The sequence below is a fragment of the Salvelinus namaycush genome, chromosome 39, assembly GCF_016432855.1.
Source record: "Salvelinus namaycush isolate Seneca chromosome 39, SaNama_1.0, whole genome shotgun sequence".
In the NCBI taxonomy this organism is placed as follows: domain Eukaryota; kingdom Metazoa; phylum Chordata; class Actinopteri; order Salmoniformes; family Salmonidae; genus Salvelinus; species Salvelinus namaycush.
The window spans coordinates 14,516,920-14,588,842 of record NC_052345.1 but is presented as its reverse complement, the minus strand read 5'-3'; the positions used below and the strand labels follow the sequence as shown (position 1 = coordinate 14,588,842).

Here is a 71,923-nt window from a genome sequence, read left to right as displayed (position 1 = left end):
GTTACAGTTCAAAGAAGGAAATCAGTCAATTTAAATAAACTCATTAGGCCCTAATTTATGGATTTGACATGACTGGTTAGGGGCGCAGCAATGGGCCCACCCACCAGGGAGCAAGGCCCACCCACTGGGGAGCCAGGCCAAGCTAATCAGAATGAGTTTTTCCCCACAAAAAGGCTTTATTACAGACAGAAATATATATATTTTTTTGTTTAGTATACATAATCCGCAGCAGTACTATTCAGCTCCAGATTGAACAAGATAATTAGGCCAAAGGTGATTGCTTCCAGTCAATCACCATAAAGTAGCATTAACCCTCCCAACAACAAACCCGACAACTCACTTATTCCTAAAATAAACACACTGATACTTTGGTCGGCAGCCAAATCTGCAACATTGTCTGCTAACAATGATAGCAACTCTGACCTCGAGGGGGAGGGGTCAGAGTCCAAATGTGCATTCGGGCACTCTGATTGGTGGAAGCCAGGAGGCTGTGATAGACAGCTGAGAAGAGGACTATGGGGAAAGTCACATGCACAGGCATGTTTTTTTTTTTTGTTTTGTTGCATCTATTGCAGTAACGTCGACGGGCTCTTATAACTTAGCGAGCTAGAAGGATAAAGTAATAAGCTAACTTTAAACGGAGCCTACCTTAGCAGGAGCAAAAAATAGGCTTCTAAGTTCTCATAATAACTTTGCTTTACAGTGAGCAGGCTACTGAGACAGACAGGGATTTGGCGCTCAGCAGTGAGGCTGAAGCAGGCTGCAATGCATGCAGGAGGAAACAGAGGAGACAGAGAGAGAGAGAGAGAGGAAGCAAAGCAGAGTGACATTAGTACAGTGGTTCTCAAACTTGGGGTCTGGTCCCCATGTGGGGTCCACTAAGAAAATCTGTACTAATCTTATCAAACAAGTTAGGAACCTTAATAAAGAAGATATGTTTCAATATGAACATCTCCACATGGCGTATATTTATTTTCGGGCTCCATTAAATTGCAATCAGAATGCAAACAATACAGTTCTAAAATGTCATATGTTTTCGTTTGTATCGTGATTGTTCATCATATCTCGATCTCCCACTGGACTTTATAGTTTATTATATTAATACAGAATCGTAAGTAATATTCTAATAATTCATGTGAATGTGATAATACGATCATGTGTGTTCCATTGATGTCTGTTTGTTCGGAGGCTTGATTAATAATGCCCTAAATAAATAAAAATAATAAATAATAATAATAATTAATAAATAAAAAAACACCAAATGCCTTTACATACATAATAAAATTAAATAAACATTTACTTAAAAAATAGAACATGTTAATTGCACAAATGAGAAACCGTCGTTCCTTGTGTTAACATTGAAAAAGACGCGGTTTGGGTAATGTGAACGCTTTGTAGTTTGAAAAAACAGATATCTATGTAAAGAGTTGATTGTTTTATGCAATTCATCATTACAACTGACTGAACTGTCGCTGATGCTACGTGTCAGTATGAATAATTTCTCATATTTCCCCACTTTCAGGGGTATAACAGTACATTTGTATAGCTAATAGGCTATACAGTGCATTCGGAAAGTATTCAGACCCTTGACTTTTTCCACATTTTGTTACGTTACAGCCTTATTCTAAAATGGTTTAAATATTTTTTTCCCTTCATCAATCTGAACTCAATACACCATAATGACAAAGTAAAAACAGTTTTTTAGAAGGAAACAAAAGGAAGGAAACAAAACAAGGAAACAAAACAAACATTTACATAAGTATTCAGACCTTTTATTCAGACCCTTTCTGTATTCAGACCCTTTCTGTACTTTGTTGAAGCATGTTTGGCAGCGATTACAGCCTTGAGTCTTCTTGGGTATGACGCTACAAGCTTGGCAACTCTGTATTTGGGGAGTTTCTCCCATTATTCTCTGCAGATCATCTCAAGCTCTGTCAGGTTGAATGGGGCTCGTCGCTGCACAGCTATTTTTGTTGTTGTTGATGGAACGTTGGTGGAGCGCTTCAGAGATGCATCTCTCCAACAGCATAATGGGGAGGCGCACTGGGAATGGACAAGCAAAATATTTTGCGCCCCTGCCTTTGACAAAGTGGGCACTGCTTATCAAAGGGCGGCATCAGCGCTCACCTAAAAAGCCCATATGCCACTGGTTGAGGGGAATTGTCATTGTTTTAGGGCAGAATTATGTGAGGTTTTATGTGTTGTTGTTGGAGGTGTATCTTGGTCAGTTTAGCCTAGAAAATGCTGCCCCCGTCAATCTGCTGCCACAGGCGGCCACCTAATCCTGCCTAATGAGCGGGCCGGCCATGTCAGTGTCATATCATTGATTCACAGTGTTATATTATTGATACTCAGAGTCATATTTTGGATGCTTTGTTGATGTTTATTACAGACCTATCCTCCACCACCACCACCACCTCCCACCACCTCCACCACCTCCCACCATGAGCCCAGGATATCCAGGGGATGCAGTTGGTCCTCCAACACAGCTGCGCCAAGAAGCTTTACTGAGGGGAAATCAGCATCAGGTAGTCCACCCAGTTGTGGCTGAGATCCCTCAATGCAATAAGGTGATGGGCCTGGTGTTGGGCCTGGAGCCACCCAGGGTAGAGGTCTCCCTGAAAGAGAGGGAACAGCTGAGTCATCAGGGGAGTGGTGGCTTGGTGTGCCTCCCAGCAGCGAGGGTCCAGGCGGAACCCAAGCTCTCTACGGAGGCTCCAGTAGTGGCACCGTCAGTGCCAATGTATTCGGTGAGGAGGCTCCCAAAGGTAAAGGTGGTGTACAGTACAACATATTTATTTCCCATGAAGCAGACTTGTAGCTTATACTTCAAGATGTCACTCACCCCACTCTTATTGAAACAGTGAGGTGTCATACCATTGATATGCAGTGTCATGTTAATGATAAGCAGTGTCATGTTTTGGTTGTTTGGTTGATGTTTATTACAGACCTATCCTCCTCCACCACCACCCTCCATGAGGCCCGGGTGGCCAGGGGATCCCTGTGGTTCTCAACCTGTTCCAACAACCTGCGCACATGGAAGAGATGAGGAAAGACAGTCTTTTGTTAACAGCAGTGAACCTAGAGGCCTGGCATGTATGACTTTGAGTAAGCGTGCAAGTAACTAACAGGAATAGTGTCATTTATGGAGACTGAGGCTTCAACGTTTATTGGGATGAATCTTGTCCTGGAGGCAGCGCTGAGTGGTTTCTGCTAGATTGGCCAGCCGCAATGTCAAAATTGTCTATGTTGTAAAAATTTCAGAGAAACCAAAATGTCTTAATTTAAGGTTAGGGTTAGGCATAAGGTTAGCAGTGTGGTTAAGGTTAGGGGTAAGGTTAGGGGTATGTATAATGTGATTTTATGACTTAGTGGTTGTGCAAGCTAGTGACCACCCTGAAGAGCTGCCTTCAGTACATGAGTCATCCCAATAAATGCCAACCTGCCTTTAATCATGCTGGTGCCTTGTACTGCCTACAGAGGGTTGAGGTTGTGTCCATCTGTCCTACTTGTCACAGACCCACGGAGCAGGATGTCCTGGGCCAGGAATGGAAGAACAGCACCATGACTAAATGTCCTGCGGTCCACAACTGACCTGCTCAACGCCCCGTGGACCTGCTGCTGAGCCTCTCATTGTGAAGGCCAAGACCTGCGGAGAGGGCTGGCTTGGCTTTTGCCGTAAGAAGGAGGCACACCTGCTGGAGGATTCCCCAAAATCTGTAAGAAACCTGCTCTTCATATCCTGTCCAGAAACATTAGTGGACTAATACACAGCATCTGTGCATATTTTGCACACTGAGTTTGTAGATGGAAAATGTTTATTGAGTGATAGTTAAAGATAGAGAATGGTAGATGGCTAAAGATTGATTCTCATTCCTATCCTTTTCTCTGTCAGATTGTCTGGGATCCTATGCTCAACAGGTGGGTGGGTACGAGGGTACCACAGGAGGAGGTATGAACTTTCAACTGACCTTCTATATCAGAGCAAAGCAATTGTATGAACTGTGTGTTATTACATTGCTTTTACTAATTGTTTTTAAATTGTATTGATAAATATTTTTTTTACAGAGCATGCCTGTACCACCTCCCTCACCAATTGGGATGTACCCCCCTCCACCAATGGGGGACACAGGCTATCTGGGGGACTCTGGTAGTCTTCCCAAGGGTATCAATATTACAGCAGGTGCCTACATGAGACTTAACTTCTCATACTGCTTCAGCCAATCATGGCTCTGTCTGGTGTCTAAGTTTCCCCCCTACTTACAGCAGGTCTGTGCGGTGACCCTAACCCCCAGATGAACCCGAATGGGAATGTAACCGAGGCCCCCAGCCAGTGGCAAACCCGGACCACAGCTGTTCATGACAGACATGTATGCTCTGACGGTCAGTATTGGTTATAAGTTGTTCTTGCTATTCTTCTTCATGCTTGATAGGCTGGTGGAGCTAAGGAAAGCTCCCACCTTTTTGACATCCTATTTGCTGGTAGTGGTCAGACTCCCATCAGTGCTTTTACTCTGGACCTCCCAGTATGCCATAAAGTTAGACAGCAGCCTTTCGGCCACAATCTACAGAATTCAGTCATTCATTCAGTCTACAATCGTATTCATTTATATTTGAGTTGTGTTTAGATGTTTGTAAAAGAAAGTGAGGGAGAAATAGTGAGAACGGTATATTTTCAGAGAATTCAGCATGGTGGAATGGGAACTTTGGGTAAAATGCCATGCCCAAATGCCGCCCCAATTCAAGAATGACCCATTAGCTACCAAGCATGAGAACCAAAAAGGCACTTTTAATAAAAAAGTAGCAGTATTTATATCCTCTGGATTTGCCGTAAATTGTTGTGGGATAATTAGGAGTACAGCGATACCTTCCATCCCTGGATTGAAGTACGGAGGTGCATATATATTGGTGTATGGTCGTTTCAACTAGGACAGCATTTATTCTAGTCTAAATGTTTTGACTAGACCTAGGATTACAGGATAGGATCAAAGAATCACAGAATCATAATGCAGCCTATAGAAGCGCAATGACACTATTCTTCCACTAGAGGACACCATCCACTTTGGTAAACCACCTTGAACTCAATACAATTAGTGTGAGGCATAGAGATGGATAGAGGGCATACTTGCCACAAAGATAGAGTGTGTCCTCTCTTTCGCTCTCTATGGCTCACACCCATTGTAATGGAGAGAATCAAACACTGGATGTCAGTGTGGTACCACCATGATACACTAAAATCCTTATCTGAATCAGTGAATGTGTTAGTCACTAAGACCAACACCAGTGATTTATGATATTGTAAACATGCCAGAATGAAAGCACACTATAGAAAAGTAGCTAGTTTGTCAAAGTCCCACTGGTCGGTAAGTGCATTGGACTTTTACAAAAGCATTCAAAGTTTGGAAAAATGGAGTCATACTTTCACATGCAGTGCCAACTTGTTTGGAAAATGTGCCTCACAGCTCACACTCCTTTCTGCCAGTTACTGTAGCAGTGTTATTCAATACTGTCGCTACATCACTGTCAGGTAACTAGCTATATAGGCCTATGATTATTTGTACCACATTTGGTTGAACCAACCAAATAACAATGTTTATTTTGTGACAAATATGTTGCATTGTGTACACAGTGCGGTTTCCCTGTGGGGAATGCCGGTTTATGGGCATATGAAGGCAAATGACATTCCACTAACTATAACAGACATATTAATGAAGAACAAATCACGACTACTGTGTGCTTATCATCTTCCATTGTGTTACATGCTTATCTGTATGTCACACCTGTTTACGATTTACACTATTTATTATTATTTTTTATTTTTTTTACAGTTTTTTTTTACAGTATTAGTCCAGATGAGATGGACATTTGTCTTCTGCTTTTTTCCCCATGCCCTCCGATATATACACACACACACACACACACACACACACACACACACACACACACACACACACACACACACACACACACACACACACACACACACACACACACACACACACACACACACACACACACATTAGTATTGGAGAGCATGGAGCAGAGGGCATTCACAGTGCAGTACCCAATGAGCAGTTCCCTTGACCAAGTTCCTCGGGCAAGGGAACATTACACGTTAATGCAAAAACAGAATGATGAATAAATATCCTGGATGGCTTTGCTTTCTGATTATCTCGCCACCAAAAGAGATACATTATCTTATTTTATTAAGGATGTCACAATGTGTCTTCCTTCCACTATTTGCACAGCAGCTGTGTGTAATCACGGCGGCTAGCTAAATGACGGTGAGCTGTGATTGTTATGTCTTTCTTGACCCCACGTATATCTCACAGCAGTGTAGGAGCTACTGTCTGTAGCATATAGCTGATAAGAACAGGGTGTGGTTGACACTGAGAACCAGTCTGACTGTTGCCTAAGTCAACTGGCTGGCCCCTTACCAGCCACCATTCCTGATGTGTTGTGAACGTTCTCCACCGCAACAACATCCCTCCATAATAGTTCTGAAACAAACTGCTCCCTTGTCATGACAGTTATTGCGGCACATTTTTTATGGTCGTATGATGAATCACGCCATGATAAGCGAGGAGAGAGACGTGGTGTGATGTCAGTGGCGGTCTATTTTAACGACACACTAGGAATGCTAGCACTGACAGATTTAGTGCTGGATCCCATGGCACTGTGTGCAGTCCCAAGTCAGAGCCACGCTGTGGGTTGAAAATTCACATCCAGTTAGTGCTTGGCTATCTCGCATTGCCCTTGGAGGTGCCCCAGTCCCACTGAGACCTGCATTCCAGACGTTGTTTTGACTTTCACAGATAGTTATTGAAGTCCCAAGCTAGATACTTTTCTACAGACTTCTTGGGATGAGGAGGAGAACGTGTTCAGCTCACTTTTGATACTAAGCTGAACTTTGTCTCACTACTGTACTGTAACAAGAAAGCACAATTTCTTCTAGGGATACTTCAAACAAGTGTGTTTCATGATTACGCTAATATGTATGATCAAAGTATCATGAACAGAAATTGCACTGGGCAAAAACTGGTTGAAACAACGTTGTTCCCACGTCATTTCAACCAACAAATGAAATGTGATGACGTTGAATGAACATGGAAAACTGATTGGATTTACAAAAGTTCATCAACGTAAGGGAATATAGCATTTTTGTTTACCTAAATTCAATGACAGGGTGACATTTTTGGTTGATTTCAAGTTAGTTGACAACCAAATCTAAATCAAAACTGGACTTTGAACTGACGTCTGTGCCCAGTGGGATGTGATGTAAGAGAGCAGGTAATTATTCCTTCAAATGAAATGAAATGAGATGTTATTACGGTCCAAGCCATGAATAAGATGTATTGTGTTGTGTTGATTGACAAGGAAATGGTCCAGAACTGATAAACATTTCAAATGTCAACAGAAAATACCAACCACATCAGTTCCAGGCAATCTGCCAGGTGATCAAAAGAAACACATTGTGGTTGCAGCTTCACAGCTGTAAACAATGTCACCTAAAGCTGATGTCACTCCCCCCACCAACTCAAGCCTTGGGTTCTGTAATCAAGGCAGCAATTGCAGTGTTTTAACAATCTGTGTATACAACAGGAAAAGATGACATATGAGGACAGCAGTTTAACATTTATTTTGACCACAATGTAAGCTAGGTGGTTATCCAGCACTTCTATGAACTCACCCCATTCTACAAGCAAGAACAGTGTGTGTGTCACGTTCGTCATACGAAGGAGACCAAGGTGCAGCGTGATTAATATACATCTTCCTTTTAATGAAGAAGAAGACTGAACAAACTATACATTTACATTTTACATTTTAGTCATTTAGCAGACACTCTTATCCAGAGCGACTTACAGTAGAGTGCATACATTTTTTATTACATTTTTACATACTGAGACAAGGATATCCCTACCGGCCAAACCCTCCCTAACCCGGACGACGCTATGCCAATTGTGCGTCGCCCCACGGACCTCCCGGTTGCGGCCGGCTGCGACAGAGCCTGGGCGCGAACCCAGCCCAGCCTGGGCGCGAACCCAGAGACTCTGGTGGCGCAGCTAGCACTGCGATGCAGTGCCCTAGACCACTGCGCCACCCGGTATACAAAATAACAAAACGAACGTGACCGCTAATAGACACGAGCGCAGACATGCAACATCACATAGACAATAACCCACAAAACCAAAATGGAAAATGGCAACCTAAATAGGATCCCCAATCAGAGACAACGATAAACAGCTGCCTCTGATTGGGAACCAACTCAGGCCACCATAGACCTACATTTACCTAGACAATACCAAAACCCCATAGATATACAAAAACCCCTAGACAAGAAAAAGACACCCATACCACCTTCGTCACACCCTGACCTAACCAAAATAATAAAGAAAACAAAGATAACTAAGGTCAGGGCGTGACAGTGTGTGTGTGTGTGTGTGTCGGGGGAGAAGACGACAGCAGACTCACCAATAAAACAACAATAGCAATAACAAGAACAGCCATTTAAAAGGACATTATTTAGAAACCGGCCTGACTATGTATTTTGTATTCATGTATTGTGTGTGTGTGTGTGTGCGCGTGTGTGCATATGTGGTGTGTTTTGTGCAAGGACGTGTGTATGCATGTGTCTGTGAGTGATTGCATATTGCAAAATGGTCCCCTTGGTTGATTTGTAGGAACTGCCGTTTCTAAATATCCTTTTGATTTTGCTCCAATATCAGCATTAGTCATCTCAGTATTCCACTAGAGAACTTCTGCAACAGACACAGACAAGTACACACCCCTTGTGTGCCCCCCCCCCCCCCCCCCCCCCCTCACTCCTGTAACCGACATCTCTGACTAGTTCCACTCTACTCAATCAGAGTTCCACCGAGAGCAAAGTGCAAAACAGATACCAACCCTGTCAACAGACTTTCGTTGTTCAGCCGGTCAGATTTTTCCTCCTTAGTCAATGTTTTTCCACTTGTCTCTAGGCAACACTGCCACTTGGTGAGTAAGAAACTCTGCATGTTGTGACACTGTGTCAAAATGCTAAAGTAGGTGTGAGGGCATAGATTAGTCATCCCGACTCGCTTTTGAGGAGTCATTTTACTGCACCCAGGGTCGTATTCTCCGTTCTGTGGTCACGGATCCTGCTCCCTGCTCCTTTCTCCATTCCGTGGCGTTTTGAGTACATAAGCTGCAAGGCACACAAGACCTTCAGTAACCTTCAATGTCTCTCACGTTCTGTTTTCCACAGTTGAGTTTTCAGCCATTGTCCACAACATCCTGACAACCTCCTGACAACCCCACTGTTATATCTAACACAGAGCCCCGAGAGTATTATGTGGTTGTCATGCTTTTGAATAGCTACAGGCAACAGATGAGGGGGGGACAATACAGGCTTATAATAGCATGATAGTCAACTTTTCCAAAAGCTGTCTACCTTATTGAAATAATTTCAGCCACAGAAAATAGCGATTCATATTCACCAGAACATTTATTTTCAGAAACAGAATGGTCACACACACTCTGATAGCAAATGTTGTTCATTATTCCTACTTTCTCATCCTAATTCCACCTCCTGGAACTCCAGTAAGGCTTCCTATGTTTGGCGGATATCTTAAAGACAGGTATGTTATTGACCTATCAGGATGAGAGGCATTGCAGTGTTAACGGTACTCCTCAGGTATTTTATTTGACAGCTCTCCTCTTTAGTTGTAACAATGTGTGGTGTGTTTCTGATAATATCATGCACTGCCAGTAGAGATGGACATCTAGCTCGAAGAGCGCACTGTTGTGGTTGTAACTTTGGTTTTTGATCCCTCTGCAGAAAGAAAATTAGTTACAACATGCTGATAACCTACTATTACAACCATCATATATTATCATTATAAAGTCATTATATAAAATAGATGTTATTTACCTGAGACAACAGTTCTGAAAAGACAGATGGCGTAAAGAAATGGAAAAAAATGTGTTAGAGAGTATAGCTATTTTGTATCGGTCTGAAAGACTAATAATAATAACAATGACTAATATGATTATCTGGGCCGTGTTAAATGTATGGACGTTTATGGGCATTTCCAAACGATTTGCAAGGTTTACCTGGACTCCTCCCCTTCCAGGAGTCCCCTGTAGGTGGCGATCTCCTGCTCCAGACGGGACTTGATGTCCAGCAGCATCTTGTAATCGTGGCCCTGCGTCTCGATGCTCTGGCGCACCCTGTTTAGCTCCTGTTCCAGCATGTCGATCTGGTTCTGGTAGCCCGAGAGCATGGCGCTGTAGCGGCCATCTGTCTCTCTCAGTGTGTTCTCCATAGCTGCTTTCTGTGTGGCGATAGAGGTGACACAGGGTCAGTAACAGGAAATGCATGTATAGAAATAATGAAAATAAACCTCAGACCAGCCATAGTTATTGCACTTCATCAACTTAGATAAGCAAATGTCAACAAACTTCTTCTAATGCACCATACCAAGACTATGTTGATTAACACAAATATGCCTGGCGCCACCAAGCACAGCAAGGTCACTTCTTGGGGTGCTTATGTTAAATGAGATACTGAGTTCTATGTATTCCCCAAAAATAAAAAAGGAATCGCAGCAGATTCCTGTTTTCTTTAAATGGCCTTTAGTGGAGGCTGCTGAGGGGAGGACGGCTCATAATAATGGCTGGAACGGAGCGAATGGAATGGCATCTAACACAAAGAAACCATGTGTTTGATACCTTTCCCCTGATTCCGCTCCAGCCATTACCACGAGCCCATCCTCCCCAATTAAGGTGCCACCAACCTCCTGTGCTTTAGACCAACATGGAATGTAGCCTTGTTACTGCAGCGGGATGGATTGAGATAAATTGACTGAGTTTGATAAGCCCCAGCTAAGTTTCCATGGGAGTTAGGCTCTGGCTCTGTCACCTCTGCATTCCTTTGGACACACTCATACTCAAGCTGTCTTCCAGAGAGGGTGCAGATGCCCGTAAAAAGCGAAAAACCTCTGCATAACACTAACCTCCCCCGTGTCCACTAATCCCCCACTTATAGCCTTTTTCCACTGCTCTCCCATTTCCCCTCTCCTACCCCATCTCTCTCCAAGTCCTCCCCCTTCTTCCCTCCCTTTTATCTCGTCAATCCCTTCAACCGCGTCTATCTCACTCTTTCCCTCTGTTGAAAGAGAGAAACTAGACTCCAGAGGATTGATAAAGAGAATGGTGAAAGAGAATCAACTGTTGCCAAAAGTGGCCTAAAGTTGTGGCCCCAAAAACTGCCCCAAAAACTGTGGTCCGTTTTCAGACGTTAGTGATTCTGGCTCACCATGCTGAGCTGTGACTGCAGCTCGATCTCCAGGCCCTGCATGGTGCGTCTCAGGTCGTTGATCTCCGTTTTGGTGGTCTGGATGATCTCTGTGCTGGTGGCCACCTCCTTGGACAGGTTGGCTGACTGAAACACAAACAAACCAGGGCCGCCATTTTAATCCCGCTGTAGCTCACTCTCCACAATCTTCAAAATGATTACTGTTAATGACAGTCAGTTACATATTTTGGTTTTGAAGATGTAATTACAAAAGATTAGTGTGGGAGACAGTTGGAGAATTTTGGTGAAGTGTGCCATGGTGACGGTTACCTTGTCTGTGAACCATGCCTCCTGGTCACGGCGGTGTTTGTCGATGATGCCCTCGTACTGGGTGCGGATCTCCTCCATCATCCTGGCCATGTCCTGCTGGGGTGCTGCGTCCACCTCCACGTTCACTGTGCCAGTGAGTTGAGCACGCATGGCTGCCAGCTCCTGTGGAATTATGGGAAATGGAGTCACTCTCATCCTCTTACTTTCTATCCAACCATCTACAAACCATCCCCGCCACTAACTTTCTCCTCTCTATCATCACTGGGGTGTGTTTATATTGAATAACATCTCATCACTGCAATGGAAAAATTATGAAAAAAGTGAATTGCCCCCACACCTCTATGTGGTTCTTCTTGAGGTAGGCCAGCTCATCCTGCAGACCCTCGATCTGCATCTCCAGGTCGGCCTTGGTCAGAGTGGTCTGGTCCAGCAGGCGACGCAGGTTGGCGATGTCAGCCTCCACCGACTGGCGCATCATCAGCTCATGCTCGAACCTGATTGGTCGGGAGAAAGTGAGGAAGTTATCATGAGACATTTGAATCCAAATTTGTAGATAAGACATGTACCTTTTGAGTGATTGTTTGCATGTTTGCCACTTATAACCTAGTGTTGTAATAACTGAGACTATGGAGCTGAATGAGGAAGTGCCCTAACTTGGTCTGGAAGTCATCAGCAGCCAGTTTAGAGTTGTCAATCTGCAGCAGGATGTTGGCATTGTTGCATGTGGCATCATTGATCTAAAAGAAAACAGGAAAGACTTTCATTGTACCCCATGGTTGAGTCGCAGTTAGTCAACTTGGAAGCTGATAGTATTTCGATACGCTGTTGCATCTGTCCCAAAGCTTGTTGAATACACATTCCAGGAGTTAAAGCATAAAACCTAAACATCAATGTACTAGAAAAAGCCATCTGTATCACCTCCCTGAATGACCTTATCACCTTCATGCTTGAGATGTAATTAATTTGCTTCATTTGTTTAGTTAATAGCTATCTTTAAAAAAACAAATCTCATAATCTATAAATGTCAGTGACAGCACATTGTTTTTCTAACCCTCTGGACTCCGATTAAAAACTATAAGTCAATCCTGACGTATACTTTATAAATGTTGTGTTCCTCATTCCTACATACAGTACTGTAAGCCAATTTTCCTTTCCCTAGTATCCTGTCAGCACTGCCTACTTAACACTGCAAGATGCGAAATGATGGATTTGATCAGCCCATAGCAGATGAGGTCAGCACACTACCTTGTCCTTCAGGTCGTTGATGATGGCCCAGTATTTGCTGTAGTCCCTCTCGGCGGCAGGGCCCTTCTTCTCATAATACTCTCTGATCTGAATCTCCAACTTGGAGTTGGCCTCCTCCAGGGAGCGCACCTTATCCAGGTAGGTGGACAGGCGGTCGTTCAGGTTCTGCATGGTGGCCTTCTCGTTCAGGTGGATGGCGCCGCCGTCCAGGGCGCTGGACAGGTTGAAGCCACCACCACCGCCGGATCCATAGCCGCCACCGCCGGATCCATAGCCGCCACCGCCGGATCCATAGCCACCACCGAAGCCGGCCCCGCCGCCGTACCCAGAGGAGACTGAGCGGACGGAGGAAGAGGAGATGCGAGTGCCACCGCCAGAACCACCTCCGTACACGCTGAAGGCCTTGGGGGCGCTGGACACGTAGCCCACCCGGCTTGACATGATGTTGGAGCCCCCGGAGAAGTTCATGGGGCCGCCGCCGCCGCTGGAGCTCTTGAATGAGTAGTAAGACATGCTGACTTGCTGGCTGCTGTAGGTCAGTGGAGTGGCGAAGAGAAAAGAGAGGACTGTTGTAGAGCTGGAGCCTCCAGGAGTGTGGAGGAAGGAAGGCTGGATCCTGATATAGTCTGAGCCTTGGGGCGGGCCTCGTGGAGGTGGGAGAGGAGAGGAGGAGAGAACAGGGAATGGACAGGGGGAGGAGAGGGTGACTTTACAACACTCTCCAACAGCCTTGGCACCACCACAATCTGTTTGAATTTAAGGACCAGGGTTCAGTTTCCACCCCTGTGAGGAAACTGTAATGGAATGCCTGTGTGTGTGGTGTGTGTGGTGTGTGTGTGTGTGTGTGGGGGGGGGGGGGGGGGGGGTGAGTGTGTGTGTGTGTGTGTGTTTGTCGGGAAGTTTGCCAGAGAAGGAAACACAGACTGTTTAATTACTAGGACTTTGTGCCAGTCTATCAAACTATATCATGCTCTGTTATTTGCCTGTAGTTAGGTATACATTGTTGAAACACTGAAGTATCCCTTTTTTCCAAGCTAACTTAAAGTGTTACCTGCCACACCTAAAGTAAACATCTTACTACAGGATAAGTGCTAAGCATACTGTATCTATCATTAAAACTGTGGGTGTCTTTCGTTAAAGAAATGAAACATAGTGAAACAATTAAATGCTTATTCCAAGGTACCTATTGGTACATAGGTAATCAGTGACCATTTTGTTTATTCCTCGAGTGATGAAATGCATCTCAGACACGTGAACACACTGTATATCAAAAATATGGATTTTATAAAGAAGCAATGAATCTACCCAGAAAGTGTTGGCATGCAGTCAATTACTATTGAGCACTTTATTGATTGAAACATCATTTATATAGTAGAAAACATGACTGTATGAAGACACCCAGACCTCTGTTGTTTTCCACACTCTCAGCCTGGTCCTTTTAGGGGCCCATTGTTCTCCTTCTACTCCAAACATCCCCTTCAGCCCCATGGACCGTGTCCTGTGTCTCTGTGTGTTAGTGTATAATGTGCTAGTGTGTGTGTGTGTGTGTGTGTTAGTGTGTAGTTTGCTAGTGTGTGTGTGTGTGTTAGTGTGTAGTGTGTGTGTGTGTGTCTTCTGTGTTAGTGAACTGAGACTCCCAGTGCGGATGAAGTATGTTGTTTTTGGTCGGGGTTGAGGTAGAGTGTATGAGGGATGAAGGATGATGAGGGAGAGAGAGCCTCAGAGGGGGTTGTGACTGTGTGTGAGATCAGTCTTGGACACTGGCCCGCTCCCACCCCACATCTGGTATCAGCTGCTGAGAAACAGGGAGAGCAAGGAGGAGAATGGGGCCTCATACCTCATACAATCTCTAATAGGGTTGTGCCTGAGTTGGAGGGGGAGGGGAATGCATTCACTTTTTCTTCATACATGTGAGAGATGTTAGTCAATTCGAGGGGAAACCACTCACTGAATGCAAACGAAGAAGAATTGCACGCAAAACTTTGTTGCAGAATAATCCAACAATCCATACAGCAGCATACCCAACACAAAGTCGCTGACTTTGGACATTGTGCTGTGAAGTGTAAGATTAGTTTTAATCTATAGTAGAAATTGAAACATCTCCAACGTAATTTTGCATTAATTCATTCATTGAATTGTAGTAAATGTCCTGTGTTCATTGAATTGTAGTAAATGTCCTGTGTTCATTGAATTGTAGTAAATGTCCTGTATTCATTGAATTGTAGTAAATGTCCTGTGTTCATTGAATTGTAGTAAATGTCCTGTATTCATTGAATTGTAGTAAATGTCCTGTAGTCATTGAATTGTAGTAAATGTCCTGTATTCATTGAATTGTAGTAAATGTCCTGTATTCATTGAATTGTAGTAAATGTCCTGTATTCATTGAATTGTAGTAAATGTCCTGTGTTCATTGAATTGTAGTAAATGTCCTGTAGTCATTGAATTGTAGTAAATGTCCTGTATTCATTGAATTGTAGTAAATGTCCTGTATTCATTGAATTGTAGTAAATGTCCTGTGTTCATTGAATTGTAGTAAATGTCCTGTGTTCATTGAATTGTAGTAAATGTCCTGTAGTCATTGAATTGTAGTAAATGTCCTGTATTCATTGAATTGTAGTAAATGTCCTGTATTCATTGAATTGTAGTAAATGTCCTGTATTCATTGAATTGTAGTAAATGTCCTGTATTCATTGAATTGTAGTAAATGTCCTGTGTTCATTGAATTGTAGTAAATGTCCTGTATTCATTGAATTGTAGTAAATGTCCTGTATTCATTGAATTGTAGTAAATGTCCTGTGTTCATTGAATTGTAGTAAATGTCCTGTATTCATTGAATTGTAGTAAATGTCCTGTATTCATTGAATTGTAGTAAATGTCCTGTATTCATTGGATTAAAAACAAATACAGAATATAGAATCAACCCTGGTTCTAGAAGTCTCTCTCGTTCATGGAAGTTTTCTACTCTTGCTCAACCCGGCGGCTGCCAGTACCTGGCCTTGGCACAGGTGGTGAGAAGTGGGCATAGCGGGCAGATACCGGGCCGGTGAATCGTCTGGAGGATGCGGTCACTGACTCACACAGACACTTAAACAACCAACCCATTGTACCATGTCACGTCGGAGCTTGCAACCTGTAAGAATCAACAAAGTGACTTAGGCTCACGTCTGGGTGCCTGTTTTCACTTGCACTGAATGAATCATTCACGTTTACAGAGGTGACCGGAAATTTTTGTCTGTGTAGAATGTCTGTTTCCTGCCATAAAGATACTGTAGAGATTGTTATGAATATATATCGAGTCTCAATCCTAAATTGATAAGACAATAAGGTGATATTTGCTGATGAAAAGCAGGTGATATAGCAGTCGCAAAAGGTGTGGCTGAGCTATCTGAACTACAATACTACTCTCTGTTTGAAGAATATGGCAGCAGCTGTAGCTATGGTGCTACTACGAATGGAATAACAACCCCAAAGAAATCCTTAGGTGTCGGGCATAAAACTGAATGAGGGTCCATTTATTTCACAATGCATTGAAACCCTGTGCCGTTTCTGTGTGTTTCAGTGCAGCTAAAAACTGGAAATATCCTATCCTTATACGTATTGATACGAAGCTGTAGGGTGAGCAATAATTTCACTGTAGTTTTCAAAGAATGACCCCAACTCTCATATCTTCACGTCCACAAGAAGTAACACGGTCTGTAACTGTGTATAACTCAGCTATCACTACACTCTTGAAAAAAAAAATCTGGGTCGGAGCCTTTTGAGTTCCATGTAGAACCCTTTACACACTGGGTTCTACCTGGAACCAAAAAAGGTTTTACCTGGAACCAAAAAAGGTTTTACCAGGAACCAAAAAGAGTTATCCTAAGGGGAAAGCCGAAGAAACATTTTTGAAAAAATGTTTCTATGAGTGTATGTGTAATGAGTTACTCTGAGTCGGGAAGCAAGTTCAGGAAGTGAATACAAGTTCAGGAAGTGAATACATTGAACAGTGAATACAAGTTCAGGAAGTGAATACATTGAACAGTGAATACAAGTTCAGGAAGTGAATACATTGAACAGTGAATACAAGTTCAGGAAGTGAATACATTGAACAGTGAATACAAGTTCAGGAAGTGAATACATTGAACAGTGAATACAAGTTCAGGAAGTGAATACATTGAACAGTGAATACAAGTTCAGGAAGTGAATACATAAACAAAACAAGAAACACAAACAGCACACTGACAAGAAACAGAAACAATGACGACTGGGGAAGAATCAAAAGGGAGTGACATTAAGGGCGGGTAATCAAGGAGGTGATGGAGTCCAGGTGAGTGTCATTATGCGCGTAGCGCTGGTGACAGGTGTGCGCCATAAACGAGCAGCCTGGTGACCTAGAGACCGGAGAGGAGCACAGAGTGCTGATGCTTTATGCAAAAGACTCAGGGCTCTATTCAATCTGTGTTGCTGAAGCTTTACAGATTCTGCAATAGAAATGTGAAGGTAATATCAGATTGAGCCGACATATGCAGCGTTTACCGTGAATGCAGTCTCTGCTAAAGAGGGAACATTGACTTTAAATTTGAATCACGCTGTAAAGCTGAACTTCTGTGATGCAGATTGAATTGAGCCCTCAATCTAGACTGAACTGACTCAACTTGCCTAGGCTAGAACTAAGCTCTTGACGTTTGTCTAAGGTGGGCTCAAGTCTGGCTGTCTGAAAGGGGTTTAAATCAAATTAGTTTAAGCCGTAGCTAAGAATGAGTCACAGTAGAAACCCTACTCCACCCATGCACTCTCTTTCTTTCCCCCATCCCCCTCTCTCTTCCCAGCCCTACAGCTTAGTTAAACACAGGGGGATACAAAAGGAAGATAAGAACCCTTGAGAAATGGACAGCCTTTGGAATGGGTGTTTTCGCCTGGGACTGAGGGAGTGCTTTAGGACCGTGTATGAGCCTTACTGACTGTCACTGTTATGAACTATGAAGAGAGTGGATTTGGGGCAAGAAACTTACTGTTGGCATGACAACAAATACAAGGCAGATTGTCTTGTGCTTTTTTCATGGTTTACACTCGTTAGTAGTGTTACGGTCTAAAGATCAATGTTCAAGTAGTGTTACGGTCTAAAGATCAAGGTTTTACTACTTGGTAAAAAATACATATAACAACTGATTCAAATTACCTCAGTTTAGTGGGTCCATGGAATCTCAGTTGTGCATTTATAGTAAATGTAAATGTTGGTATGAGACACGTTCCTTGTACTTCAATATCCATTATCAAGGATACCTCACTGTTTTATAAATATCCTAAATCAGATTATAGAAGAGGCAATGGTTGAAAAATGATGGAAAGATGGAAGGGGAATGGGCGTTGGTCCATACAGAAATTGAACAAGAACAGGTGGCTGCATGTCCTCCACCAGCTCTCATCCCTTTTTTGTAAGTAGGGATGTGGTTACTGTTGAATACCTCATCTATTATGTGAAATTTTGCCTTCGCTAGCTTAAACAGAAAATGGTGGTCGGAGTTAGTTCCACTCCGAAACTGCCCATAATTACCTTTACACAAAAAACAGGCTTCTGGCTAACAGTTGTGGCAAATATTTTGGCCAATTTGCCGCAAATCTTCCATATTCTGTCATATTTTGTCATCTGTCATATTTTCACATGCAAATTAGTTTTTGGGCAAACTGTTGCAGCAAATTTGTGGTGACTTGGGAACTTCTGGCAAATAATTCTGGGAAATTCTACTGTTTGCCGCAAACTCATTATGAATATGCAAAGAATAACAACATCGAAATGTTGTAATATGGTCCACGCACCCACACAGTCATGAAGAGGGCACAGCAGCGCCTCTTCACCCTCACTTGGCTGAAAAGTTTTGGCATGGGCCCTCGGATTCTCAAAAATTTCTACAGCTGCACCATCGAGAGCATCTTCACTGGCTGCATCACCTCTTGGTATAGCAAATGCACCACCCTTGACCGCAAAGCGCAGCGCTCCCTGCCAACCAGGACCTCTATATCAAGCGGTGTCAGAGGAAGGCCCAAAAAATTGCCAAAAACTCCAGCCACCCAAAACAATAGACTGTTCACTCTGCTACCGTCCAGCAAACGGTACCTGAGCATTGGCTCTCTGACCATCAGGCTCCGAGACAGCTTCTACCCCCAGGCCATTAGACTGCTAAATAGCCAGACTGTTAAATAGTCAAGTAATGGTACCCAAACTATCTTGCACTGACCCTACGCACACTCACTAGATTATATATGCAAACCATATACACTAACACACTACAAACCCCACACACATTTGCAAACACCCACACACACTAACACTTTTACACTCATCATTTTCTGCTCCTTCTCTGTTCTTTATTTTACTCTTATTATTATCTATCCTGATGCCTAGTCACTTTACCCTGCCTTTATGTACATATCTACGGCAGGTAGCCTAGTGGTTAGAGCGTTGGGCCAGTAACCGAAAGATTTAGAGGGGTTGGGTTAAATGTGGAAGACAAATTTCAGTTGAATGCATTCAGTTGTACAACTGACTAGGTATCCCTACCTCAAATACTTTGTACCTCTGCACATTAATCTTGTACTCCCTGTGCATTTTATTTTATTCCTCGTGTTACTATTTTATTTTTAAACTCTGCATTGTTGGGAATGGCTTGTAAGCAAGTATTTCACGATAAAGTCTATACTAGTTGTACAATTTTATTTGTCACATACGCCGAATACAACAGGTGAAATGCTTACTTAAAAAAAAAGTGTAAAGAAAGTATTTACTAAAATACCCGAGGTCCGGCGCGCTATCGACTGCATGCTCGTGCGGCAGAGTCGATTTCCTCGCTTATAAACCCAGGGTTGTTGAATTCCCCTAGACCACGCCCACAAATTGGGGGATACAAAGATTATTTCCCAATGACCCCCAGTGTAAAAGAGCCAACTTCGCCGTTGATTTTTTGTTATGCAGGAATAACAAAACATTCCCGAAAAAGTAACCAGGTCAAAAATGTAACCAGGTCAAAAATCCCAACCTATGGTTCGCAATGCTCCCTCGTATGGAAATAGAGCCTGCGAGAAGAGCCCTGTGGCTTCATGCTATTTGACGTCGGAGAGTGGGAAATGTGGGGACCTGGTGTCCAAGTATGCTACACATAGCTATGTGTGTAGAAAACATTGAATCACAGGTAAGACATTTCACTTGTTTAGTATAGTTTGTTTGTAACTCCACTCACCACTTCCCAGCTAGCAATGAGGAATCGGCCCAGAAGCGACCTGATTGAATAGGGCCGGAATCGGGTGTCGGACTCGGCCCGGAATCAAAATTAATGACTGCAAGTAATACATTTGGGCCAGATAACTCACACTGGAATTGGCCCGAGCCCCTAGTAATACATTTGGGCCAGATAACTTTCATCAGAATCAGTCCGAGGCCCAAGTAATACATTTGGGCTAGATGATTCCCACCGGAATTGGCCCGAGCTCAATCCCCGCATCCTAGCCATAAGTAATACTGCCTAAGGCGGCCCGACTTGGGCCACATGACGTTGACCGAGTCTGACTCTCAGCCGAGTGCCCCGACTCTCAGCCGGAATCGGCCCAGATCTACTGTGCTAGCTGAGTTGTAGCTATATAGTCTGTGTTTTTGGTCTAGCTTGATGTTCTGGTCGGTAGCTAGCTAGCACTCACTCACGTGGCTTCTAGCAACATCATGAAAAGGGGCATGATGGAAGCCCTACAAAAGTACTGTAACGACCCTGGGTTTATAAGCGCGGAAATTGACTCTGCCGTTCGAGCATGCTTTTGCGGCACAGTCGATAGCGCGCCAGACCTCGGGCTAGAAGGTCGAGGGTTCGAGACCTGCTCCCTGCTGTTTCATTACAGTACGTTTTTCTAAGTAGTGAGAATGCCCGGGAGAAGGCAATGTAGAAAAGTAATCTTAAGACATGCTGTACTTTTCTTAAATGTTGTTTTGTAATTGACTAAAACAAACAGACAAGAAAATTGTGTTTGAAAAAGGTGAAGTTTTTTCTGTGATCAGAGACAACAATCAGAGACAACGATAAACAGCTACCTCTGATTGGGAACCATATCAGGCCACCATAGAAATACAAAACACCTAGATGACCCACCCAAGTCACTATCACGCCCCAACCAACACAGAGAAATAACAGCTTACTATGGTCAGGGCGTGACACTCTGGTTACTATTTATTTACAACATGGCTGCCATGGCGATTGCACCTGATCACATAGTACCAGATGGTGAATATCTCATCATAGGGTGTGAGTGTTTTCCTTACTCATTCTTGAACATCTCTTTGTCTATTGTTGAAATCTGGGTCGTCTGGATTCCTATCATGAGTACAGACGGATACAGTGTCACAGTGTTGTTGTCATCAACAACAATAACCAATGACACAGTGAGAGCTGATGGCCGGTACACCGTTCCCATGCCTGTCACAAGCCTATAATTGCCTGTTCCTTAATCTCTGAGTGACAGGTGAAGTTGTGAAATATGTTTGTGCTGCAGCATTGAAACCCAATGGTGCATCTGCTGTCACATACATAAACGTTCACGTAGCTTGTGATTGGACTGTAACATAAAACATAAAAACAACTGAGAAGCATAAAGATAACAAAGTAGTTGTTTATGTCTTTAATGCAGCTGTTTATCACCTGTGAATATGGTAAATAACAAAGGTTGAAGAGTACAATGGTGTTGATATGGCAATCATATGTGTTGGGAACTAGCAGAAATACAGTATACAGTATACTTTATGTGAGACTTAGTGCACTGTATGAGTGTATAATTGAAATATTTGAATTGCTCCTCTTTGAGGTTCTTGTCATTAATAGTTATGAATGCTAAGCATGAATTCAATGTGCATTCATTAATAATATTGTGTCTTTTATGAACTTAATTTTAAGTCACATACCATAATCTTTAGATACCCAACATCCGCCATTGTATTGTGCCTCCTGTGAGTAAAACCCTGCAATGTAAACAAGGTTATTGTAAGCCGATTTCACTGGTATATAGGCCTACACTACATCATTGTAGTTTTGGATGTACAGTGCCTTACAAAAGTATTCACCCCCTTGGCATTTTTCCTATTTTGTTGCCTTACAACCTGTAATTTCAATAGATTTTTATTTGGATTTCATGTAATGGACATACACAAAATAGTCCAAATTGGTGAAGTGAAATGAAAAAAATAACAGGTTTAAAAAAAAGTTTAAAAAAATCAAAACAGAAAAGAGGTGCGTGCATATGTATTCACCCCCTTTGCTATGAAGGACCTAAATAATTGGTGCAACCAATTACCTTCAGAAGTTATATAATTAGTTAAATAAAGTTCACCTGTTTGCAATCACATGATCTCAGTATATATACACCTGTTCTGAAAGGCCCCAGAGTCTGCAACATCGCTAAGTGTAACGGCTTTCGTCGGTGGAAGAAGGAGAGGACCAAAGCGCAGCGTGATTAGTGTTCATCTTAATTTAATGAAGTGAACAACTCAAAATACAAAAACAACAAAGTGAAAACCGAAACAGTTATATCTGGTGCAGACACACAAAGACTGAAGACAACCACCCACAAAACCCAACAGAAAACAGGCTACCTAAATATGGTTCCCAATCAGGGACAACGATTGACAGCTGCCTCTGATTGAGAACCATATCAGGCCAAACACAGAAAACCAACACAGAAATAGAAAACATAGATTACCCACCCAACTCACGCCCTGACCAACTAAAACAAAAGACAAAACAAAGGAACTAAGGTCAGAACGTGACACTAAGCAAGAGGCACCACCAAGCAAGCGGCTCTATGAAGACCAAGGAGCTCTCCAAACAGGTCAGGGACAAAGTTGTGGAGAAGTACATATCAGGGTTGGGTTATAAAAAAATGCAGAAACTTTGAACATCCCATGAAGCACCATTAAATCCATTATTCAAAAATGGAAAGAATATGGCACCACAACAAACCTGCCAAGAGAGGGCTGCCCACCAAAACTCACGGACCAGGCAAGGAGGGCATTAATCAGAGAGACAACAAAGAGACCAAAGATAACCCTGAAGGAGCTGCAAAGCTCCACAGCGGAGATTGGAGTATCTGTCCACAGGACCACTTTAAGCCGTACACTCCACAGAGCTGGGCTTTACTGAAGAGTGGCTAGAATAAAGCCATTGCTTAAAGAAAAAATAAGCAAAAAAAGTTTGGTATTCGCCAAAAGGCATGTAGGAGACTCCCCAAACATATGGAAGAAGGTACTCTGGTCAGATGAGACTAAAATTGAGCTTTTTGGCCATCAAGGAAAATGCCATGTCTGGTGCAAACCCAACACCTCTCATCACCCGGAGAACACCATCTTTTCATCGGCAGGGACTGGGAAACTGGTCCGAATTGAAGGAATGATGGATGGTGGTAAATACAGGGAAATTCTTGAGGGAAACCTATTTTCAGTCTTCCAGAGATTTGAGACTGGGACGGAGGTTCACCTTACAACAGGTCAATGACCCTAAGCATACTGCTAAAGCAACACTCGAGTGGTTTAAGGGGAAACACTTAAATGTCTTGGAATGGCCTAGTCAAGCCCAGACCTCAATCCAATTGAGAATCTGTGGTGTGACTTAAGAGTTGTTGTACACCAGCGAACCCATCCAATGTGAAGGAGCTGGAGCAGTTTTGTCTTGAAGAATGGGCAAAATCCCAGTGGCTAGATGTGATAAGCTTATAGAGACATACCCCAAGAGACTTGCTGCTGTAATTGCTGCAAAAGATGGCTCTACAAAGTATTGACTTTGGGGCGGTGAATAGTTATGCATGCTCAAGTTTTTTGTTTTTTTGTCTTATTTCTTGTTTGTTTCACCCAAAAAATATTTTGTATCAAAGTGGTAGGCATGTTGTGTAAATCAAATGATATAAACCCCGCAGAAAATCAAATTTAATTCCAGGTTGTAAGGCAACAAAATAGGAAAAATGCCAAGGAGGGGTGAATACTTTCGCAAGCCACTGTAAAAAGGCATCCAACATGATGTTGAAAAGTCTGGTCGTCATTTTTTATCAAACTTAAGTTTGAAATATTTTAACGTCAGTTAGGCATTATGATAAAATATTTTTGTATGATTATGAGCAAGCTTACAAAATATAGCGCTGGGTGAAACAGCCAATGTTTTTCACTGCAGAACATATGCTACTCTGTGAAATTGGTATAATAATATGGGTGTACATTCAATTGAAGTCGGAAGTTTACGTACACTTAGGTTGGAGTCATTAAAACTCGTTTTTCAACCACTCCACAATTTTCTTGTTAACAAATTATAGTTTTGGTAAATTGGTTAGGACATCTACTTTGTGGATGACACAAGTCATTTTCCAACAATTGTTTAAAGACAGATTATTTCACTTATAATTCACTGCATCACAATTCCAGTGGGTCAGAAGTTTACATGCACTAAGTTGACTGTGCCTTTAAACAGCTTGGAAAATTCCAGAAAATTATGTGGCTTTAGAAGCTTCTGATAGGCTAATTGACATCACTTGAGTCAACTGGAGGTGTACATGTGGATGTATTTCAAGGCCTACCTTCAAACTCAGTGCCTCTTTGCTTGACATCATGGGAAAATCAAAAGAAGTCAGCCAAGACCTCAGGAAAAAAATTGTAGACATCCACAATTCTGGTTCATCCTTGGAAGCAATTTCCAAACGCCTGAAGGTACCACGTTCATCTGTACAAACAATAGTAAGCAAGTATAAACACCATGGGACCACGTAGTCGTAACACCACTCAGGAAGGAGACGCGTTCTGTCTCCTAGAGTTGAACGTACTTAGGTGCGAAAAGTGCAAATCAATCCCAGAACAACAGCAAAGGACCTTGTGAAGATTTTGGAGGAAACAGGTACAAATGTATCTATATCCACAGTAAAATGAGGACTATATCGACATAACCTGAAAGGCCGCTCAGCGAGGAAGAAGCCACTGCTCCAAAACCGCCATAAAAGAGCCAGACTACAGTTTGCAACTGCACATGGGGACAAAGGTCGTACTTTTTTGAGAAATGTCTCTGGTCTGATAAATGAAAAATAGAACTGTTTGGCCATAATGACCATTGTTATGTTTGGAGGGAAAAGGGGGAGGCTTGCAAACCGAAGAACACCATCCCAACCGTGAAGCACGGGGGTGGCAGCATCATGTTGTGGGGGTGCTTTGCTACAGGAGGGACTGGTGCACTTCACAAAATTGATGGCTTCATGAGGAAGGAAAATTATGTGGATATATTGAAGCAACATCTCAAGACATCAGTCAGGAAGTTAAAGCTGGGTCGCAAATGGGTCTTCCAAATTAACAATGACCCCAAGCATACTTCAAAAGTTGTGGCAAAATGGCTTAAGGACAACAAAGTCAAGGTATTGGAGTGCCCATCACAAAGCCCTGACCTCAATCATATAAAACATTTGTGGGCAGAACTGAAAAATCATGTGCGAGCAAGGAGGCCTACAAACCTGACTCAGTTACACCAGCTCTGTCAGGAGGAATGGGCCAAAATTCACCAAACTTATTGTGGGAAGCTTGTGTAAGGCTACCCGAAAAGTTTGACATAAGTTAAATCATTTAAAGGCAATGCTACCAAATACTAATTGAGTGTATGTAAACTTCTGACCCACTGGAAATGTGATGAAAGAAATAAAAGCTGAAGTAAATCATTCTCTCCCCATTAAATGTCAGGAATTGTTAAAAACTGAGTTTAAATGTATTTGGCTAAGGTGTATGTAAACTTCCGACTTCAACTGTATGTCTAAAATGTTATCCCAGGGCTACAGACAGTACAGACAATACATAACCACAAAGCATAAAGAGTTGTTTAATAAAAATTGTACCTGTTCTTTTCATTGCACTGTATCAACAGAGACAGAGTGCCTGTGTTCTCTGACCTTCCATCCTTCATCACCTATCCACACCCAAACAATAAATCTCTATGGCCACACCCTACTGCAAGTCAACCTGATTGGTGGACATAATACCTGTGGTAATAGTGCACACTCTAGTGGTAGCAGAGAGAGACATCAAAACCACTGAACCTTCCAGATGATATCACAACTGTTGCATGATCATTGACGGAAGTAAAGTCTATAATCCAAAGCACATCCTTTTTTTATTTTGCCAAGTGGGACATGATCTTTGATCATGTTTGTTTTGGTACCTGGATCAACAATACAGTAACAACAGGGTATAAACCAGGTAGTTTGGCTCCTGGATGCTGATTGTCTGAAAGCTGTGGTATATGAGACAATATATTATGGGTATGAGGCAAAACTACTTGTTTCCTGGTCTAATTACGTTGGGAACATGTTTATAATAGCAATATGTCACCTCAGGGGTTTGTGGCATACAGTGGCGACCCGTCATTCAGAGCCCCACTTGTTTTGAGATCCATTTGTTTTGAGCCCCACCTGTTTAGCAAAATATATATATATATATACAGTACCAGTCAAAAGTTTTGACACACCTACTCATTCAAGGGTTTTTCTTTATTTTTACTATTTTCTACGTTGTGGAATAATAGTGAAGAGATCAAAACTATGGAATAACACGTATGGAATCATGTAGTAACCAAAAAAGTGTGAAACAAATCACAATATATTTGATATTTGAGACTCTTCAAAGTAGCCACCTTTTGCCTTGATGACAGCTTTGCACACTCTTGGCATTCTCTCAACCAACTCCAGGAGGTAGTCACCTGGAAGGCATTTCAATTAACAGGTGTGCCTTGTTAAAAGTTAATTTTTGGAATCTCTTTCCTTCTAAATGCATTTGAGCCAATCAGTTGTGTTGTGACAAGGTAGGGTTGGTATACAGAAGATAGCCCTATTTGGTAAAAGACCAAGTCCATATTTTAGCAAGAACAGGTCAAATAAGCAAAGAGAAATGACAGTCCAACATTACTTTAAGACATAAAAGTCAGTCAATGCGGAACATTTCAAGAACTTTGAAAGTTTCTTCAAGTGCAGTCGCAAAAACCATCAAGCGCTATGATGAAACTAGCTCCCATGAGGACCGCCACGGGAAAGGAAGACCCAGAGTTACCTCTGCTGCAGAGGATAAGTTCATTAGAGTTGCCAGCCTCAGAAATTGCAGCCCAAATAAATGCTTCACAGAGTTCAAGTAACAGACACATCTCAACATCAACTGTTCAGAGGAGACTGTGTGAATTAGGCCTTCATGGTCGGATTGTTGCAAAGAATCCACTACTAAAGGACACCAATAATAAGAAGCGACTTGGTTGGGCCAAGAAACACAAGCAATGAACATTAGACCGGTGGAAATCTGTCCTTTGGTCTGATGTTTGAAATTTTTGGTTCCAGACGCTGTGTCTTTGTGAGACACAGAGTGGGTGAACGGATGATCTCTGCATGTGTGGTTCCTACCGTGAAGCATGGAGGAGGAGGAGGTGGGAAGTCTGAAAAAAATGAGCTCCGACTCGAAAAATACGTTTTGAATGGTCATCCAACTCAGAATTTCAAGTCGGAAACTTGGGCCTCTTTCTAGAGCTCCGACCTGAAGATCACTGACGTCATGATTCAACCTTTTTTTTCAGAGTTCCCAGTTGTCTTGAAAGCACCATATATCCAGAGAATGCCAGACTTTGATGACATAGTTTGATGGCAAAATATGCCCACAAGAAGAACCTATGCACTTCCTTCCTGTTCAAGTGAGCACAACACAACAAGGTGAGTCAACAAATGTATTGTACGCTGCTGCATAAATGATGTATTAGGATATTATGCCAGGGAGATATGTATACAGTAGTTAAGAAAGTAATACTAATGAATTTTTTATTTTACCTTTATCCGTCAGTTAAGAACAGCCCATGTACTGAATTCTGTCGCTGTACATTTCAAAACTGCTGAACAAATAGTTATATTGACTATGTCCGTCTTAGCTCGCTCATTAATGTCTTAATGAAAATTACGGATTGCCTCTTATCCGCTCGTTGTCACCTTACGCCATAGTTTGTACATATCAATTGTCAGTAGAAACCACATTTGTATAAGCAAGTCAGCCATATCAGCTATGTTTTTTAAAAAGGCAGTAAATGAGGCTGAATGAACTGTTTCGCTGCTCCGCTGATAGTAGGGGTGTAGCGGTGGTAAGGATTCACTCTATGGTGCTGAAAAGAAAGCTCGGCTGTTGGGACAGCTTTATGTAGGTTTGTGGGCATCATTATAGTGCAATTCATGTATTGTTTAGTGTTGTGTTCTGTTGTGTAGTGGCTTTGCTGGCATGCATCTAAAACAATTGTTTTGAGTTTGCCCCACCAAGATTGACATACTGAAATCGGCACTGGTGGTATATGACCAGCATACTGTACCACGGCTAAGGGCTGTATCCAGGCATTCCAGTTTGCGTCACGCATAAGAACAGCCCTTAGCCGAGGCATATTGGCCATATACCAAATCCCCTCTGGCCTTATTGCTTAAGTATAGTTCAACCTGTTTAGAAATAGGATATTGTAATAGTACTTAAGGCAATACGTTTTAAATCTAAATTAAAGTGGTGGTTGAATAAAAGACTAATTAGGCTTCCTGATAATTACATGACGCAATTACATCATTACATCATTATATCATTACAAACAGCACTAACTATATGGTTGTTTTGTGATTCATTAAAAAAAAGCACCACCTGCAAGACAGTTTTTTTCTGGTTAAAAACCTCTACAGGATCGGGTGATCCCCACGGGACGGTTGAGCTAACGTAGGCTAATGCGATTAGCATGAGGTTGTAAGTAACAAGAACATTTCCCAGGACATAGACATATCTGATATTGGCAGAAAGCTTCAATTCTTGTTAATTAATCTAACTGCACTGTCCAATTTACAGTAGCTATTACAGTGAAATACCATGCTATTGTTTGAGGAGAGTGCACAGTTTTGAATTTGAAAAGTTATTAATAAACCAATTAGGCACATTTGGGCAGTCTTGACACAAAAGTTTGAACAGAAATGCAACGGTTCATTCGACCAGTCTAAAACTTTTCACATACACTGCTGCCATCTAGTGGCTAAAATCTAAATTGCGCCTGGGCTGGAATAATACATTATGGCCTTTTTCTTGCATTTTAAAAATGATGGTCCAAAAAAACGCATGTTTTTTTCTTTGTATGATCTTTTACCAGATCTGTAACGGCAGTCTAGCTCTTCCTCCTCCTCGGACGAGGAGAGGCGAGAAGGATCGGAGGACCAATGTGCAGCGTGGTAAGTTTCCATGATTTAATATACACGAAACTATACACAATACAAAATAACAAACAAAACTAACCGTCACAGTCCCGTGTGGCACAAACACTGACACAGGAAACAACCACCCACAAAATCCCAACACAAAACAAGCCACCTATATATGATTCTCAATCAGGGACAACGATTGACAGCTGCCTCTGATTGAGAACCATATTAGGCTGAACACAGAAACAGACAAACTGGACACACAACATAGAATGCCCACCCAGCTCACGTCCTGACCAACACTGAAACAAGCAAAACACATAAGCACTATGGTCAGGACGTGACAAGATCTAATGTGTTATATTCTCCTACATTCATTTCACATTTCCACAAACTTCAAAGTGTTCCCTTTCAAATGGTATCAAGAATATGCATATCCTTGCTTCAGGTTCCGAGCTACAGGCAGTTACATTTGGGTATGTCATTTTAGGCGAAAATGGGACAAAAGGGACGGATCCTTAAGAGGTTTTTACACAGAACATATTACAAACATATTTCTTGCTTTGCAAACACAACAGTGGTCAAATATGTTGTTGTGAATGTGACAACATTTGTGACTCCACGGATTACATTTGTGACTGCATGGATTACATTTGTGTAAATACTTATTTTCCACCATAATTTGCAAATAAATTCATAAAAAATCCTACAATGTGATTTTCTGGAATTTTTTTCTCATTTTGTCTGTCATAGTTGAAGTGTACCTATGATGAAAATTACAGGCCTCTCTCATCTTTTTATGTGGGAGAACTTGCACAATTGGTGGCTGACTAAATACTTTTTTGCCCCACTGTATGTCACAGAATATACTGTATACATGTATGTCACAGAATATACTGTATACATGTATGTCACAGAATATACTGTATACATGTATGTCACAGAATATACTGTATACATGTATGTCACAGAACATACTGTATACATGTAAGAATTTGGGTTTGGACAATAACACAAATCACAATATGATTTAACTTACATAAAAATGTTTGATACGTTTCAAGTCTACAGCCCTTATTAATGTCTCAGCCCAAACTACATTCCCTTATCTTGGCAAGCTGGAAACAGGTGCACATAGATTGCCTGTGTGATGGATTGAACAGATCAGAGCTGCTGGCAATAGATCAAAAGGACTTGTAACACAATGATGCTTTGATGTAGAACACGTTAATCAAATCATATCAACTTTTTGTCTGCAAGCTGCCTTTCTTTGGCAGGTAAATGCACCAAACGGCTTTGGAATCACTAAGCTACCCCTTAGCTCTAACTTTCACATCACATTTGGTAACATTTATCAACTTCATAATCACAGTCTTTTGTTATCCACTCACTACTCTGTGTTAGATATTGGGGGGTATTAAATCTGGTGGGGGGTCTGGGGGTCCTCCCCCGATTTTATAGAAATGTTTAAATGCATTTCACTTACTTATACCTTTCTGCTAACCATCCATGACATGCATCTAGAACGCAATTATTCACATACCGGTAGTCCATTGACAAATCAAAATGTTCTGTATTTTTAATGTTTTTAATGTATGAATGCCAGTAGAAGCAGTAGAAGAATCCAGGGCAAGACGTACATTCTCACAAATCCTTTTCATCTGCACTAATAGCTTATTCCAATCACTTAGTGGAACACGTCTTGTTGAGTAAAGAGAAAAGAGAGCTTGCAGAACTACATTCTCTTGTAGTCCAACCATCAACTGCCTATCAATGTGTATTGTTTCTGTCTCCATCCTTCTTCTTATCTGCAATGTTGACGACAGAGTAGAGTAGATCTAAAGTGATTGGATGGGGGACCTTATTCTGCAACCTGCAGTTCCTTGACACAAGGAGATGGTTATCTATACATGTGCTCTATATCTACTGTTTTGAGGTTGACATGATGAGATGCACCTGGAGTAGGTGGTTCAAAATGTGGCGTGTGTCACTAATTACTTTATTGGTTTAAAAAAACATTGAATCCACATAGTGACAGAGCTTGACATTTTTTTAAAAGAATAATGGGTAAATGTTGCACAATCCAGGTGTGGAAAGTTCTTAGAGACTTACCCAGAAAGACTCGCAGCTGTAATCGCTGCCAAAGGTGCTTTTAACATGTATTGGCTCAGCGGGTTATTTTATAAAATCTTCCACTTTGTCTTTACATAGTATTTTGTGTAGATCGTTGACATAAAAAATGACAATTCAATCCATTGGTAAACTACTTTGCAACACAATAAAATGTGGAAAAAGTCAAGGGGTAAGAATACTAAGGCAGTAAGTAACCTATTGCAGGCTAAGTCTGGGGACAGTTTCAATATCAATAACATAGTAAAACAATAGCAAACCCTGCGTCAGCAACTGGATAAACTCCAAGTGAATGCATGTTACTAACTGCATTTTAAGGAACATGAACCTTACAGTATGTACAATAACTGAATGTTTGTTCTCTATATTGTAATAACCCTGGCCTCCATGCTTCTCCCTCTCGTTTCATTACAATATTGACTCAAACCTATGTTGATCACAAGCTGTATCCTACAATCAACCCTTTTGGGTTGTTTTAAAGAACAGAATGTCTCAGAAAGAAAACCCATCCAACTGGATGTATAAACATCCCTTTTAAATCTTATCTTTCTGAGAGGTTGGCAGCAATGCTGGTGAACTCCCTCCACCCACACTGTCTACTGAAACGTAAATCCTCCAGATAGTCTTACAAATAATGATATGCTTTGTTTCAAAAAAAATTTTTTTTTAAAGGAACATGAAATAGATGCAAAATAGGGACCTGTGAAGTGGTTGGTTGACTGAGTATCAGGTTAGTTGGACAGACAAATGTGCACCAAAATGTCAACAGTTGAATTCATTGTCAATGCAAAAAAAAACATTAATGTGTCTTGTGTCTTATTTCAATGTGTATCATTTACAGTAGACTTAAAGATTAAAATTAATCTAGTGTACAACTTGAGTGTTCCCTACATTTACATAATTTCACACAGACATCCTTTGTTACCATGAACAGAGAACATATCCAATTGTTAATATACTATACATCCAATTGCATTTTTTTCACCTACTAAAATCATTTTGGAATTGTAAATCTGTGATTGCAACTTCAATCACAGGAGGCTAGTGTCACCTTAATTGGGGAGGACAGATTTGTGGTATTGGCTGGAGTAGAATCAGTGAAATGGTATCAAATACATCAAACACATGGTTTCCATGTGTTTGATACCATTCCATTCACTCCATACCAGCCCTTGTTATGAGCCGTCCTCCCCTCATCAACCTCCACTGACTTCAATACGTCCCCTTGACCATTGCAATGCACACACGCAATATGTTATCAGTATGAAAGTGTCTTTTTTCTATGAAATAATTGATGACAATATACTTTGAAACACCTCTGTTTCTCTTGCTACACATGGAGGTTAATACCACAGCATGACCTTTTCTCACTGCTTTAGATTTTCTGGTAAGAATGTCAAACAACACCACCCACAATATCAAGCTTTAGCTTTTACCATTAGCCTAAGTCATTTTACTGGCCAACTTTACTTATTGATAAGTGTGTTAGTGGGCATGAGTAAAAGTGTCACCTGTTAGACTGTACTCAGTACTTCCCCCCCAACCCCTCCCTTAACTCCATTGTGAAACGCAGAGGGACTCCAGGTAACTGAGCCTAACAAGAGCTTTTCCAGGAATGCTCGTTAAGGAACAAGAAAAAGTTGAAGTGCGAGTTCCACCAGAAAATGGGGCTGACCCACACCACCCTGAAGAAAGTGTAATGGAAGGAGGTGGGAGAGAATGAGCAGGTTCTTCACATTCTTGGGATGTCCACTGTCATCAACAAACTCCTGGCCAAGCCCCTTTTCCTCAGGTATATAACCATGCCACCAGAGTGATGCTTGTCACTGCAGATCCTTTGTCCAAGTCTGATCCAGCCAGCATCTGCTAATGTACCTGTGCCAGCCAGAATCCTCCATCCACCATCCACCATCCACCACTATGTCGTTCACCTCCAGATCCTACACCTCTTCCAGGGCCCTCAGCGTGTATGGGGGTGCCAGTGGCCACGGTTCCCGCATCTCCACCTGCCAAGCTGGGGGATTCTGTGGCACATCTTCCTCCAGGGCTGGCTTAGACCTGGCTGACGGCCTGGACCTCCACGTGTCAGCCAACAAGAAGTCCACCATGCAGAACCTGAACGACCGCCTGGCCTCCTACCTGGAGAAGGTGAGATGTCTGGAGAAGGAGAACGTCGAGCTGGAGAAGAAAATTAAGGAATGGTATGCGTCACGCACGGTTATCTGCCATGACCACAGCGCCTACTTTGCCACCATCGCTGGCCTGAAGGACAAGGTGAGAGGGATTGGGGGAAGGGTGTGTGTTAGAATTAGGGGTGTTTGACACCTGACAATGTTAACTTATTCCCAAAAGCACTAACTCCATCATCACTGTTGATTTATTTGCTGGCTACTCTGTGTACAGGCAGTTAGTTGTTGTAGCTGTTCCTATCTATGGGGGTGAGGAGGGAAATGTGTGTGAGATGGGATGGGGGTGTTTCAGCCAAAAGGAATTCTGTCAGAGAACATTTTTTGTTCTGTTCCTTGAAGGCCAATGCAGGTTACGTACTAAAAGAATGTCATTAACTACAACTTCAAGCGTCCATATTCATATTTCATCTTATCTTTCTATAGCTACATACCAAATGGAGTCCCAAATGGCATGCTATTACCTAAAATGTGCACTACTTTTGAGCAGAGCCCTATGGGTCCTGGTCAAAAGTAGTGCATTATATAGGGAATAGGGTGCCAATTGGGACACAGCCCAAGTCTAATTTATGGCATTCCTGCTGCAGGTCAGTCACTTGAGAATGTGTGTATAATGATGTGAGTGACAATTAACACAGCGCCAATGTGATTTCTGTTACACAGATCCATTTGGCATCCAGGTCCAATGCGAAGACTTTGCTGGACATTGACAATGCCAAGCTTGCTGCTGAGGACTTCAAGATGAAGTAAGGGGCTACTAACTACGATGAATCATGACACACTATTCATATAAAACATTTGTCTGTCACTCAAGGCTCTACACAACACACTCTGAGTAGAATCCGCCTACCCAAGCTAAATCCTATCCATAACTATTAGTGAGGAAAAGGCAAAACTGATCAATGGCCGTGTCCGAATACCCATACTAGCGTATTACATACTTAAACTGCATACTAATTTTGGTGTTTGATCTAGTAGAATTCGTGTGTCTTTTCCGACTCATGTGTTTGACAACAGATTAATTGACACGCTGTACCAAAATGAACGAGTGGTGGGAGTCGATGCATTCGCACATTAGATGATGCATTTCGATTACTATTTTCACATTTCACACACTGTAAAACGTTCTTTTTCGCACACTATTTAGTACGCTAGTGTGGGTATTCAGACACGGCCAGTGTCTAGCCATCCCTACTCCATAGACAAAGCAAAAGACTACAATCTGAAAACATATTGGTAGCCTGTGTGACCTTCGCATGACCTTTGACCTTTGCCCTGCTCAGGTATGAGAACGAGCAGGCCATGAGGATGGCAGTGGAGGCAGACATCAGTGGTCTGAGGAGGGTCCTGGGTGACATGAACCTGGGCCGCTCTGACCTGGAGATGCATTACGAGGGTCTGAAGGACGAGCTCATCATGCTCAAGAGGAACCACCAGGAGGTAACAGATTGTTCCGGGCAACAGTTATTTACAGTACAACCACACTGTATAGCACAGGGGAGCTGTTCTTCACTGTACACCCATTCAAAACCACAAAGCGTTAGCAACACAAATCTAACAAAATGCCATACCTTCATATCTTTGATGTCCACCAACGCCTACACGTTTTCACCTCCCTCCTCACAGCCACACCTACAGTACAACAGATATGTTTGTGCTACTGAATCTGAATAGGAATGACATGCATATGTTTACTTGTTAGTACTGACCTAATAGTGCAAACAGTACTAGAAAAATATATTGATTATTTGCTTAGTGTTCAGTGACGATATACATTGGACCCTACATGTAATTCATTCCACTTGCAGCAGCAGAAAACTCACTTCAGTAGGCATCCACGACAGTTGCTAGGCGGAAGGATATCATTGGCCACTAAGGAGTACTTAGCCCGGTTTTGTATGGGGTGTTATTGGAGCGGTTAATGTTAAGTACACAAATATGACATCTACCTAACCTCTGCTGATATCACACCAGGATTTCCCATACACAGATGGATGGGTGTTTTTTTTACAGCACAGTTCCTCTCCCCCTCCTCACACTTCCTAGTATTCTTTATTTCTTCCATTAACTCACTATTACCCTTTGTGGGACTCTTACATCCATAAACACACACATTACAGTTCATGTATGGTGCATAATGGGTTATTGACCAGTAGGAGACATTAGATTAGTTGACAATAACTTAGTCCCTCAGGTATAAAATCCTCTGGTTGAAAAACATGTAATCACAAGTGTGGTGCTGCACTGTAATATCAAATACTCAGATATATCTAAAGCGTTGAGACCTGTTTAATCGCAGTCAAGCTACTGTTGGCTGTTATGGTTACTAACTGAGGTTACGCCCTCTGACCTTTGACCTATAGGAGATTGCCCTGGTGAAGTCCCACGTGGGCAGCCAGGTGAATGTATCGGTGGATGCTGCCCCATCCCAGGACCTGAACGCAGCGATGACCGAGATTAGGAAGCACTACGAGTCTGTGGCCGTCAAGAACCGCAAAGAGCTGGAAGCCTGGTACCAGGGCAAGGTGAGCTGAATGACCAAGATACTTACTGTATGTAGTCATTTATCCAAAAGAGTTACTCTCCAAAGTTTTTTTCCCCTCATAAGAATTATGCAATTCAGCTTAAGACAATGTAAAAAAAAAAAAAAGCATTAAAATTAAGTGTTACATTTGAAGTGTTAATTAAAAAACATGTTTAAAGCATGAAGAATGTATATTATCGTGTATAGGATGAAGTCAATGATCTATTGAAGCACGGAAATCAATTTAGAGACTGAATGAGTAGGCTCTGAGGTAAACTGTGTTGACTACTGTTTTTTTTACCCGTATAGCTGGCCACAGTGGAGATTGAAGTCGTGACAAACAATGAGCAACTGGTGAGCTGCCTCACAGAGTCGAAGGAGTCCAAGAACACTCTCCAGAGGCTTCAGATTGAACTGCAGTCCCATCTGAGCATGGTACAAGACCACACACACACACACACACACCCACACACACCCACACACACACCCACACACACACACCCACACACACACACACACACACACACACACACACACACACACACACACACACACACACACACACACACACACACACACACACACACACACACACACACACACACACAAGACACAAGACACAAGACACAAGACACAAGACATAATGGAATTGGAAGTGAAAACTCAGGCATGGATTATAGCCAGGTCTCTGCATGTCATTGTTCTGACACCCATAAATACCTTACTGACATTTTGAACTTGGCAACATGCCCACCTCATGTCTGGACTTGACCAAACATTTTTATGGGTGTGTAGTCTATTGGAGCACCAGATTCACAACCTCTCACACACTTTTGTGCAACAGAGTTATACAATAATATAATATTATCCATATGTGTAGTGCAATAGAGAGGGCACCCACTCTATCCCCCTTGAACAGAAGAAAAACTTGTGCAACAGTGTCACATACTGTGGCAGTATATCATTGGACAAGGTACCAGTATACCCACTAGTTCGCTCCAGGGGGAAGTTTTGCCTAGGTAAAGATCTAGGATCAGCTTCCCCTCCCCCAATCCTAAACTTAACCATTAGTGGGGAGAAATGCAAAACTGACCCAAGATCAGCGTCTAGGTGCTACTTCACCCTTCACCCTTCACCCACTCCCTCCTCCTCTGATAGAAATCCTCCCTAGAGGGCACCCTGACAGACACCCAGAAGCGCTACTCTGCTCAGCTGGCAGGGCTCCAGAGCAAGGTGACTAGCCTGGAGCTCCAGCTCTCCCAGCTCCACGCCAACATCGCACACAACAAGCAGGAGTACGACATGTTGCTGAACCTCAAGACCCGCCTGGAGCTGGAGATTGCAGAGTACAGGAGGCTGCTGGATGGAGAGGACGACGGCTCCACCCAAGGTGAGCCATTGTATACAGCTGGCAATAGGCCTTTGTAGACTTTTTGCCAAACGCATCATCATGAGACTGATGATACTTGGTCTTGCTTGATTTTAAGCTGAAAGCAATATACTGTATCTTCAACAGTTGAAAGTTGACAATTATTTTGAACTGTGTCAAAAGTGGACTAATGAAGAAGATATGAAGAAACAAAAATGATTCTAAAATGATGCTTTAAAGTGCTCAGTATGAGTATTGCAAAGAGATTTACTCCTTGTCCATTTTTGACTCCCCAGTGGTTACTAAGACGATCACCGTGACCCAGACCACTGTGGATGGAAAGGTGATGGAAACCACTGAGTCTTTTAAATAAGTTATTAACAGAACCATCAATAAAGATTTTGTGGCTGAATGAGAATGGACTGTGTGGTTTAACTTGTTTCAGAGATATTCATGCTTTATCATAGACTGACTATATGAATCTGTGAGTATGGATGTCATAGCAGATACATTTTGTGTTCTCATTTCAAATGAATTGTTTTCAATTTGACATCTTTCAACCAAAACATGGTGTACAGCTCTACAGTTGACCTCAGAAACAGTCTCCATACAGTATATAACTCCGAATCTAATGCTTGAAAAACTGAGATTTTTGATTAATGAATTAGAATTGTGTAATTCTGCTGACAACTAGTGTGACGACCCTCCCACTCTGTCTGCCAAATTCTTTCTCTTTGCTTTTGTTTTCCTTGGTGGGATGTCGGGGGGCGGAGCTGGGAGGGTTGTCAGCGATGTGGGACGCACCTGGGATCGGGTGTGTCCCGTAGATATATGCACCTTTTCCACATTCATTGAGGAAACTCTCTCCACGTAGACACACTATTATTTTTGGTTCTGGAATTTTGTGGTTTCTTTGTTTTGGCACCTCTCAACACCCCTCATTATCACCAACTATGCATGCAACCGCTCACTTACACTACTGATGACACACACCATTGATAATTGTATTTAGTTTACTTTAGGGAATAACAAAAGTATATATATTAACTATCTCCACGTTGTCACCCTCTTTGTTATGGGCTACAAGCCGGTGTGTGACATTAGCAATCAGACTTCTTCTATCCGCAATTCAATATTGCAAAGAATTAAACTCAACTCAGCAGAAGCGAATGTAATAAATTACACTATTCAAGATCATAATGACACATATACTTTCTCAAGACCATAGAATTGGCCTCATGTGCAAAAGATAACAGCCTATATGATAGTCAGATGTATGGGAGCACGCCAGATCAGATAAATCAAGTTGAAAGACACAGAAGACAGAATGATGGTGTCAGCAAGTCAGAGCATCTTTATTACATTGACAATGGGGTCTGTTGTTGGTGTTCCATCACAGGAACAAACCTACTCATGATAGAATGTGACAATGTTACCAACTAGAAGTGAAGGAACATCTACACCATGAACATAGTTTAGAGGTTCTAGAGGTTCTACCTTGGTCTGGAACCAGGCCTCCAGGTCGCGCTGGTTCTTGGCACTAACGGACTCGTACTGCTCACGGATCTCAGCCATGACTCTGGACAGGTCCTCCTGTGGTGCTGCGTCCACCTCCACGTTGATCTGTCCAGTCATCTGTGTCCTCATGGCCAGCAGCTCCTGTGGAGAAACACATAGGGGTGAGTGACTAACCTCTGCTGATGGTAACAACTTGAGCTGCCCTCTGTCTTCATTATAAATTTGAACACCATTGCTTGATACAGATGTGCTTGAAAGCCAGCAGGGGTGTTCTAGTGAAGACCCATAGCAGGTTGACATGGTCAATAGATGTAATACTTTAAGGGACTGTATGGATATGTTCCATCAGCCCACACCCACCTCCTCATGGTTCTTCTTGAGATAGATGAGCTCCTCCTTCAGCCCCTCGATCTGCATCTCCAGGTCAGATCTGGCCATGGTCATCTCGTCCAGCATCCTCTTCAGTCCGGCGATGTCCGCCTCCACCGACTGACGCATGGCCAGCTCGTTCTCATACCTGAGAGATAGAGAGAGCTTAGGTCAAAGAACTGCCTGAATGTGTTCCTCTGTGAGAATAGCAGGGGGTTATAGATTCTAGTATTCCATTAAGTTCTGGGAAAATAACAGAAAGTAACACCAGGCTTCTGATATGTCTGTTGGGAGGGTGTGGATATGGTGGAGGTGAAGGGTAGTGTCATTTGGTTTCCTTTTTAATAGATTCTATGCAAAATTAAATAAAAACATTATGAGGATTTCTACAGATTTGGGGTTATTCCATTTGGTATATGGAATGCACCAGCTGTCACGTTCCTGACCTGTTTTCTCTTGTTTTGTATGTGTTTATTGGTCAGGGCGTGAGTTTTGGGTGGGCAGTCTATGTTTTCTATTTCTATGTTGGGTTTTTGTGTTCGGCCTGGTATGATTCTCAATCAGAGACAGGTGTGTATCGTTTGTCTCTGATTGAGAGTCATACTAAGGCAGCCAGGGTTTCACTGGTGTTTTGTGGGTGTTTGTTCCTGTGTCAGCGTTTGGGCCACACAGGACTGTTTCGGGTTTGTCACGTTTGTTGTTTTGTATGTTGAAGTGCTTTGTTGTTTTGTCATTAAATAATGAACACTTATCCCTCCGCATCTTGGTCCGATCCATGCTCCTCCTCGTCCGAGGAGGAGAACGACATTGACAGCCGTTACACCAGCAGTGTACTGTATATGTGGATGGTGTTGGATATACTTACTTGGTTCTGAAGTCGTCTGCAGCAAGCTTTGAGTTGTCAATGTTGAGATAGGTGCCTCCGTTTACGCGAGTAGCAGCCTGGATCTGAGAGGTAGAGGATGGAAAAACATTTCAGGATGGGGCATGCATGGAATTTCACACAAATGCAGTACGTACAAACTGTGATACCACACTGTAATCATTGAGATCTGAGTTTCAGCTGCACTGTATATGATAGCCCAAAGAAGCATTACAGGGAACCTGTTGTCTTTGTGAACATTGTAAAGCATGACACAAAGAAACAAATTGCACTTTTCGCAATCGCCTAGGGGCTCTTAACAGACAGGAAGGATTGGCTTCAATGATCTGCTATATTTTCGATGCTTCAGCTGCAAATATGCATACTGTCTTTGCATCTTTGTTTGGTGCCACATCTTGGTTGAATCAATTATAACAAATGCATATCATTTTGCATTTTCCAATAGTCATGTATAACTCTCAGTAACTGACATGTGTACACCATGTACATGTACTCTCTAGCTAAGCATAACATTGTCACTTTGCAGACATTACCATGTTTTGACATGCTGTGATGTCATTATTGAGTGCTCTTGCTATCAAGGACACATGTCACGTACCTTGTCCTGCAGGTCGGCGATAGTAGTGTGGAAGCGAGAGTAGTCGCGAGAGCTGGGAGACGTCTTGCTCTCCATGAACTGACGGATCTTCAGCTCCAGCTCGGCGTTGGCCGCCTCTAGCTTGCGCACCTTCTCCAAGTAGTTGGACAGGCGGTCGTTCAGGTTCTGCATTGTGGCCTTTTCATTGGCTGACACATGGAGGTCAGCTCCACCGCCGCCACCACCACCCCTCCCATTCCGAAACCATAACTGCCACCACCACCTCCGCCGCCGGAACCAAACGAGGAGCTAGAGATGCGCACCCCAGAGCCTCCTGCACCTCCATACACACTGCCGGCCCTCATGGCAGTGACGCGGCCTCCTCCACCACCACCACCACCCATCGAGGAGAAGCGGGAGGAGCCCATACCCATACCCATTCCACCTCCACCTCCAGACCTCATGGACATGGTGCCACCTCCACCACCGCTGCTGCTGTAGGACATGCTAGATCTGGAGAAGGACATGGCTGCTGAGAGGGAGTCTGCCTGCCTGGGATGAAGAGGAGAGAGAATGTGGTGCACGGCCCAGCCACTGTTCCCTTTTTATGCTGCACAGGGCTTAAGGTGGGAGGGAGGTTGGGAGTAGGACATGGGTGGGAGATGAAGAAGGGAGGAATAGGGAAGGGAGGAATAGAGGGAGGTATTACGTCATGTAGCGTAAGGCTCCTCCCCCCACTTTGACACGTTAGGATGCAGAAGACGGAAGAGGAAAGAAAGATATGTACTGTATGTGTGGATATGCAAATTTTGAAAATATACTATTGTTGTGCAACTCCACTCTCCCCCATCTCACTCTATAGGTGGTGTCAGCCGACAGGGTGCTTGCAGGCACTCACACAAACATATAGAAGTGCACACTCCCATAAAGAGATGGAATTCCTCTCCCGTAAAAGCATCTGGTTTAAAGCATAGACAGGCCTGCTTCTATTAGTAATTTAATCAGTCAACACACACTGTATAACTTTGATATGCTGTGACAGGTGAGCTTTGCCATGTTTTCTGAGCATATTTTTTGAAACACTGAATGGCTATTTACCTGTACCTGTTATGTTACCAAGACAACAAGTTGCAAAGAAATTTCCCGGTACAATATGATCTTTCGCTTGACACCCAGACAACATTATCCCCGAACAGACCTGTCTTTTTCCTTAAACACAACAGTCGATTGTTCCTTGATAGATTTTCTGATTTTATGCATAGACTCAGGTTCCATTTTCCTAAGTTTCACTCAACTTTATGCGTGTTCCATCTACTGTAGGAGTCTGCAGGATCGACAAAAGTAGTTTTTCATTACTTTTACCACTTTATTTACCACTTTTTTCATTACTCGGGTCATCGTACCCCAGAAGAACTCACCCCAGATGGGATTAAAGTACTGTTCTTTACCCTTAACACCTTGGCAGGGAACTTGGCATCTGCATATTCCCATATAACCACAGCATTTCTTGCTGATTTTTTTTATCACGCTCCAGAGGTTACCATTTTCCTCTAACATTTTACCTGGGCGTTGCTCCATTATCTATTTTGATTCTGAAAACACAACACAACACAGGGGAAACTATTTTCAAGCATTAGGATGTCAGCATCATGTTATGGGTATGCTTGTCACCGGCAGGAACTGGGGAATTTGTCAGGATCAAAATAAATATGAAAGGAGCGAGAATTACACATATTTTAATGCCAAAGACATGACAGAATTGCTTTCCAAGAGGTGTTGAGTATTCCTGAGTGCTCCAGCCTCAGTCCAAAAACAATAGATAAATGTTGCCCTAAGACTTGTCCAAAGTTTGTAAAAACTAAAATATACCTCCTCACCTTAGCCTCATCCTTTAATTATTGCTAACATATTTCCTGGTTGTTTGTGGCTGAATAAAACCCAGTCACAGAGAGCCGAGCCAAGCACAACAGCACATAGAGCCACTGACAGTCACTAGATTCACCCAGAACTCAACCCCTGTCCATTGGCATTCTATAACTGGTTCTTCTAGACACAAAATGTCCCCAACGTAGGAACAAACAGACCCCCTTCGCATGAACAAATATGTCTAAAAGAAGACATGCTAAAGCAGTAATTTCTAGACCACATACTAGTTGAAATGGATTCAAATCCCAAGTGCTATCACGTGTCTTATTACATTTGTGAAATTATGGGCTTTTCTGAGAAATGCTAAATCAGAAGGGTGCAGTCAGTCAGTGAGTTTGCATTGGCGTGTTCACACAAACAAGGTGCCAGGCCAATGCAATCAAATTAGATATAATAAGTTCATCTGAATGCATGAATCACTATATCATCTATCATACACTACATGGCCAAAAGTATGTGGACACTCCTTCAAATTAGTGGATTTGGCTATTTCAGCCACACCCGTTGCTGACACATGTATAAAATCAAGCACACAGCTGTGCAATCTCCATAAACAAACATTGCAGTAGATTGGCCTTACTGAAGAGCTCAGTGACTTTCAACGGGGCACCGCCATAGCATGCCACCTTTCCAGCAAATCAGTTCGTCAAATGTATGCACTGCTGGTGCTGCTCCAGACAACTGTAAGTGCTGTTATTATGAAGTGGAAACATCTAGGAGCAACAACGGCTCAGCCACAAAGTGGTAGGTCACACAAGCTCACCGCCGAGTGCTGAAGCGCATAAAAATTGTCTCTCCTCGGTTGCAACACTCACTACCGAGTTCCAAACTGCCTCTGGAAGCAAGGTCAGCACATAAACTGTTAGCTGGGAGCTTTATGAAATATGTTTCCATGGCTGAGCAGCCGCACAAAAGCCTACGACCACCATGAGCAATGCCAAGTTTCTGATAGAGTGGTGTAAAGTTCGATCCATTGGACTCTGAAGCAGTGGAAACGTGTTCTCTGGAGTGAAGAATCACGCTTCACCAACACTGGGATGAATCTGGGTTTGGCAGATGCCAGAAAAATGCTACTGGCCCGAATGCATAGTGCCAACTGTAAAGCTTGGTGGAGGAGGAATAATGGTCTGAGGCTGGTTTTCATGGTTCCGGATAGGCCCGTTAGTTCCAGTGAAGAGAAATCTTAACGCTACAGCATACAATGACATTCTATCGACAACTTTGGGATGAAATGGAACACCAACTGCGAGCCAGGCCTAATCACCAAATATCAGTGCCCGACCTCACTAATGCTCTTGAGGCTGAATAGAACCAAGTACCCGCAGCAATGTTCCTACATCTAGTGAAAAGCCTTCCCAGAAGAGTGTAGGCTGTTATAGTAGCAAAGGGGGGACCAACTCCATATTAATGCGCATGATTTTGGAATGAGGTGTTTGACGAGCAAGTGTCCACATACTTTTGACAATGTAGTGTATATGTGGTCTGCATCTTGATTTATGGCTGTGCACCACTGTGAGTAGAGCACTCTACTTTTCGGGCCTTGTATGAGTTTCCCAATTCTTCTAAGTCTCCCACAGTCATATCTGTCAACGCGAACTGACCATCCTCTAACTCCAATGCCTACTGATGTTGTGTAACAGTGGAGGCTCCTCAGAGAAGATACTCAGTGATTTTCAGAAAAATAATAAATAATTCTAAATTTAAAAAATATGCTTTTTAAATACAACTATACTACATATACTCACATCACCAAATACCTGATGACCTAAAACACACTTTCGCAATGAAGATCTACAGTAGTCTCAACAGGACACTAGTGTAGCACCCTGGTGTAGCCGGAGGACAGCTATTTTCCGTCCTCCTCTGGCTACATTCTTCAGTATAAAAAATAGGAGGCTCATGCACCTCAGCTACCTCCATAGACCTACTGTCACGACTTCCGCCGAAGTCGGTCCCTCTCCTTGTTCGGGCGGCGTTCGGCGGTCGACGTCACCGGCCTTCTAGCCATCGCCAATCCACTTTTCATTTTCCATTTGTTTTGTCCTTGTCTTACACACCTGGTTTCATTCCCCCAATTACTTGTTCATTATTTAACCCTCTGTTCCCCCATGGTTGTTTGGGAGTGATTGTTTGTTTTGTAATAGGGTCCGTTATTGTGGGCTCGCATATTTGCGTTGTATTTGTGAATATTTGAGTAAATTACGTTTATTACTCACATCTGCTGTCCTGCGCCTGCCTCCTATACACCAGCTACACACAGACACTATTACACCTACATGGTAGGTATGATGGAGAACACCTAGAACCTCGATGTGGATATGGATGAGATCAAGTAATAATTTGTCAACAGAACCATCAATAAAGATTATGTGGTTGAATGAGAATGGACTGTATGGTTTCACTTGTTTCAGAGATATTCATGCTTTATCATAGACAGACTATATGAATACGTGAGTACGGATGTCATAGCAGATACATTTTGGCATCTAATTTAAAGTGTATTGTTTTCAAATCTAAATATTTCCACGTAACATGGTGTACAGCCCTACAGTTGACTCCACAAACACACACAGTATAAAACTCTGAATAGAGATAGAAATATATAATTTTGCTGACATTTTTCTACTATCAATATTTCAATTTGTTTTGCCTAGTATTAAACTCAGTACAAGTGAATGTCATAAATTACACTATTCAAGATCATAATGACACATATACTTTCTCAAGACCATAGAATTGGCCTCATGTGCAGAAGATAACAACCTATATGATAGTCAGATGTATGGGAGCACGCCAGATCAGATAAATCAAGTTGAAAGACACAGAAGACAGAATGATGGTGTCAGCAAGTCAGAGCATCTTTATTACATTCACAATGGGGTCTGTTGTTGGTGTTCCATCCAGATGTAGTAGAATGTGTTGTTCTGGAGGTGATAACCATAGAAATAGAATTACCAGAAAATAAATCCCCATTCAAGTCAATGATCCATGATGGGTGTCTGAGGGGATTTAGCCATTCTAGAAAGAACAGGAGGATGGTATCCACATCTTAAACTAGAGTTAACCAGAGCTTGTCTAAACAAATTACACAGATAACGAAGATAGGAATTTTTCATCTGATGAGAACTTTGTATAAGTTGAAACGTTGATTTTAGGTTGCATGAATAAAGCACTGGGGAGCAGTAATATTCCATGTGCTGGCCTCTCATTTCCTATACCCATTCTAGTAATTTCTATGGGGTTAACCTGTCGCTTGCTGCAGTGCTCGCTGCGTGTGTGGGACCTTATGTGGTGTGTTTGGTTCCACTTGAGGAAACAACCTTGCCGTCCACAATTTCCTCTGTGATGATCACCACCTTGCCTTTGGTGGAGGAGCCGGGGCCAGAGCTGGAGGAGCTGATGTGGGAGCTGGAGGAGCTGTGGACAGATTTCGAGGAGCTGAGGCCGAGGCTGTTAGGAAGGGAAACCCATGGTTAGCATAGTTAGCATCTATGATCTATGATCATAATAAGTATCTATTAAAGGTCAAACACCAGTAGATTCATGTCAAAAGTAACAATGTCTCATATTAAGGTCAACTTCAAAAGAACATTTTTGAATAAAGTCAAATGTTGAAGGAAACATGAATTAATTTTCACTTGTTTCAAGGACCCTTGTCACCCCACTTCCCATCCTGCCTTACCCGCTAGCCTCTCCGTCCAGCAGCCTCCTGTACTCAGCGATCTCCATCTCCAGGCGTGTCTTGATGTCCAGCAGCATCTTGTACTCCTGGCCCTGGCGTTCCATGTCGCTGCGGAGAGACACTAGCTGCTCTTCCAGACCGGTCACTTGGTTCTGGAGGCGTCCCAGCTGCATGGAGTAACGGCCCTCCGTCTCCGCCAGCGTGTTCTCTAGGGAGCCTTTCTATTTGCCGGGAGGGATAGAGATGATGGGTCAAAAACTGTGGGAGTAGGTTTGGAATTTGGAATGTTTACAGTCATACTGAAAAAGTTAGCTCTAGTAATTGAATGTGTAGGCAGGTAGAGGTTAGCTATAGTAATGGAGTGGTGCCTGGCTATAAAAACTTGAGGGATAGTGTTAGAGTCCAGGTGAAAGTGAGATACTTGAGGGATGGTAGAGAATGATGAGAGTCAATTGTTGATTATTGAAGAAAGTTGCAGAAAGTTGTGTAAGTAATGTCCCCTAAACTTTGGTCATTGGTCAGATGTTTGAAATTACGGCTCACCATGCTGAGCTGTGACTGCAGTTCGATTTCCAGGCCCTGAAGTGTGCGACGGATCTCTGAGATCTCTGACTTTGAGGTCTGGAGAACCTCTGTGCTGGACGCCACCTCCTTGTTCAACGTCTCCGTCTGTAAAACAATGGTCAATCATCACAGGAACAAACCAACATACAGCTCATGATAGAATGTGACAACGTTACCAACTAGAAGTAAAGGAACATCTACACCATGAACATAGTTTAGAGGTTCTAGAGGTTCTACCTTGGTCTGGAACCAGGCCTCCAGGTCGCGCTGGTTCTTGGCACTAACGGACTCGTACTGCTCACGGATCTCAGCCATGACTCTGGACAGGTCCTCCTGTGGTGCTGCGTCCACCTCCACGTTGATCTGTCCAGTCATCTGCGACCTCATGGCCAGCAGCTCCTGTGGAGAAACACATAGTGGTGAGTGACTAACCTCTGCTGATGGTAACAACTTGACCTGCCCGCTGTCCTCATTATACATTTGAACACCATTGCTTGATACAGATGTGCTTGAAAGCCAGCAGTGGTGTTCTAGTGAAGACCCATAGCAGGTTGACATGGTCAATAGATGTAATACTTTAAGGGACTGTATGGATATGTTCCATCAGCCCACACCCACCTCCTCATGGTTCTTCTTGAGATAGATGAGCTCCTCCTTCAGCCCCTCGATCTGCATCTCCAGGTCAGATCTGGCCATGGTCATCTCATCCAGCATCCTCTTCAGCCCGGCAATGTCCGCCTCCACCGACTGACGCATGGCCAGCTCGTTCTCATACCTGAGAGATAGAGATTGCTTAGGTCAAAGAACTGCCGGAATGTGTTCCTCTGTGGGAATAGCAGGGGGTTATAGATTCTAGTATTCCATTAGGTTTTGGGAAAATAACAGAAAGTAACACCAGGTTTCTGATATGTCTGTTGGGAGGGTGTGGTTATGGTGTCATTTGATTTCTTTTTTTGTAGTTTCAACACAAAATTCTGTAATAACCAGTATGAGGGTTTTTACAGATTTGGGTTATTCCATTTGGTTAACTTCTTTTGGCTGCAGGGGCAGTATTGAGTAGCTCTGATAAAAGGTGCCCATTTCAAACGGCCTCGTACTCAATTCTTGCTCGTACAATATGCATATTATTATTACTATTGGATAGAAAACACTCTCTAGTTTCTAAAACCGTTTGAATTATATCTGTGAGTAAAACAGAACTCATTTGGCACAAACTTCCTGACAGGAAGTGGAAAATCTGAAATCGATGCTCTCTTCTAGGGGCTGCCTATTAAAGTCCTTGAGATTTATTCGTTTAGATGCACTTCATACGTCTTCCACTAGATGTCGACAAGGAGTGAGAGAAGAAATGAACTGTGTAACTTGATCTGGGCTCGTATAATTGCTCTTTCTATGACGTGTCACCAGTTTCCTGTTTTCTGGAGAGCGCGTCATGGGACCTGGATTTGCCTTCTGATAAGCAGTCGTTACGGACGACTAATATCTCCGGCTTTGATTTTATTTGATACATGTGACCATATCATCGTAAAGTATGTTTTTTCAATATAGTTTAATCAGATTATTGAAATTTTTTGGGGAGTTTTGCCGTGTTCCGTTCTCTTCCGTTTGTTGACATGGAGAGATTCGTGCCACTTGGCTAGTGCGCTTGCTAAATCGAGAGGGAAAGAGGCCGTTCTAAATCCAAACAACGATTGTTCTTGACAAAGGACCCCTTGTCCAACATTCTGATGAAAGATCAGCAAAAGTAGGAAACATTTTATGATGCTATTTCATATATCTGTCGTACATGTGAACTAGTCTTTGGCGCCCAGCTTTTGGGTACTCTCTCGCCATAACGTAAACTGCATATCGTAATGAAGTTATTTTTAGAATTCTAACACGGCGATTGCATTAAGAACTAGTGGATCTATCATTTCCTATACAACATGTCTTTTTTAGTTATGTTTATGAATAGCTATTTGGTCAGAATATGTGTGTGTCAGAAAAAGTGTCAGAAAAAAATCCGGACGTTGTGGGAAAAAGTAGCTACGTTAGCACAATGTATAACCACTGATTTCAGCTCTAAATATGCACATTTTCGAACAAAACATAAGTGTATGTATAACCTGATGTTATAGGACTGTCATCTGATGAAGAATATCAAGGTTAGTCAAAAATGATATATCTTTTACTGGTTTGTTACGATCGCTAACTTTTACTGCTGGGAAATGGCTTGTGTTTTTGGCTATTGTGGTAAGCTAATATAACGCTATATTGTGTTTTCGCTGTAAAACACTTAATAAATCGGAAATATTGTCTGGAATCACAAGATGCCTGTCTTTCATTTGCTGTACACTATGTATTTTTCAGAAATGTTTTATGATGAGTATTTAGGTATTTGGCGTTGGTGTCTGTAATTATTCTGTCTGCTTTCGGTGCAATTTCTGATTGTAGCTGCAATGTAAACTATGATTTATACCTGAAATATGCACATTTTTCGAACAAAACATAGATTTATTGAATAACATGTTATAAGACTGTCATCTGATGAAGTTGTTTCTTGGTTAGTTTGGTTGGTTCTTGGTTAGTTAGGTTGGCTTTGTGCATGCTACCTGTGCTGTGAAAAATGTCTGTCCTTTTTTGTATTTGGTGGTGAGCTAACATAAATATACGTGCTGTTTTCGCTGTAAAACATTTTAAAAATCGGACATGTTGGCTGGATTCACAAGATGTGTACCTTTCATTTGCTGTATTGGACTTGTTAATGTGTGAAAGTTAAATATTTCTAAAAAATATATTTTGAATTTCGCCCCCTGCATTTGAAGTGGCTGTGAAGTGGCTGTCATATTGTGGGCGGCCTCGGGCTTGCAGCCACGGGGGAATGCACCAACAGTGTTCTGTATATGTGGATGGTGTTGGATATGCTTACTTGGTTCTGAAGTCATCTGCAGCGAGCTTTGCGTTGTCAATGTTCAGATAGATGCCTCCATTCAAGCAAGTGGCAGCCTGGATCTGAGAGGTGGAGGATGGCAAAACATTTCAGGATGGGGCATGCATGGAATTTCATACTAACGCAGTAGGCACAAACTGTGATACCACACTGTAATCATTGAGATCTGAGTTTCAGATGCACTGTAAATGATAGCTCATAGAAGCATTAAAGGGAATTTATTGTCATTATGATCATTGTAAAGCATGACACAAAGAAACAAATTGCACCTTTAGCAATCGCCTGGGGGCTCTTAACAGACAGGAAGGATTGATTTCAATGATCTGCTTTATTTTCAATACTTCAGCTGCAAATATGCGTACTGTCTTTGCATCTATCTTTGGTGAAATATCTTGGAAATGTGTATAATTTTGCATTGTCCAATATTCATATTCATGTCACTATTAGTAACTTGTTGGAAAAACAATCTGATAACATGTGTACACCATGCACCTGTACTTTCTAACAAAGCATGACATTGTCACAATGCAGACATTACCATGTTTTGACATGCTGTGACGTCATCATTGAGTGCTTTTGCCATCTAGGAGACATGTCACGTACCTTGTCCTGCAGGTCGGCGATAGTAGCGTGGAAGCGAGAGTAGTCGCGAGCGCTGGGAGACGACTTACTCTCCATGAACTGACGGATCTTCAGCTCCAGCTCAGCGTTGGCCGCCTCCAGAGAGCGCACCTTCTCCAAGTAGTTTGACAGGCGGTCGTTCAGGTTCTGCATTGTGGCCTTCTCGTTGGCTGACACATGGAGGTCGGCTCCACCGGCGCCACCACCACCCCCTCCCATGCCGAAACCGCTGCCTCCGCCGCCACCCCCTCCCATTCCGAACCCATAACCGCCACCACCACCTCCGCCGCCGGAACCAAACGAGGAGCTAGAGATGCGCACCCCAGAGCCTCCTGCACCTCCATACACACTGCCGGCCCTCATGGCAGTGACGCGGCCTCCTCCACCACCACCACCACCACCCATCGAGAAGAAGCGGGAGGAGCCCATACCCATACCCATTCCACCTCCACCTCCAGACCTCATGGACATGGTGCCACCTCCACCACCGCTGCTGCTGTAGGACATGCTAGATCTGGAGAAGGACATGGCTGCTGAGAGGGAGTCTGCCTGCCTGGGATGAAGAGGAGAGAGAATGTGGTGCACGGCCCAGCCACTGTTCCCTTTTTATGCTGCAAAGGGCTTAAGGTGGGAGGGAGGTTGGGAGTAGGACAACGGTGGGGAGGCAGAAGGGAGGAATAGAGAAGGGTGTTATACAGGGAGGTATTACGTCATGTAGGGCAGGGCTGCTCCACCCACTTTGACACCCTGCGGGCAGATGCTATCATGCAGAAGGAGATGGAAGAGGATATGTACTTTGTGTGAATATTGAAAATATACCATTGTCGTGCAACTCCACCCTCCCCCATCTCACTCTATATATGGTGTCTGCCTGCACAAACATATAAAATTGCGCACAACCATAAACAGATGGATTTCCTCTCTCGTAATAGCGTCTGGTTGAAAGCATAGACAAACCTGCTTCTATTATCCCCAGGTAGGTCAGTCAGTCAACACACACAGTTTAACTTTGACAGGTGAGCTTTGCCATGACACACAGAATGGCTATTTACCTGAACCTGTTATGTTACTAAGACAACACGTTGCAACGAAACTTCACGGTACAATATGATCTTTCACTTGACACCCAGACAACCTTCTCCCCGAACAGACCTGTCTTTGTCTCACACACTGATATTTTGCAAGACCATTTCCTGTCCAAGTCCATTGTTCCATCATAGTATTTCTGATTTTATGCACAGACTCAGGTACCATTGTGTTAAGTTTCACTCAACTTTATGCATGTTCAATCTATTGTATGAGTCTGTAGACAAAAGTACCACTTTCTTGCCCCCATGGGATGAGTCATTACTCCGGGCATCGTACCCCAGGAAAAGTAACCTCAGATGGGATTAAAGTACTGGTCTTTTCCCTTAACACCTTGGCAGGGAACTTGGCATCTGCAGCGTGCTAGAACACGCTGTCGCTTGTTTGTATATTTCCATATAACCAGAGCTTTTCCTGCAGATTTTTCTTTATTATGCTCCAGAGGTTACCATTTGAGTCTCACATTTAGTATGTGAAAAAGTTTATTTGCTTTTGGTTAAAGCCAAAGAGCATTGCATAATTTATGTCCACATGTTAATGATTTGTGGTAAAGTGGATTATAGTGGCATTGGTGGAATATGTAACAGAAAAGTAACATTTAACCTTTGTAGGTAAATTGTCACCATAGCTGACATATTATTAACATGTATGTTGCAGTGACATCACACTGGGCACACCACGTCATTTCAACATGGACAATTGGGGGATATTTGGTTGAGATGTTGATCAATGAGAATTTAACCTACATTCACCCATTCAAAAAGACAGCCAAAAGTTTGTTGAATTCCCAATGTGTTATCACTATGCTTTCAACCATCCAAAAACACAACCAAATTCCAATGGAATTCCAATGGAATTTGGTTGTCACATAAATGCGTTATAACTGCACTTTCAACCATTTAGTACAAAGTTCAAATGAGAAAACAATGACAGATATTTTGTTTATCTGTACAACGGAATGTGTTATCATTGTGCTTCATCTAATGAATAGTACAACCAAATGAGCTGAATTGCAGTTGAGATTTCATTAAAAGTACATTGTGCAAGCAGGGGCGGATTAGGACCAGAAATTTGGCCCTGACATTTGCAAAAAGTGATACTGAATTATGCTTGGTCAGTGCAACCAAATATCAACATTTGAAGGAGAGCTGTTCCAAATGGCTTAGTCTTATTATTTTGGTTGAGACGGAGATGTGAATCCAACATATTCATTATTAAGTTGTCCACAAACAGGAATTAAAAGCTTGAAACCCTACGCCTATATGTATTATCAATTTTTATCCTGGGTTAAATTTAAATAATAGCTGAAATTAAATATGATTACCTTAACTTTTTCGGAATCGGTGTCCCTTCCACAGGTTGACTTGTGGTAGGGTGTGGCCATAGAGATTTATTGTTTGGGTGTGGATAGGTGATGAAGGATGGAGGGCCAGACAACACAGGCACTCTGTCTCTATTGATACAGTGCAATGAAAAGAACAGGTTCAATTTTTATTAAACAATTCTTTATGCTTTATGCCAATGTACTGTCTGTACTGTCTGTAAGCCCTGGGATAACATTTTAGGCATAGATATGTACACCCACCATTATCACAGAGTAGCATTTGTTCTGCATTCTAAAACATTGGCTGTTTCACCCAGCACTATATTTTGTAAGCTTGGTCATGATCATACAAAAATATTTTAGCATAATGTCTAATTAGTGTTAAACTTCTTCGGGATCGGTTGAGCTAACATAGGCTAATGCGATTAGCATGACGTTGAACAAGAATATTTGCCAGGACATATACATATCTGATATTTGCAGAAAGCTTAAATTCTTGTTCATCTAACTGCACTGTCCAATTTACAGTAGCTATTACATTGAAAGAATACCATGCTATTGTTTGAGGACAGTGCACAGTTACCAATTAGGCACATTTGGGCAGTCTTGATAACACACTTTGAACAGAAATGCATTGGTTCATTTGATCAGTCTAAAACTTTGCACATACACTGCTGCCATCTAGTGGCCAAAATCTAAATTGCGCCTGGGCTGGAATAATACTTTATGGACTTTCTCTTACATTTCAAAGATAATGGTACATATAAAATACAAAAAAACGCATGTTTTTTCTTTGTGTTATCTTTTACCAGATCTATTGTGTTATATTCTCCTACATTCCATTCACATTTCCACAAATTTCAAAGTGTTTCCTTTCAAATATCAATATTTTCAAGTATCAAGAATATGCATATCCTTGCTTCAGGTCCTGAGCTACAGGCAGTTAGATTTGGGTATGTCATTTTCGTCGAAAATTGAAAAAAAGGGTTGGATCCTTATTAAGAAGTTAAGAAAAATAAGTGTAAAGTAAAAAATTTAAAATAAAAACTAAAATGAACAAATAATTGAACAGCAGCAGTAAAATCGCAATAGCAATATGTACAAGTAGGTAGTTAAAGTGACCATGCAAAGATTATAAACAGAGAGTAGCTGCAGCATAAAAGAGAGGTTTGGGTAGCCCTTTGATTAGCTGTTCAGGAGTGTTATGGCTTGCAGGTAGAAGCTGTTAAGATGCCTTTTGGACCTAGAATTGGCACTCTGGTACCGCTTGCCGTGCTATAGCAGAGAGAACAGTCTATGACTAGGGTGGCTGGAGTCTGACAATTTTTAGGGCCTTCCTCTGACACCACCTGACATAGAGGTCCTGGATGGCAGGAAGCTTGGCCCCAGTGATGTACTGGGCCGTATGCACTACCCTCCGTAGTGCCTTGAGGTTGGAGGCCAAGCAGTTGCCATACCAGGCAGTGATGCAAACAGTTAGGATGCTCTCGATGCTGCTGCTGTAGAACCTTCTGAGGATCTGAGGCCCCATGCCGAATCTTTTCAGTCTCCTTAGGAGGAATATGGTTTGTCGTGCCCTCTTCACGACTGTCTTAGTGTGTTTGGACCATGATAGTTTGTTGGTGATGTGGACACCAAGGAACTTGAAGCTCTCAACCTGCTTCACTACAGCTCCATCGATGAGAAAGGGGGTGTGCTCGGTCCTCCTTTTCCAGGAGTCCACAATCATCTCCTTTGTCTTGATCACGTTGAGGGAGAGGTTGTTGTCCTGGCACCACCCGGCCAGGTCTCTGACCTCCCTATAGGCCATCTCATCATTGTCAGGGATCAGGCCTACCACTGTTGTGTCATTGGCAAACTTGATGATGGTGTTGGAGTTGTGCCTGGCCATGCAGTCATGAGTGAACAGGTAATACAGGAGGGGACTGAGCACGCACCCCTGAGGGGCCCCCGTGTTGAGGATCAGTGTGGCGGATGTGTTGTTACCTACCCTTATGACCTGGGGCAGCACGTCAGGAAGTCCAGGATCCAGTTGCAGAGGGAGGTGTTTAGTCTCAGGGTCCTTAGCTTAGTGATGAGCTTTGAGGGTACTATGGTGTTGAACGCTGAGCTGTAGTCAATGAATAGAGTTCTCACATAGGTGTTTCTTTTGTCCAGGTGGGAAAGGGCAGTGTGGAGTGCAATTAAGATTGCATCATCTGTGTATCTGTTGGGGCGGTATGCAAATTGGAATGGGTCTAGGGTTTCTGGGATAATGGTGTTGATGTGAGCCACGACCAGCCTTTCAAATCACTTCATGGCTACAGACATGAGTGCTACGGGTCGGTAGTCATTTAGGCAGGTTACCTTAGTGTTCTTAGGCACAGGGACTATGGTGGTCTGCTTGAAACATGTTGGTATTACAGACTCAGACAGGGAGAGGTTAAAAATGTCAGTGAAGACACTTGCCAGTTGGTCAGCGCATGCTCGGAGAACACGTCCTGGTAATAGTTCCCAGCTTGGGATCCTGGGACTGAACACCTCCCTCTGTAACTGGATCCTGGATTTCTTGATAAGCCGACCCAAGTTGGTGAGGGTAGGCAGCATAGCCTCCACCACACTGATCCTCAACACGGGGGCCCCACAGGGGTGTGTGCTTAGTCTCCTCTAGTCCTCCCTGTTCACCCACGACTGCGAGGCCACGCAAGACTCGCGTTCCTAGGCAACTATGCAGTATTTTATTTTTTATGTGTTACTTCTTACATTGTTACCTCAGGAAATCTTAAGTTTTATTACATACAGCCGGGAGGTACTATTGGATATAAGAGCAACGTCAAACTCACCAACATTACGACCAGGAATACGACTTTCCCGAAGCGGATGCTCTGTTTGGTCCACCACCCAGGACAATGGATCGGATCCCAGCCGGCGACCCAAAACAACGGCGCCGCAAAAGGGGCAGACGAAGCGGTCTTCTGGTCAGGCTCCGTAGACGGGCACATCGCACACCGCTCCCGAGCATACTATTCGCCAATGTCCAGTCTTTTGACTGGACAAAATCCGAGCAAGGGTTGCCTCCCAGAGAGACATCAGAGATTGTAATATTCTTTGTTTCACGGAAACATGACTCACTCGGGATACGTCATCAGAGTCAGTACATCCACCTGGTTTCTTCACGCATCGCGCCGACAGAAACAAACATCTCTCTGGTAAGAAGAAGGGCCGGGGTGTATGCCTTATGATTAACGAGACGTGGTGTGATCATAACAACATACAGGAACTCAAGTCCTTTTGTTCACCTGACCTAGAATTCCTTACAATTCCTTACATCTACCAAGAGAATTCTCTTCGATCATAATCACAGTCGTGTATATCCCCCCCAAGCAGACACATTGACGGCCCTGAAAGAACTTCATTGGACTCTATGTAAACTGGAAACCACATATCCTCAGGCTGCATTTATTGTAGCTGGGGATTTTAACAAGGCTAATCTGAAAACAAGGCTCCCTAAATTTTATCAGCATATCGAATGTGAGATCCGGGCTGGCAAACCCTGGATCATTGTTATTCTAACGCATACAAAGCCCTCCCCCGCCCTCCTTTTGGAAAAGCTGACCACGACTCCATTTCGTTGCTCCCAGCTTATAGACAGAAACTAAAACAGGAAACGCCCGTGTTCAGGTCTGTTCAATGCTGGTCCGACCAATCTAATTCCACACTTCAAGATTGCTTCGATCACGTGGACTGGGATATGTTCCGCATAGCGTCGGACAATAACATTGATGAATACGCTGATTCGGTGAGCAAGTTAATGAGCAAGTGCATCGGTGATGTTGTACCCACAGCGTCTATTAAAACCTTCCCCAACCAGAAACCGTGGATTGATGGCAGCATTCGCGCAAAACTGAAAGCACGAACCACTGCTTTTAATCAGGGCAAGGCGACCGGAAACATGACCGAATACAAACAGTGTAGCTATTCCCTCCACAAGGCAATCAAACAAGCTAAGCATCAGTATAGAGACAAAGCAGAGTCGCAATTCAACGACTCAGACACGAGAGGTATTTGGCAGGGTCTACAGTCACGCACGGACTACAAAAAGAAAACCAGCCCCATCGCAGACCACGATGTCTTGCTCCCAGACAAACTAAACAACTTCTTTGCTTGCTTTGAGGACAATACAGTGCCACCGACACGGCCCGTTACCAAAACCTGCGGGCTCTCCTTCACAGCAGCCAACGTGAGTAAAACATTTAAACGTGTTAACCCTCGCAAGGCTGTCGGCCCAGACGGCATCCCTAGCCGCGTCCTCAGAGCATGCGCAGACCAGCTGGCTGGTGTGTTTATGGACATATTCAATCAATCCTTATCCCAGTCTGCTCCACCCTACCTGACACCCTAGACCCACTCCAATTTGCTAACCGCCCCAATAGGCCCCAATAGGTCCACAGACGACGCAATCGCAATCCCACTGCACACTGTCCTAACCCATCTGGACAAGAGGAATACCTATGTAAGAATGCTGTTCATCGACTACAGCTCAGCATTTAACACCATCGTACCCTCCAAACTCGTCATTAAGCTCGAGACCCTGGGTCTCGACCCCGCCCTGTGCAACTGGGTCCTGGACTTCCTGACGGGCCACCCCCAGGTGGTGAGGGTAGGAAACAACATCTCCACCCCGCTGATCCTCAAAACTGGGGCCCCACAAGGGTGCTTTCTCAGCCCTCTCATGTACTCCCTGTTCACCCATGACTGCGTGGCCATGCACGCCTCCAACTCAATATTCAAGTTTGCAGACGACACTACAGTGGTAGGCTTGATTACCAACAACGACGAGACAGCCTACAGGGAGGAGGTGAGGGCCCTCGGAGTGTCGTGTCAGGAAAACAACCTCACACTCAATGTCAACAAAACAAAGGAGAGGATCGTGGACTTCAGGAAACTGCAGAGGGAGCAGCCCCCCATCCATATCGAGTAGTGGAGAAGGTGGAAAGTAGTGGAGAAGTTGGAAAGTTTGAAGTTACTCGGCGTACACATCACAGACAAACTGAAATGGTCCACCCACACAGACAGCATGGTGAAGAAGGCGCAGCAACGCCTCTTCAACCTCAAGAGGCTGAAGAAATTTGGCTTGTCACCACAAACACTCACAAACTTTTACAGATGCACAATCGAGAGCATCCTGTCGGACTGTATCACCGCCTGGTACGGCAACTGCTCCGCCCACAACCGTAAGGCTCTCCAGAGGGTAGTGAGGTCTGCACAACGCATCACCGGGGGAAAGGTACCTGCCCTCCAGGACACCAACACCACCCGATGTCACAGGAAGACCAAAAAGATCATCAAGGACAACAACCACCCGAGCCACTGCCTGTTCACCCCGCTATCATCCAGAAGGCGAGGTCAGTACAGGTGCATCAAAACGGGGTCCGAGAGACTGAAAAACAGCTTCTATCTCAAGGCCATCAGACTGTTAAACAGCCATCACTAACATTGAGTGGCTGCTGCCAACATACTGACTCATCTCTAGCCACTTCAATAATAAAAAATTGGATGTAATAAATGCATCACTAGCCACTTAAACAATGCTACTTTATATAATGTTTACATACCCTACATTACTACATTACCCTACATTACTCATCTCATATGTATATACTGTACTCTATACCATCTACTGCATCCTATGCCGTTCGGCCATCGCTCATCCATATATTCTTATTCATTCCTTTACACTTGTGTGTAAAAGGTAGTTGTTGTGAAATTGTTAGATTACTTGTTAGATATTACTGCATGGTCGTAACTAGAAACACAAGCATTTCGCTACACTCGCATTAACATCTGCTAACCATGTGTATGTGACAAATACATTTTTATTTGATTTGATTTGAATGTGCTCTCTTCTCAGTCAAATCACCTGGTAGAATAAGATTTCAATAAACCAATGGTGTACACCCACCTCTCAGTTTGGATTGCAGGATGGTGTGGGTGGCAGGTAGCCTAGTGGTTAGAGAGGCGAGCCAGCAAACGGGTTGCACGTTTGAATCCCGGGTCCGACGAGAAGTGAACTGGCAACCGGAGGGTTACTGGTATCAAATCTTAGGTGCCACCTGACAGATGTGCCCAATGTAAACTGCCTGTTACTCAGGCCCAGAAGCCAGGATATGCATATAATTGGTAGCATTGGATAGAAAACACTCATGGTTCTTTTTGAGATAGATGAGCTCCTTCTTCAGCCCCTCGATCTGCATCTCCAGGTCAGATCTGGCCATGGTCATCTCGTCCAGCATCCTCTTCAGCCCGGGGATGTCCGCCTCCACCGACTGATGCATGGCCAGCTCGTTCCCATACCTGAGAGATGGAGAGAGCTTAGGTTAAAGAACTGCCTGGATGTCTTCCTCTGTAAGAATAGCAGGGGGTTTATAGATTATATTATAAACTGGGTGGTTTGAGCCGTGAATGCTGATTGGCTGACAGCCATGGTATATCAGACCGTATACAACGGGTATTTATTTATTTATGTTATTTAACCTTTATTTAACTAGGCAAGTCAGTTAAGAACAAATTCCTATTTACAGTGACGCCTACAAAGCAATGACAAACGCATTTCTTTTTACTTCTCTAATTACGTTGGTAACCAATTTATTAAAGAAATAACGGCACTATACAACGGCCAAGGTCTGTATCCATCTTTCATCATTCTCTGGATTCAGGAACTCTGCGGAGCGTCATGACTAAGAACAGCCCTTAGCCGTGATATATTGGCCATATTCCACACCCCCTCTGGTCTTATTTCTTAAGTATTCCATACATTTTTGGGAAGACAGAAAGTAACACCAGGCTTCTGATATGTCTGTTGGGAGGGTGTGATTATAGTGTAGGTGGAGGGTAATTTCATTTGATTTCCTTTTTTACAGACACAAAAATCAATTTAAAAAAGCAGTATGAGAATGTTTACAGATTTATGCTTATTCCATTTGGTTTATGGAATGCACCAGCAGTGTTCTTTATATGTGGATGGTGTTGGATATACTGTACTTACTTGGTTCTGAAGTCATCTGCAGCGAGCTTTGCATTGTCAATGCTGAGATACAGTTGAAGTCGGAAGTTTACATACACCTTAGCCAAATACATTTAAACTCAGTTTTTCAGAATTCCTGACATTTAATCCTAGTAAAAATTCCCTGTCTTAGGTCAGTTAGGATCACCACTTTATTTTACGAATGTGAAATGTCAGAAAAATAGTTGAGAGAATAATTTATTTCAGCTTTTATTTCTTTCACCACATTCCCAGTGGGTCAGAAGTTTACATACACTCAATTAGTATTTGGTAGCATTGCCTTTAAATTGTTTACCTTGGGTCAAACGTTTCAGGTAGCCTTCCACAAGCTTCCCACAATAAGTTGGGTGAATTTTGGCCCATTCCTCCTGACAGAGCTGGTGAAACTGAGTCAGGTTTGTAGGACTCCTTGCTCGCACACGCTTTTTCAGTTCTGCCCACACATTTTCTATAGGATTGATGTCAGGGCTTTGTGATGGCCACTCCAATACCTTGAATTTGTTTTCCTTTAGCCATTTTGCCACAACTTTGGAAGTATGCTTGGGGTCATTGTCCATTTGGAAGACCCATTTGCGACCAAGCTTTAACTTCCTGACTGATGTCTTGAGATGTTGCTTCAATATATCCACATAATTTTCCTCTCTCATGATGCCATCTATTTTGTGAAGTGCACCAGCCCCTCCTGCAGCAAAGCACCCACACAAGATGATGCTGCCACACCCGTGCTTCACGGTTGGGATGGTGTTCTCCGGCTTGCAATTCTCCCCTTTGTGCAGTTGCAAACCGTAGTCTGGCTTTTTTATGGCGGTTTTGGAGCAGCGGCTTCTTCCTTGCTGAGCGGCCTTTCAGGTTATGTCGATATAGGACTCGTTTTAATGTAGATATAGATACTTTTGTACCTGTTTCCTCCAGCATCTTCACAAGGCACTTTGCTGTTGTTCTGGGATTGATTTGCACATTTCACACCAAAGTACGTTCATCTCTAGGAGACAGAACGCGTCTCCTTCCTGAGCGGTATGACGGCTGCATGGTCCCATGGTGTTTATACTTGCTTACTATTGTTTGTACAGATGAACGTGGTACCTTCAGGCATTTGGAAATTGCTCCCAAGGATGAACCAGACTTGTGGAGGTCTAGAATTGTTTTTCTGAGGTCTTGGCTGATATCTTTTGATTTTCCCATGATGTCAAGCAAAGACACACTGAGTTTGAAGGTAGGCCTTGAAATACATCCACAGGTACACCTCCAATTGACTCAAATGATGTCAATTAGCCTATCAGAAGCTTCTAAAGCCATGACATAATTTTCTGGAATTTTCCAAGCTGTTTAGTCAACTTAGTGTATGTAAACTTCTGACCTTCTGGAATTGTGATGCAGTGAATTATAAGTGAAATAATCTGTCTGTAAACAATTGTTGGAAACATTACTTGTGTCATGCACAAAGTAGATGTCCTAACCGACTTGCCAAAACTATAGTTTGTTAACAAGAAATGTGTGGAGTGGTTGAAAAACGAGTTTTAATGACTCCAACCTAAGTGTATGTAAACTTCCGACTTCAACTGTAGATACCTCCGTTTACACGAGTGGCATCCTGGCTCTGAGAGGTAGAGGATGGAAAACATTTCAGGATGGGGCATGCATGGAATTAAACACTAATGCAGTACACACAACTGTGATACCACACTGTAATCATTGAGTTCTGAGTTTCAGTTGCTCTGTAAATTATAGCTCATTGAAGCATTACAGGGAACCTATTGTCTTTGTGAACATTGTAAAGCATGACACAAAGAAACAAATTGCAACTTTCGCAATCGCCTAGGGGCTCTTACGAGACAGGAAGGATTGGCTTCAATGTTCTGCTATATTTTTGATGCTTCAGCTGCAAATATGCATACTGTCTTTGCATCAATCTTTGGTGCAATATCTTGGTTGAATCAATTATAACAAATGCATATAATTTTGCATTTTCCAATAGTCATGTATAACTCTCAGTAACTGACATGTGTACACCATGTACATGTACTCTCTAAAGAAGCATAACATTGTCACTCTACAGACATTACCATGTTTCGACATGCTGTGATGTCATCATTGAGTGCTCTTGCTATCAAGGACACATGTCTCGTACCTTGTCCTGCAGGTCGGCGATAGTAGCGTAGAAGGTAGAGTAGTCGCGAGCGCTGGGAGACGTCTTGCTCTCCATGAACTGACGGATCTTCAGCTCCAGCTCGGCGTTGGCCGCCTCCAGAGAGCGCACCTTCTCCAAGTAGTTGGACAGGCGGTCGTTCAGGTTCTGCATTGTGGCCTTCTCGTTGGCCGACACATGGAGGTCGGCTCCACCGCCGCCGCCACCACCACCCCCTCCCATGCCGAAACCATAACCGCCACCACCACCTCCTCCGCCGCTGGAACCGAACGAGGAGCTAGTGATGCCCAGATCCTCCTGCACCTCCATACACACTGCCTGCCCTCATGGCAGTGATATCTCACGAGAAAATCTCCTCAAATCAAATCAAATTTTATTTGTCACATGCGCCGAATACAACAGGTGTAGTAGACCTTACAGTGTAATTCTTACTTACAAGCCCTTAACCAACAATGCAGTTCAAGAAATAGAGTTAAGAAAATATATAATGTGCTAAATAAACTAAAGTGAAAAACAAAAAGTAATAATCTAGGTCGTACTACACTCTGTAGCGCCTTACCGTCAGATCCCGATCAGTTGCCATACCAGGCGGTGATGCAACCGGTCATCACCGCTTGTCCATTTCCTTAAGTTGTCCTTTAACAGTCCATTGTTGCTTCATAGTGTTTGTGATTTTATTCATAGACGCAGGTACCATTATATTAGGTTTCACTCAACTTTATGCATTTTCTATCCACTGTAGGAGTCTGCAGGTCTGACAAAAGTCATTTTTCCTTGGCAAGGAACTTGGCATCCGCATATTTCCATATCACCACTGCATTTCTTGCAGATGTTTTAAATCATGCTCCAGATGTTGCCATTTGAGTTCCATATTTTGTATGTGGAAAAGTTGATTTGCGTTTGGTTAAAGCCAAAGAACATTGCAGCATCTCATGTTAATGATTTGCAGTAGAATGGATTATTGTGACATTGGTGTGACAGAGATGTTGCACTATATATAGCTATTGCCTTTAAGTCAACATGGTCTAACTAGAATTTGCAACAAAACGTATCATTTAACCTTTGTAGGTAAATTGTCACCATAGCTGACATATTATTAACATGTAAGTTGCAGTGACATCACACTGGGCACACCACGTCATTTCAACATGGACAATTGGGGGATATTTGGTTGAGATGTTGATCAATGAGAATTTAACCTACATTCACCCATTCAAAAAGATAAACAAAAGTTTGTTGAATTCCCAATGTGTTATCACTATGCTTTCAACCATCCAAAAACAATGGAAAAACATTGTCTGATTTTTGTTTAATTGTCACCTAAATGTGTTATATCTGCACTTTCAACCATTTAGCACAAAGTTCAAATGGAAAACAATGACAGAAATGTTTGTACAACTCAATGTGTTGTCACTGTGCTTCGTCTAATAGCACAACCAAATGAGCTGAATTGCAATTGAGAATGCATTAAAAGTGCAAGCAAAAAAAATCTAAGTTCCTGCAATTGTACTTAGTTTAGCATGACATCTATTTTTGGGTATGATAATAATTCTGAAAAAAATCTAGTCTAGAGTAAATGGCACAGCCATATCCCACTCTTATCCATTCCCCACTTTCGTTCGTACCCACGTTACTCTCGGTCCGACTCTTTTGTCTGTATATATCCATGATGTCGCTCTTGCTGCTGGTGATTCTCTGATCCACCTCTACGCAGACGACACCATTCTGTATACATCTGGCCCTTCTTTGGACACTGTGCTAACATACCTCCAAACGAGCTTCAACGCCATACAACACTCCTTCCGTGGCCTCCAACTGCTTTTAAATGCTAGTAAAACTAAGTGGATGCTCTTCAACCATTGCTGCCCGCACCCTCCCGCCCAACTAGCATCACTACTCTGGACGGTTCTGACCTAGAATATGTGGACAACTACAAATACCTAGGTGTCTGGTTAGACTGTAAACTCTCCTTCCAGACTCACATTATACATCTCCAATCCAAAATTAAATCTAGAACCGGCTTCCTATTTCGCAACAAAGCCTCATTCACTCATGCTGCCAAACATACCCTCGTAAAACTGACTATCCTACCGATCCTTGACTTTGGCGATGTCATTTACAAAACAGCCTCCAACACTCTACTCAGCAAACTGAATGTAGTCTATCACAGTGCCATCCGTTTTGTCACCAAAGCCCCATATACTACCCACCACTGCAACCTGTATGCGCTAGCCCTCACTACATATTCGTCGCAAAACCCCCTGGCTCCAGGTCATCTATAAGTCCTTGCTAGGTAAAGCCCCACGTTATTTCACTGGTCATCCCCAAAGCCAACACTTGCTTTGGCCGCCTTTCCTTCCAGTTCTCTGCTGCCAATGACTGGAACAAATTGCAAAAATCACTGAAGCTGGATTCTTATATCTCCCTCTCTAACTTTAAGCATCAGCTGTCAGAGCAGCTTACCGATCACTGTACCTGTACACAGCCAAACTCTAAATAGCACACCCAACTACCTCATCCCCATACTGTTACTTATCCTCTTGCTCTTTTGCACCCCAGTATCTCTACTTGCATCATCTGCACATCTATCACTCCAGTGTTAATGCCAAATTGTAATTATTTCGCCTCTATGGCCTATTTATTGCCTTACCTCCCTACTCTTTAACATTTGCACACACTGTACATATATTTTTCTATTGTGTTATTGACTGTACGTTTCTTTATGTGTATCTCTGTGTTGTTGTTTTTGTCGCACTGCTTTGCTTTATCTTGGCCAGGTCACAGTTGTAAATGAGAACTTGTTCTCAACTGGCCTACCTGGTTAAATAAAGGTGCATTTAAAAGAATTTAACTCTCAAACACAGAGGTGTAAAATTGGAGTGGTTTTTGCCTCTGGTCACAAAGTTGAAGTTCGCGTTAGTCAAACATTTCTATCACTGAAACATCTCCAAAACTCTCCTGGTTTGTGTCATGCATACATGTAACTCTCGTCTATATAGAATAATAGGTGCTATGACATGGAAGTGTGCAATGTACTCTCATGATAAGACCTGCACTCTGCAGGCTTTTACAAACTCTCATAAACCGGCATCTGGGTGCTGGCTGGGGATCTGGGATTGTGGGAGGTGGGAGGGGAAGAGGAAGGGGTTCATGTTGTCCAAAATAACCCTTTTTTTTATACACTTCCTTGTCTTCACCATTAGCCTTTGCAACCTCAAAAATAAAATGTTCCGTCTGTATGTTGTTTTTAATGACTGTTATTGATAACTAATATAATCACAGGAACCTGTATCTGGGTTGGTTCTTTCCATTAACACGTCTCCTCCAGTAGGAGCGATAAAGTCCTTGACCACTGTTACTCTATCCACAAGCAAGTGTGGCCGATGTGAAATGGCTAGCTAGTTAGCGGTGGTGCGCGCTAGCATTGCTTCAATCGGTGATGTCACTCGCTCTGACACCTAGAAGTAGTTGTTCCCCTGCTGCGGAAAAGGAGGAGGTCAAAAGGGGAGTGAGTGTGGCCGATGTGAAATGGCTAGCTAGTTAGCGGTGGTGCGCACTAGTAGTGTTTCAATTGGTGACGTCACTCGCTCTGAGACCTAGAAGTATTTGTTCCCCTTGCTGTGCAAGCTCGTCACCAAGCTTGGGAACCTGGGACTGAAAACCTCCATCTGCATCCTGGATTTCCTGAAGGGCCACCCCAAGATGGTGAGGGTAGGCAACATAACCTCCCCCACGCTGACCCTCAACATGGGGACCCCAAAATGTAATCATCCCCAGCTTTTCAATCAATTCTTTCATCCCCTCACCTCTCCCCTGCAACTGTTCCCAGGTTGTTGCTATAAATAACAATGTGTTCTCTTCTCAGTCAATTTACCTGGTAGAATAAGGGTTAAATAGAACAATGGTGTACACCCACCTCCCAGTTTGGACTGCAGGTTGTGCCTACTGTACAATCACCCATAAAGGGTGGCAGGTGAGCCAGCAACTGGGTTGCAAGATTGAATCCCGGGGCAGACTGAAAAAATCAGTCAGGAAGTGAGCTGGCAACCGTAGTGTTACTGGTATCAAATCTTATATGCCATTGCCTGCTGTTGTGCCATTGAGCAAGGCACTTAATCCACCACAACAAAAGCTCCCCGGGCTTCCAGTGTGGCAGCACCCCACACCTCTCCAAAACATCTGTATGGATGTGTAGGTTGGGTAAAAAGCGGAAGTCAAATTTCAGTTTGGACCTTGTGTGCAATTGACCAATAAAGTTATCTAATCTTAATCTTAAAAACAATATAAACTCTAACTGAAAGCAGAATACCTTTATTATTATTCCTCTTACTAGAATGTACTTTACACTGACATTCAGCTAGTGGCATGAAGTGTTCGGTTTTAGTTTGAATTTAGTATGATTCTTTAATTAAATCGAGCATGCAATAGCTTGTTTGTGTGTAAACTAAGGTATACCGTTTCATTTTAGCCTCAACCTTTTATAATTCATAACTTATTATCTGGTTGTTTGTGGCTGTCACACGGAGCAGAGCACAGCAGTGCAACATAGAGCCGCTGTCAATCACCAGATTCACCCGAAACTCAACCCCTGTCCATTGGCATTCCGTAACTGGTTCTTCCAGACACACAATGTAGAAACAAACAGAACCCCTTTGCCTGAACAAATATGTCATGAAGTGAAGAAGACATTCTAAAGCAATATTCTCTAGACCACAATCTAGTGATATTATGGCTTTTACAAGCAATGCTAAATCAGAAAGGTCCAGTCAGTCTGTTAGTTCGCATTGACATGTTCACACAAACAAGGAGCCAGGGCAAAGCAATCAGTTAAGATAACAGCAATTCATCGGAATGCATAAATCACTATATTGGTTGAAGGCGGAAGGCACATTTCAGTTGAATGCATTCAGTTGTGCAACTGACTAGGTATCCTCCTTTCCCTTTCTTTAATATGCATCTTGATGTATTGCTGTGCACCCCTGTGAGTAGAGCCCTCTACTTTACAAGCCTTGTATGAGCTTCTGAAGTTTCCCACAGTCATATCTGTCAACACTAACTCCAATGACTACTGACGTTGTGTAACAGTGGAGGATCCTCAGAGGAGGTAGGAGAGGACCATCCAACTCAGTGAATTTCAACAACAAAAATTATGAAACATTAAAAAGTTATCCCTTTCAAATAAAACTATACTAAATATAGTCACGTCACCAAATACTGTACCCGATTAAAACAAACTGATTTGGCAATGAAGGTCTACAGTACAGTAGTCTCACCAGCACGCTCTAGAGTAGAACCATGGTGTAGACCAGGCCTGGGCAAAGGCCAGGCTGGGGGGAGTATGTGGCCCGCGACCTGATTCAATACGGCCCACGGAATCATGCTCAGATCACATAAAGAATTTGCGATAGTAACGTTTTTAAATCTTATTTGTTATTAAAATGAAAAGCCCATTGAATACTCGCCTTTGTGTAATGATTTAACTCCCACCACTTATGGGACATTTATTTTGAAGGCACATATAAATAACAACTGTATGAGGACAGACAACAACTGACAGACACTGACACACACGTCACAGTTATAAATAGTACTTACCGCATGGCGCCGACAGAGATGGTTGCCTCGCTTTGAGTTCTTAGGAAACTATGCAGTATTTCGATTTTTTCTGTATTATTTCTTACATTGTTACCCCAGGAAATTGTAAGTCTTATTACATACAGCCGGGAAGAACTATTGGATATATTAGCAACGTCAACTTACCAACATTACGACCAGGAATACGACTTCCTGAAGCAGATCCTCTGTTCGGTCCACCACCCAGGACAATGGGGCGGCAGGGTATCCTAGAGGTTAGAGCGTTGGACTAGTAACCGAAAGGTTGCAAGTTCAAATCCCCGAGCTGACAAGGTACAAATCTGTCGTTCTACCCCTGAACAGGCAGTTAACCCACTGTTCCTAGGCCATCATTGAAAATATGAATTTGTTCTTAACTGACTTGCCTAGTAAAATAAAATAAAAAATAAACAATGGAGCTAATTCCAGTAGGCGATCCAAAACATCGACTTCGCTGAAGGGGCAGACGAAGCGGTCACCTGGCCAGGCTCCGTAGACGTGCACATCGCACACCACTCCAGAGTATACTACTAGCCAATGTCCAGTCACTTGACAACAAGGTAGACAAAATTCAAGGGTTGCCTTCCAGAGAGACATCAGAGATTGTAACATTCTCTGTTTCATGGAAACATGGCTCTCTTGGGATATGTTGTTGGAATCAGTTCAGCCTCCAGGCTTCTCCATGCATCGCGACGACAGAGATAAACACCTCTCTGGGAAAAGGAAGGGCGGAGATGTATGCTTTATGATTAACGACTCATTGTGTAATCATAGCAACATACAGGAACTCAAGTCCTTCAGCTCACCCGATCTAGAATTCCTTACTATCAAGTGCCGGCAATTTTTCCTACCAAGAGAATTCTCATCAGTTAAAATCACAGCTTTGTACATTCCCCCTCTAGCAGACACCAAGACGGCCATCAAGGAACTTCACTGGACTATATGCAAACTGGAAACCATACATCCTGAGGATGCATTTATTGTAGCTGGGGATTTTAATCAAGCAAATTTGAGAACAAGTCTACCAAAATTTTGCCAGCATATTGATTGCGCTACGCGCATGAGCAATACCCTCGCCCACTGCTACTCTAACTTCCGCGATGCATACCAAGCCCTCCCCCTCTCTCCCTTCGGCAAATCTGACCACGACACCATCTTGCTCCTTCTGCCTTATAGGCAGAAACTCAAACAGGATGTACCAGTGACGAGAACCATTCAATGCTGGTCCGACCAATCGGAAGCTGCGCTTCAAGATTGTTTTGATCACGCGGACTGGAATATGTTCTGGTCAGCCTCAGAGAACAACATCGACCTATACACTGACTCAGTGAGTGAGTTTATAAAGAAGTGCATTGGAGATGTGGTACCCACTGTGACTATCAAAACCTACCCTAACCAGAAACCGTGGATGGATGGCGGAATTTGCGCAAAACTGAAAGCGCAATCCACGGCATTTAACCATGGAAAGAGGTCTGGGAATATGTCTGAATATAAACAGTGTGGCTATACCCTCTGCAAGGCAATCAAACAAGTGAAATGCCAGTACAGGGAAAAGGTGGAGTCGCAATTCAACGGCTCAGACACGAGACGTATGTGGCAGGGTCTACAGGAAATCACGGACTACAAAAAATAATTCCAGCTACGCCACGGACACCGACGTTATGCTTCCGGACAAACTAAACACCTTCTTTGCCCACTTTGAGGATAATACAGTGCCACCGTTGTGGCCCGATAACAAGGACTGCGCCCACCCCCCTCTCCCTCCTTCTCCTTCTCCGTGGCTGACGTGAGTAAAACCCTCGCAAGGCTGCTGGCCCAGACGGCATCCCTAGCCGCGTCCTCAGAGCATGCGCAGACCAGCTGGCTGGTGTGTTTATGGACATATTCAATAACTCCCTATCTCAGTCTGTTGTCCCCACATGCTTCAAGATGGCTACCATTGATCCTGTACCCAAGATGGCAAAGATAACTAAACTAAATTAATCCCACCCTGTAGCACTCACTTCTGTCATCATGAAGTGCTTTGAGAGACTAGCCAAAGATCATATCACCTCCACCTTACCGGCTACCCTAGACCCACTTCAGTTTGCATACCGCCCCAACAGGTCAACAGACGATGCAATTGCCATCACACTGCACACTTCCCTATCCCATCTGGACAAAAGGAAATACCTATGTAAGAATGCTGTTCATTGACTACAGCTCAGCATTCAACACCATAGTACCCTCCAAGCTCATCATCAAGCTGGAGTCCCTGGGTCTCAAACTCGCCCTGTGAAATTGGGTCCTGGACTTTCTGACTGGCTGCCCCCAGGTGGTGAAGGTAAGAAACAACATCACCACTTCGCTGACCCTCAACACTGGGGCCCCACAAGGGTGCGTGCTCAGCCCCCTCCTGTACTCTCTGTTCACTCACAACTGCATGGTCATGCACGCCTCCAACTCAATCATCAAGTTTGCAGACGACACAACAGTAGTGGGCTTGATTACCAACAACGACGAGACAGCCTACAGTGAGGAGGCGAGGGCACTCGGAGTGTGGTGTCAACCTCACACTCAACGTCAACAAAACAAAGGAGATGATCGTGGACTTCAGGAAACAGCATAGGGCGCACCCCCACATCCACATCGAAGGGACAGCAGTGGAGAAGTTGGAAAGTTTTAAGTTCCTCGGGATACACATCACAGAAATACTGAAATGATCCACCCACACAGACAGAGTGGTGAAGAAGGCGCAACAGTGTCTCTTCAACCTCAGAAGGCTGAATAAATTTGGCTTGTCACCCAAAATCCTGACAAACTTTTACAGATGCACAACTGAGAGCATCCTGTCGGGCTGTATCACAGCCTGGTACGGCAACTGCACCGCCCTCAACCGCAAGGATCTCCAGAGGGTTGTGCGTTCTGCACAACGCATCCCCGGGGCAAACTACCTGCCCTCCATGACACCTATAGCACCCAATGTCACAGGAAGGCCAAAAAGAAAAAAAATCAACCACCCGAGCCACGACCTGTTCACACCATTGCCATCCAGAAGGCGAGGTCAGTACAGGTGCATCAAAGCTGGGATCGAGAGACTGAAAAATAGCTTCTATCTCAAAGCCATCAGACTGCTAAACAGCAATCACTAACTCAGAGAGGCTGCTGCCTACATTGAGACCCAATCACTGTCCACTTTAATAAATGTATCACAAGTCATTTTATACAATGCACTCTAAATAATGCCACTATAATAATGTTTACATATCTTACATTACTCACATCACACGTATACTGTATTTTATACCATCTATTGCACCTTGCCTATGTCGCTCAGGCATTGCTCATCCATATACCTACATTTACATATTCTCATTCACCACTTTAGATTTGTGTGTATTAGGTAGTTGTTGGGGAATTGTCAGATTACTTGTTAGATATTACTGCACTGCACATTAACATCTGCTAACCATGTGTATGTGACAAATAAAATGTGATTTGATTTGATTTAGTAGCTAGCTAGAAATTGCACAAAAATTAGTTTTTCAAAGATTTCAAAGAAAATGAAAGTAGACAATGAATGTAGGGTGTTCCAGCAAGAGTGAACATCAAAATATTTATTTATTGACGTATCAGGGAAAGCTGTGTGCATAGTGTGTCTTGAAAGACTACAACTTGTCTCGACGCTTTCAGACGAAGCATGCAGAAAAATAGGAATATGTCTTCGGAGCAGAGGGTAAGAGAGTTGCTTTCTCAGTTGCAAAAGCAGCAAGGACTTTCACAAAACTGCATTCAGCAAACGACGGAATTGCAAGAGCTAGCTATGTACAATATTGATAAACAAAGCAAGCCTTTCGCAGAGGGCAAATTCATGAAATAATGTTTACTTGACTCTGCAGCACTACTTTTCCCCGACAAGAAAGAGCTGTTTGAGGGCCTCCCGGGTGGCGCAGTGACAAAAAAAACACTTGTGTCCTTATCAACAGACACATTGACAGCCATCCTTTTCCACAGAACAATGCTAAGATGCTGTCATCATTCTCCTTTCACCTCCCAAAAATGCTCCACTTTAACACTTTTTAAATATTGAACGCAACCCTTATTATCATTTTCTTTGAAATCCCTTATTTAGCTGTGCCACCAGAGATTCTGGGTTCGAGCCCAGGCTCTGTCGCAGCCGGCCGCGACCGAGAGGCCCATGGGGCGGCGCACAATTGGCCAAGTGTCGGGAGGGTTTGGCCGGCAGGGATATCCTTGTCTCATTGTGCACTAGCGACTCCTGTGGCGGGCTGGGTGCAGTGCATGCTGACCAGGTTGCTAGGTGTATGGTGTTTCCTCCAACAAATTGGTGCAGCTGGCTTCCGGGTTGGATGTGTGTTGTGTCAAGAAG

The 71,923-nt window shown here is 43.1% G+C and overlaps 4 protein-coding genes and 1 pseudogene across 6 annotated transcripts; 1 reads left to right on the top strand and 4 right to left on the bottom strand.

Annotated features, from left to right (window-relative positions):
• Positions 1 to 10,088: 10,088 nt before the first annotated feature.
• Positions 10,089 to 13,457, bottom strand: LOC120032398 (keratin, type I cytoskeletal 13-like). The gene is made up of 6 exons (XM_038978478.1): positions 12,851 to 13,457; positions 12,260 to 12,342; positions 11,943 to 12,099; positions 11,606 to 11,767; positions 11,297 to 11,422; positions 10,089 to 10,313 (listed from the first exon to the last, which is right to left on the bottom strand). Exons 1-6 carry the CDS (start codon positions 13,361 to 13,363, stop codon positions 10,089 to 10,091), a joined length of 1,266 nt encoding a protein of 421 aa, XP_038834406.1. The 5' UTR covers positions 13,364 to 13,457.
• A 19,652-nt stretch (positions 13,458 to 33,109) lies between these two features.
• On the top strand, positions 33,110 to 37,673 carry krt98 (keratin 98). Its single transcript, XM_038978479.1, has 7 exons — positions 33,110 to 33,469; positions 34,045 to 34,127; positions 34,665 to 34,821; positions 35,745 to 35,906; positions 36,215 to 36,340; positions 37,064 to 37,295; positions 37,571 to 37,673. Exons 1-7 carry the CDS (start codon positions 33,116 to 33,118, stop codon positions 37,645 to 37,647), a joined length of 1,191 nt encoding a protein of 396 aa, XP_038834407.1. The 5' UTR covers positions 33,110 to 33,115; the 3' UTR covers positions 37,648 to 37,673.
• Positions 37,674 to 38,681: 1,008 nt separating this feature from the next.
• On the bottom strand, positions 38,682 to 41,230 carry LOC120032718 (keratin, type I cytoskeletal 13-like). The gene is made up of 6 exons (XM_038978907.1): positions 41,067 to 41,230; positions 40,879 to 41,003; positions 40,643 to 40,843; positions 40,027 to 40,109; positions 39,153 to 39,309; positions 38,682 to 38,933 (listed from the first exon to the last, which is right to left on the bottom strand). Exons 1-6 carry the CDS (start codon positions 41,146 to 41,148, stop codon positions 38,682 to 38,684), a joined length of 900 nt encoding a protein of 299 aa, XP_038834835.1. The 5' UTR covers positions 41,149 to 41,230.
• A 4,601-nt stretch (positions 41,231 to 45,831) lies between these two features.
• Positions 45,832 to 50,952, bottom strand: LOC120032397 (keratin, type I cytoskeletal 13-like). 3 transcript variants are annotated; one of them, XM_038978477.1, is made up of 8 exons: positions 50,589 to 50,715; positions 50,326 to 50,531; positions 49,702 to 49,784; positions 47,412 to 47,568; positions 47,031 to 47,192; positions 46,773 to 46,898; positions 46,230 to 46,450; positions 45,832 to 45,934 (listed from the first exon to the last, which is right to left on the bottom strand). In XM_038978477.1, exons 1-8 carry the CDS (start codon positions 50,704 to 50,706, stop codon positions 45,832 to 45,834), a joined length of 1,176 nt encoding a protein of 391 aa, XP_038834405.1. In that variant the 5' UTR covers positions 50,707 to 50,715. The 3 variants fall into 3 exon arrangements, with proteins under 3 accessions (XP_038834405.1, XP_038834403.1, XP_038834404.1); XM_038978475.1 differs by having other exon boundaries at positions 45,832 to 45,997; positions 50,326 to 50,952; XM_038978476.1 differs by having other exon boundaries at positions 50,326 to 50,952.
• Positions 50,953 to 52,759: 1,807 nt separating this feature from the next.
• Positions 52,760 to 62,269, bottom strand: LOC120032717 (annotated as a pseudogene).
• Positions 62,270 to 71,923: the final 9,654 nt, after the last annotated feature.

Bases quoted from the DNA above. Each gene is read 5' to 3' on its own strand.
- krt98 (XM_038978479.1), top strand. From the start codon at position 33,116: ATGTCGTTCACCTCCAGATCCTACACCTCTTCCAGGGCCCTCAGCGTG. The intron at 33,470-34,044 runs GTGAGAGGGATT...TCTGTTACACAG, and splicing joins TCGCTGGCCTGAAGGACAAG to ATCCATTTGGCATCCAGGTC. The intron at 34,822-35,744 runs GTAACAGATTGT...TTTGACCTATAG, and splicing joins TCAAGAGGAACCACCAGGAG to GAGATTGCCCTGGTGAAGTC.
- LOC120032397 (XM_038978475.1), bottom strand. From the start codon at position 50,871: ATGTCCTTCTCCAGATCTAGCATGTCCTACAGCAGCAGCGGTGGTGGA. The intron at 49,785-50,325 runs GTACGTGACATG...TCCACCTCTCAG, and splicing joins TCGCCGACCTGCAGGACAAG to ATCCAGGCTGCCACTTGCTT. The intron at 45,998-46,229 runs GTAAGGCAGGAT...CCTTCCTAACAG, and splicing joins CTGGACGGAGAGGCTAGCGG to CCTCGGCCTCAGCTCCTCGA.
- LOC120032398 (XM_038978478.1), bottom strand. From the start codon at position 13,363: ATGTCTTACTACTCATTCAAGAGCTCCAGCGGCGGCGGCGGCCCCATG. The intron at 11,423-11,605 runs GTAACCGTCACC...TTTGTGTTTCAG, and splicing joins AGGCATGGTTCACAGACAAG to TCAGCCAACCTGTCCAAGGA. The intron at 10,314-11,296 runs GTGAGCCAGAAT...ATCGCCACACAG, and splicing joins TGCAGTCACAGCTCAGCATG to AAAGCAGCTATGGAGAACAC.
- LOC120032718 (XM_038978907.1), bottom strand. From the start codon at position 41,148: ATGTCCTTCTCCAGATCTAGCATGTCCTACAGCAGCAGCGGTGGTGGA. The intron at 41,004-41,066 runs GTGGAATGGGTA...GTGGTGGTGGAG, and splicing joins CATGAGGTCTGGAGGTGGAG to GAGGCCGCGTCACTGCCATG. The intron at 38,934-39,152 runs GTGGGTGTGGGC...GTTTCTCCACAG, and splicing joins TCAAGAAGAACCATGAGGAG to GAGCTGCTGGCCATGAGGAC.